Source organism: Lactuca virosa, chromosome 6, assembly GCF_052849685.1.
Source record: "Lactuca virosa cultivar CGN04683 chromosome 6, Lactuca_virosa_CGN04683_v6, whole genome shotgun sequence".
Classification (NCBI taxonomy): domain Eukaryota; kingdom Viridiplantae; phylum Streptophyta; class Magnoliopsida; order Asterales; family Asteraceae; genus Lactuca; species Lactuca virosa.
In genome coordinates this window covers 235,968,968-236,041,056 of record NC_136431.1, presented here as the reverse complement: position 1 = coordinate 236,041,056, position 72,089 = coordinate 235,968,968, and the positions used below count along the sequence as shown (strand labels likewise).

Genomic DNA, 72,089 nt, shown 5'->3' with positions numbered 1-72,089 from the left:
TACTCCCATGGAAGTCCCTTTGCGTACTTGTCAATTTTTTCCAGATCATCTGGGACAATACGCAAAGCAAACTCCATTTTGTCTGTGAAGCTATTTGTGTATTCATCAACGGTCATACTCCTCTTATTTAACGTTAGAAATTGGTTTTCTAACTCAAGCACATTTTGGGCTGAGCAATACTTACGCTTGAAGTGCACCAAGAACTCTGCCCGAGTCAGTTGCAGTGGCTCATTAGGGCTTAGGGTTTTCCCCAGAGTGTTCCACCAACGACCAGCACTACCCCTGAACCGACACACTACAAATGTGGTTTGTAACTTGCCTTGGCAACCACAAGTCATGAAAGCCAATTCCATTTCCGAGATCCAATCCATTACTCCGACGGGATCTTCTTTTCCAGTGAAGGTCGATGGCTTGCAAGTCATAAAGTCCTTATACTTGCACCTATTTCTCTCCACTCTATCCTCGTGGTTATTTCTCCCAACCACAAGCGGTTCACTATGAACAACAGATCTACTGTTGTTTCCTTCTTCAGATCGATCGTCATTCAATTCATGTTGTTCAACAAGAACTGAAGGTTCATCCCTGTTGTTCAACAACATTTGCCTCAATTCGTCCCTTTGTTCAGCCATCATGGTCTGAATCATAGTTTGTACTCCAGCCATGGTGATGGGTTCTGGTGCAGCTCCTACTTTAGGCACCTATTCCACCACTTGGGGTTGAGGTTGTTGGTTTCTGTTTGCATTTTCCGCTCCACTTCGAGTTCTTGCCATTATAATCTATATACTGAATAAGGCGAATTTAGGTCTTTATCCTTGATAGATATTTAAATTCATTTATCACTCCGAAACGTTTACATGTTAGTTCTAATCTCGTAATCATACGCTTAGAATCCTACACACATAAGGTTTCCAGATCCGGTCGGCAACAGACCATAGATCCGAACAAATAATGGCATATATGGCAAACATATAGCACTTAGCACATAAAAGCATTTTAGGCATCTTTCCTAAAATAAACTAGTGCTTGTGTCTAAAATATGGTAGACACTCATCTCACAATCATCACTTAGCATTCGAAGTTTAAGTCTAGAAATCCTACAATTTCTTAGTTCGCTTAAACTAATGCACTGATACCAACTGTGACATCCCCTAATTTCTCGGCCAGAAAAGACCGATTTAATTTATGCTTTTAAAATAAAGTCAGAGAAATCCTTTTAAAAGATGTTGCGGAATTGGTCCCCAAAACAAAACATGATAAAAGTTTATCAAAACCTTTCTTTAAGAAATATATAATTTCCTTTTATATCAAAACCTCGGGATGTCATGTTCCGATACAGATCAAAAGCATAAACAAGACATTATAAGCCTTACAACAGTTATTTACAACTACTGGCCTATAATCTAAAAATCTCTCATCATCCTCCGACTATGCTCGGGGTCCACTACCTGTAATAATAAAAAGTTGAGTGGGTCAGGCTTGGGAGCCTGGTGAGCATATAGGGTTTTCAACCCACAATAATAATAAACTTATTAAGTTCACCAATCAACAATAGCCCTGATTACCTATTCCCGTTATCCTCACTTGACGTCCCTAAACACATAACACAAGGGACCTAGCCTAAGGAATATCATCGGGATGGACACTACTGCTAAGGGGACTCCTCAGCCATACATTTCCTAAAGGCAACCATGAGGGGGATGGAGTACGCCAATGAACATTTAGTTCACCAACACCTACAAGTTGCGAACCTGCTAGTGTTCCACTGGACTGTCTAGAAAGTTCCGTGGTCGTCATCTATACTCCGCTAGACGACAACAACAACAACAACAACAACAACAACAACAACAACAACATCGAGGCCTCTCATCATTTTAACACCCATCGACTATTTCGTCTACCCATGTTTTACCCAACATATTTGTAGATAAAATACATATACAGTTTAAAACTTGTATAAAACATCTATTCAACAGTCACTTCAAATAAACAATTAATATATTTACACATAGCACGTATTTTAAGGTAATTACTTCATATCTATGTGTAAGGTGAAAGTAACTACACACTCACTTGATTTACTGATAATCGGGCAGTACTTCGTTTCCTAAAACGATCGTTTCTAATAAAACCGGGAGTTTTATTAAGAAACCGGGCTCTGCGAGGGTTGGGCTTCAAAACCGAAAAGATAAATTTCTCGGGCTTCTCGGGCACTTCGGGGCGTATTTCGGGTGTTTGGTATAATACCGGGGCTTTGGGGGAAGTTGGAATGAAAGAAATATGGGTTTAGGGGTGTAAAATGACAAGTTTTCAAAGTATCACCGGGAGGTCTCGCACCCTCCTATTTATAGGGGTGAGGCTCCTGATCCAACGGTTGAGAGCCTTCCAGGTGGCAACAGATCCGAAGACCAAGCACATGGCTCGCACGTGCGAGGGTCCTGCTGGAGGCTTCTGATTGGACCGATGTCTAGGTCCGAGGAAGGGGGTTCGTGGCACACCTGCGAGGCTAGGACACGTCAGAAGGAGGCACGCGTCGGACTCCCATTGGACCGAACTTCGGATGCGAGGGCAGGCGACACGCCTCGCCAGCTGGCTTCGGTGACTCAGCAAATTTCGGACACGTGGCGCGCATGCAGCGAAGGTGACGTGGCCGAAGTCCACCTATGCGAAATTTCTCGGATTTGGCATTTTTTCTCGATTTTTGTGCAAAAACTTCTAAAATCCATAACTTTCGCATACGGGCTCCCTTTTTGACGTTCTTTATATACATGCGTATGTAAAATTACGCTCTACAACTTTCGTTTAGACTTCGTCGGCTAATTTTGAGTTTAATTTTTATATTATTATTTTCAGACCGGGACAGGAAATCCGTTAAAAATTCATAACTTCTTCATCCGACGTCCGTTTTCGTCTGTCTTTTTACCGTTGTACTACTATTGACGAGACCTTCGATTCTCGTTTAGGTTGTGTCGGTTAAAAATCACTCGATCTAAAATTCGAGTTTTTAGCTGTCTACAGCTAAGCTGAAACTTAGAAAAATCATAACTTCCTCATACGAAGTCAGATTTGGACGTTCTTTTTATACATACTCTCGGTTTAACGAACACTACGACTTTCGTTTAGATCACTAAGGCTGAAAAGTAGTTTATCAAAAACTCACTTTTTATGTCATTCGGCACCGTGCCGGTTTTGTCGCGAAACTTCGACAGGTCATAACTTCTTCGTTATAACTTGGATTTCGGTATTCTTTATATATCCGTAATCCTTGTCACGACCACTAAAACTTTCTAAATAGATATCGGCTTTATCTAATATTTATTTTTTACGCTCATTTTTTATTCTTAATTAATTAAATCTTAATAATTAAGCATAAAACACATAATTCACATAATATTCACATAATTCCTTTTCATTTCTTCAAAATGAATTACAAAGGTTAACCTAGACTATCACATCAATATTAATGCCTAGCCTAGAAACACGGGCATTACAAAGGTCAACGATCAAAGTCAACAGTCCATGTTGACCCAACTCGTCTAGTGCAGCTAACAACTCGTCGAGTTTCCTTAAGAACCCAGAAAGTCATAAAACCCTAACTGACTCGCCGAGTTTCCAACCAACTCGTCGATCCATGTGTGTCCAGATGTCGGGGAAAACCCTAACTGACTCGTCGAGTCCTCTTACTGACACGCCGAGTTCATGCAGAACCCAACCATGATAAATCTTCATCGGACTGGCCGAGTCGTCTATGCGACTCGTCGAGTTCATGCAGTCCATTTTTTATACATATGTTTTTAAGCCACCCCAAAGCTCCATATTGCAGATCCAACCTCCTAGGGCATGTTTTCCACGTAAAGTTGCAAACTTTACGTGCATGCGTGGCCCTAAATGCCAAAACTAGACTAAGGGAAAGGTTAACTCAAAGGGAAGGACCCAAGCTTGCCAAATCTCATAACTTTATGGCTAAAGGGACCAAGGGGAGTCTAGATCTAAAGTTGCAACTTCAGATCTTGCGCCAATACCTGAAATGACTCCCAAATGTGCTAAAGATGGCCCTAAACCCAAACATGAAGAGATCTAGCTAAGGATAAGTGTGACAACTCGAAATTTCTATCTTGTACAACCATTCACTTCAATCTAAGTCAGACTTATTTCTGGTAACATTTAGAACTGTTTAGAGTCTGTTTGAGTGTTCTAAAGCCTAGTACCTTCAAGAGGTAATTATAGGAAGTATACTCTAGAGTTAATTGTGCAACATTTAAGTCTCAAAACTCCAAGAGTTTGGAGTTTACGGCCATAAAATGGAGTTTACGGCCGTAAACTCTAAGGTATAAATATGACACTTAGCCATTTTAGTCATTTTTACCATTTTCAAGCCTAGAAGTCATTCTCTCTCAAGTATCATCCGATTTTTCACTAAGATCTTCAACTTTGTAAGTGATTCTTTCCTTGATTAGTTGATATACTGCAATATCTAGTGATAGTACATGATTTCATCCATGAAATCTCTTCATTTTGATAGATCTTCAAGTGTTCTTCTTTTCACCAAGAACACCAAGAACACACACTAGTGTTCTTGGACCTTAAGCACTCATACAAGCTTCTATATTGTAAGTACACTTGCCTTAGCTTGTTATATGCTTGAATCAGTTAGTTTACACCTAGAAAACATCAAGAAAACAATATCAAAAGGTGTTTACGGCCAAGGCAATCACCTTGGGCCGTAAACCCTAATTAAGGGGGCAAATGAGCCCTAATCTCTTCCAAAGCCTTGGAACCAAGTCTAGAATACTTACAAGAAGAGTATAGGACCTTAAACATCAAAAGAACCAAGAGCAAATGGTGTTTACGGCCAAGGCAACCACCTTGGGCTGTAAACACTAGTTAGTGGTGCATATGTGCCACCACTCCTTCCTAAGGCTTAAAACTTGGTCTAGAACCCTTCCAACTTGAACTAAGGACCTTAAACATCAAAATGGTAGAAGTCACCATGGGTTTACGGCCGTAAACCCATTAGGGCCGCAAACCCTAGGCCGTAAACTCGTGGAGAGTTTACTCTTGGACCGTAAACTCCGAAGCAAAGCCTTACAACCCTTAGATGCAACCTTATGGTCTTCTAACACTTGAACCAAAGTGTTTTCCATGTTTTAGGGTGTCTCTACTTGCTTAATTAGTGCTATAATCACTAATTAGATACATATATGTGTCTTTATATGTTAAATAGGATCAGTGTGTGTGTTCAAGTCTTCACTTGACAACTAGCACCTTATCCAGCACTTTCATCCAAACCACTCACTACAGGTGAGTTCATACCCCTTAATCAACCTTTTAAATGAATTTAAATGCTTTTATGGGGGGGGGGGGGAATACAAGTTGAAACATTATAGTTATTATATCAATCACATGTGATTAATAACTATCAAACATATGGATTTTCTTACTTTTCAAACTGTGTTATCAAACAAACTACTTCAAGTCATTTTACAAACTCTTTTACATGCTAAATACTTTTATTAAACTCTTTTAAACTTATATTTTGTCTAATGTGTATCTATATAGATATAGTTATATAAGTAGGATTGAAAGGACTTAGGACTGATAGCTCACCTTACTTCATGTTCCTCGTTTGGTTGTGGACTTAGGGTATCGGTTGTTTGTCCGAAGGTCGTTTGAATCTTAGTTATATATCATGTATATGTATATAGATATAAAAGTTACTTCATTCAGTTCAATGCCTTTGGGTAGCAAGGGTATACAATCATGTTTATTTATACAAACAACATTACTAGTAAAACTATAATAGGTATAGTTTAGGAAGATACTAATACTATTACAAGAACAATGAAACATACAAAGAGTCAGTTCATACATGAGTCAATACATACTATTATGAGAAACTAAGAGAACATACATACATACTAGAAAGAGAGAACATACAATACAGCTAGTACATACTATACATTATACAAGAGAACATACTATTATGAGAAACTAAGAGAACATACATACATACTAGACAGAGAGAACATACAATACAGCTAGTACATACATTACATATACAAGTATACAATAACATAAATGTGAACCATCATTCGGGGCATGGCATCACCTGTCATGGCTTTATTTGTAGCGAGAATCTCCTAGAGGGAGAGCGTGAATTTGCGTATAGATCTATACTGGATTGACTATCCTACACCTTGCTGTTAGCTACAGTGGGACTTGCAAGTCTACGGGTGCCAAATGTCATTTCTTCCGACGTCTTTCATCGTCGTGTTATTAGTCGATAGTATGGTACAACCAGGTCACATCATACCTTAAATATCAATTGGTTTAAGGTAGAAAGTACAGCAGTAGTTACTATAATACAACACTACAGTACTTTATTATTTCCCTATTGCATTCACATTGTGATCTTTTCACATAAAAGGTAATGTAAAACTATATTTTTGGTTAATGATAGTCACACTTGGGAAAATATACACTCTTACAAGAAACAAACATACATTTCATTTGATGCCTTGGTAGAAGGCTACGAATAGTAGAAAATATAGGATTTTCTAGGAGATTCAAACATTTACAAACATTTACAAACATTTACAAACTTATACATCAAGTACTTACTAACATTTTCATACAAACAATGACACTAAAATGCTTATGAACTCACCAGCTTTAAAGCTGATAAACTCTTTCAAAATAAGTTGTATTCTCAGGACATCAGTAGACAGGTACCGATGCCAGGTTTTGAGAAGATGGAACTCGTTCAAGACTCATCTCTTATTTTTGATTTACATTTTTGGTGTCTTATAAACTTCACAGAACACACTTGTATGAAATTATATTATTAATGCAATGGATGATGTTGTTGCTTGTTTACTAATATGCTTTGTTGTGATACTGTACATGACGTCCTCCACCCCTGAACGTTTCCGCCGTTCCGGTTTGGGGTGTGACAGATTGGTATCAAAGCATTGTTTATAGTGAATCGAGTATATCAACCCATAAAAGATATACAAACTATAAACACAACGGGATTAAAATACTCTGACCAAGAGTTTATACTTTTAAATAATAAAATATTTAACCAAGTATACATACCTGCATTCATACTAAAATCAGTGTCACTAGGACAGAACAAAAGTATTACGATTGTTGGGCAACACAATTAGACTTAGAGACATATAGTCAACCCTGGGAATGATATAGCCTGATCAACTATATTTTCCGAGGAGTGACTAGCATGTGCCTAAGAGTGGTTGTGAGGTTGCAACAAGTCTAAAAACTTACCAACACTACTACAATGAAAACATTAGAACATAACATAAACTTAAAATACTATAAGAGTATTTTGTGTTACAATAATTCTTATCTGAGAACTAAAAAGGTCTTTATTAGTAGGTCAATAGTTTCTAAGTGGATACGCTAAGGTTATATGTAACTAGGATGTCATAGACTTAGAATCTGTAATCTTTGCTTTACTCCCTGTTCCTTGTTTGGTTGTGGGTTTCGAGTTAGGGTCACTTATTCGAAGGTCTATCCTGTTTTGATTACATATAACTGGTATGCACTAACCAAGTATTGAAGTAACTGATAAATATCATCTTATAATTAGCTAATTAGTACGTCTATTTAGTTATTTTCTTATACCCCTTTTCTTGCATAGATATCATGGTTGGATTCCATCTTCCCGGAGATCCATACTTCCCAAACGAAGGCTACGCAAGATGGATTGAAGAAGATCCAGAAGATGATTATCCAATCCCTTTGGGTGATCACCTCGCTGAAGGCTTTTCTGATGGTTCTAACTCCGAAACAGAAGTCAACAACCTACCCCCAGTAGCTCCGAACCCGAACCCTCGTCCAACATTTCAAGGACTCACACCTTTGTGGGCAACAAACTTGAATTGATGGAGTCAGGAACAGGGTCAACCCATACCCTACAATGGGGACCGAAGCTTCTACAATCTAATCAAGGGAGGTTCAGCTGACCGAGTCCTACCCATCATGGTCCGAAGGATTGCTCGGAACACCGAGCAAGGTCGAGCAGCCAGCGACCGAGTAGTGGAAATTGACGCCAACTCTGGCGTTAACACAGTCCGCATACGTCAGCTGGAGTCTGCTCATGAAAGAACTCAGAACCAGAATGCAGCCCTGCAGAGAGAACTTACTGAAACCCAAGCTGAAGTCAGGGAACTTCGAGCTCATCAGGCAATGTCTGAAAGGTGCATGAGAGACATGGAGCGCCGTCTGTCAGAATCAAGGACTCATTCTAGTGGCTCTCGTCGTAGATAGAGCCTACTCAACTTTCTCTTTTGGATATAACTTAGTTTATGTAAAAACTCTAGTTTAATTTCCTATCTTTGTGAAGACCATAGATCTGTTAAGTCATGATTTGGTCTTAGTTCTGTCAAAATTTTCCCATCTTGGTTTGATGTAAGACCTACTTCTAGGTCGTTTTACCGAACTTGTTACATCTCTAATACCAGTATAATTGACAGATATCTAATCTCATGGAATTTAATATCCAAATGCTATCATCTGTTAGTACTAGATCTACATTCAATCATACTATTCAATTGTGTTGTTGGGCTACGGAGAGTTAGTCCATGAGTCACTCTCATCAATTTCTCTATTCTTACCAATATCGTCATCTTTGTAAACTTTTAGTTAAAAAAAAGATGCCTCCGCGCCGATCAACGAGACGTAATCCTCCGGTAACTTCAACACCACCACATACTCCTCAAATCGATACGGCAGCTCTAAATGCTGCAGTAGCTGCGGCTGTGGCAACAGCCATGGCTCAATATCATTCTACAAGTGCCACCGGAGGTGGAACACCTATTCATTCTACTCACGGTGAAGCCCACGTGCGCTCGAGAGAGTGCTCCTACAAGGACTTCACCAACTGCAAGCCAAAGTCCTTTAAAGGGACTGGCGGAGTCATTGCCCTCTCGCAATGGTTCGAGAAGACCGAATCGGTCTTCAAAATCTGCTCCTGTTCAGAAGGGAGCAAGGTCAAGTTCGCTGCTTGCACCTTCGAGGAAAAAGCCCTGACATGGTGGAATAGCCATGTCAAGTCACTATCTCTAGTAGTGGCAAATTCTATAGGATGGGAAGCTCTCCGAGAGCTAATGATTGAAGAATACTGCCCGAGGGGCGAAATCCAGAAATTGGAACAGGAACTATGGAGCCTAACCATGAAGGGCTCCGACATAGTTTCCTATACCGCCAGGTTCAGCGAGCTGGTGGCCCTGTGTCCCAACATGGTTCACACAGAGGGAAAGAAAATAGAGAGGTACATCTGGGGGCTGGTGCCTCCATTTCAAGGGAATGTTTTAGCCTCCAACCCCACTACATTCGATAGTGCCAAGAGGTTGGCACAGAGACTCATTGACCATGGGGTCCGTACCCCATCAGCAACAACAACCCTAGCCATCTCAGAACCCTCCAAAGCCGCTGACAACAAGCGGAAGTTCTGGGAGGACAAGAAGAAGAAGAAGGCTGCCAAAAAGCAGCAGGTCGTGGCAGTTCATGCTGCAATAGCACCTGCCGCTGCTGCTCCGGTAAAGCAGTACGCTGGAAGTTTGCCCAAGTGCAACAAATACAACTTCCACCACACAGGAGCCTGCCGGGAAATGCAGTGCTCTAAATGCAGCAGGAAGGGGCACACTGCCCGTTTCTGCAAGGCCCCGGCAAATCCAATCACCCAGGTCCCCGGAGTTGGCGTGGGCCAAGCTTGCTACGGTTGTGGCGAGGTGGGCCATTACAATAGGAACTGCCCAAAGGCAGGGAACGCCGGCGGAATGGGAAGAGTTATGGCTATAGGCCACGAGGAAGCGGTTGCCGACCCCACAGTGGTCACTGGTACGTTTCTCCTTGATAACTCTTATGCATGCATTCTATTTGATAGTGGAGCGGAGAGGAGTTTCGTGAACCAGAAATTTGCTCATTTACTTAAGCAACAATCACGAGCACTTAAAGAACCGTTCAAAGTAGAAATGGCTAACGGAAAGACAGAGAGTACTAACTGTATATACATAGGTTGTACTCTAACTCTAGATAGCCATTCATTTTCAATCGACCTCATGCCGGTCTCAATTAAAAGTTTCGACGTCATTATCGGCATGAATTGGTTGAGTCTTCATCGTGCCGACATCATGTGTTATGAAAAGGCGGTTCGCCTTAATCTTCCGTCTAGCGAAACTCTAGTAATCTACGGCGACAAACCTGGCACTAACCTTTGCCTCATCTCGAGCATCCAAGCCCAGAAATTCTTGCGAAAAGAATGTCGCGCATTGCTTGCTCATGTTGTCGATGTGAGCCAAGAAACGAAATACATTCAGAACATTCCAGTAGTACGCGATTTTCCCGACATCTTTCCAGAAGAACTCCCAGAATTACCCCCACAACGTCAAGTCGAGTTCAGAATCGACTTAGTTCCAGGGGCTACCCCAGTAGCCAAATCGCCCTATCGTCTAACACCTGCAGAGATGCAAGAACTGTCCGATCAACTTAACAAACTGCTCATCAAGGACTTTATAAGACCAAGCTTCTCACCCTGGGGAGCTCCGGTCTTGTTAATCAAGAAGAAAGACGGATCGTTTCGAATGTGCATCGACTACAGGGAACTCAACAAGCTTACCGTCAAGAATCGTTACCCTTTGCCTCGTATAGACGATTTGTTTGACCAACTTTAAGGGGCGAACTTCTTTTCAAAAATCGACCTAAGATCCGGGTATCACCAGTTACGGGTGTTAGGGGAGGATGTTCCGAAGACAGCCTTCCGAACTCGTTATAGACACTACGAATTCGTAGTGATGCCGTTCGGATTAACCAACACGCCCGCGGTATTCATGGATTTAATGAATAGGGTGTGTCGTCCCTACTTGGATCAGTTCGTCATCGTCTTCATCGATGACATACTTATCTACTCTCGTAGTAAGGAGGAGCATAGTCAACATCTTCAACAGGTCTTGGAAACATTACGATCGGAGAAGCTCTATGCGAAGTTCTCGAAATGCGAATTTTGGATCCGAAAAGTCGAATTCTTAGGACACGTGATTAGCGAAGAAGGAATGCATGTGGACCCTTCCAAAATCAAAGCCATTGAGAGCTGGTCAGCAACGAAGACGCCTACAGAAATTTGTCAATTTCTAGCCCTCGCTGGCTACTATCGCAGGTTCATTCTGAACTTCTCACGGATTGCGAAACCTCTTACGACTTTGACCCAGAAGGGCGTGGATTTTGATTGGGAAGAGAAGCAGGAGAAAGCGTTCCAAACGCTAAAGCGAGCCTTATGCACCGCACCGATACTATCCCTCCCTGAAGGGATAGAAGACTTCGTGGTCTATTGCGATGCTTCAAATCAAGGGCTCGGCTGTGTGTTGATGCAGCGAGGAAAGGTCATCGCCTATGCCTCGAGACAGCTGAAGACACACGAGGTCAACTACACCACTCACGATTTGGAGTTGGGAGCAGTAGTGTTTGCTCTGAAGATCTGGAGACACTACCTGTATGGTACAAAAAGCACAATCTTTACAGACCATAAAAGCCTACAACATATATTCGACCAGAAGGAGCTCAACATGAGACAATGACGGTGGGTCGAGCTACTCAGTGATTACGAATGCGAAATTCGTTATCATCCCGGCAAGGCCAACGTAGTTGCTGACGCCCTAAGTCGGAAAGAATACTCTGGTAATAGAGTCAAATCGTTGACTATGACTATCCATTCACACTTGTCCACACAAATTAAGGAGGCTCGGCTCGACGCTTTGAAACCTGAAAATGTGGCGAGTGAATCCCTAAGAGGGATGGATAAGAATTTGGAAGTCAAGGGTGGCGGAGCCTTATATCTCATGGATCGGATCTGGACACCGAAACACGGTGGCTTCAGTGAGTTGGTCATAACCGAGGCGCACAACACTCGATATTCCGTCCACCCAGGTTCAGATAAGATGTATCTGGATCTTAAAAAGCTATACTGGCGGCCTAACATGAAAGCAGAGATTGCTACCTTCGTAAGCAAATGCCTTACTTGCGCCAAGGTTAAGGTCGAATACCAGAAACCCTCAGGTTTACTACAACAGCCGGAGATACCGGAATGGAAGTGGGAGCAGATCACGATGGACTTCATAACCAAGCTGCCCAAGACAACGGGTGGTCTCGATACCATTTGGGTGATCGTAGACAGGCTAACAAAGTCCGCACACTTCCTGCCTATCAAAGAGACGGACAAGATGGAGAAACTAACAAAAACCTACATACGGGAGATCGTACGACTGCATGGTGTTCCCATATCCATTATCTCTGATAGAGATAGTAGATTCACTTCGAGGTTCTGGCAGTCGCTACAAAGTTCCCTAGGAACTAGGCTAGACATGAGTACAGCCTACCATCCACAGACCGACGGACAAAGTGAGAGGACTATAAAAACCTTGGAAGATTTGTTGTGAGCCTGTGTGATCGACTTTGGGAAGGCATGGGATACTCATTTACCCCTTGTCGAGTTTTCCTACAACAATAGTTATCACACGAGCATAAAGGCTGCTCCATTTGAAGCCCTCTATGGCCGAAAGTGCAGATCCCCACTGTGCTGGGCTGAGGTGGGTGACACCCAGTTAGCTAAAGGACGAGTTCCTGACAGCACTCTCACCGGTTCGGAGATCATTCGGGAAACGACAGAGAAGATCGTTCAGATTCGTGAACGATTGAAAGCCTCTAGAGACCGACAGAAAAGCTACGCAGATAAACGAAGGAAACCGTTGGAATTCCAGGTGGGCGACCGTGTTCTATTGAAGGTCTCACCCTAGAAAGGCTTGATACGCTTCGGAAAGCATGGAAAGCTAAATCCAAGATACATAGGGCCTTTCGAGATTGTCGCTAGAATCGGCCCTGTAGCTTACAAACTCAATCCACCCCGCGAGCTTAGTAACGTACATTCTACTTTCCACGTCTCGAACTTGAAAAAGTGTCTGTCCGACGAGACTCTTGTAATCCCACTCGACGAGATCGAGATCAACGAGAGCCTCAACTTCGAGGAAGAACCTGTAGAGATCATGGACCGAGAGGTCAAGCAAACGAAGCAAAGTCGTATATGTTAGGTTTTCAGCATTCTAACACTCCTATGGTGTACATGCAACCCTATAAACCTTGGATCTATGTTTTCTCTATTATACATGCAAATATTAAATATTACAAGGTTTCATCCTAACTAGCATATTATGAAGCACCTATACTACAAAGTTCTAGTTAGATGACATACCTTTTGATGTAGCTTGATGTCTTCAAGCTTTAAGAACTTAACCCCAATAGTGTGGAAGCCTCAAGTGGAATCACAAATCACTAAAACACCTTGGAAAGCCTTTAGAGAATATGGATACTTGGCTCACACTATGAAATCGGTTATTGCCCTCTTTAGTGTATCCACACTAGCCACTAGCCTAATTTCATGAACCATAAGACCCTTTATATAGTGTGGAGGATTAGGGTTAAACCCTAATACCCATGACCTTTCATTTCCTAGGATCCATGGGTTAAAGCTCCATGGACTATCCATGAAGACTTAGCCCAACCTAAATGAACTTGGCCCACTACACATATATATATCTAAGAGTCCATATTTAATTAGTTCCTTTTGATCACTTAATTAATTATAAATTAATTCTTGATCAATACTAATTAAATAATATGATTATATATTAATATATTAGAACTTATAATATATTAATATAAATCATAAATATACTATTCTCAAAAGACTATCAATATAAATTGTGTCGGTGAAGTGCAACCCAAATGGACCATGCCGGGTCGGGTCAAGTACATACCAAATATAGTTATGGACTTAGACATTAATCCAACAGTCTCCCACTTGGATAAGTCTAAAACTATTATTGAGTATGACTTCAAAAACCAACTGGCAATCGTAGCTCTTAAAGCCGCTGTCGAACTCTGATCTTGTCAATGAAATCTGACCTCTGTCAATGACTTGTCCATTAGATAAGGGATCATATATTCCTCCATTCTAGATATCATATGGACTGAGACATGGATTATAATCATTCTCTCTGTCCATTTGTTGTTTCCCGATTTTCGATTTATGATGACTCACTGATTGAACAAATCAAATCAGTCCTGGCTTGGCCAAGCACTCACATGTGTCATCGCTAAATCATCGAGGGGCCCACATATATCGCTTTTATCCCGAAGGTAAAAGGAATGGATAAACTTCGACTCATATGGCTTGTTCTACTACTTGTTGAATCATACACAAAGGCACGTTTTATAACATCGAGTTACCAATGCGTTTTCGTGTAATCAATGTATAACCAACTCATAGTAACAACTCATATCTCTAGGTTTTAAGAATATAAGATATTATCGTCTCATGATCACTCGTGATAAAATCCATGAAGTGATTCAAATGAGCGTGGGTTGAATCCAATACTCAGAACTTATGAGCACTCATGAGTGTTGTAGCACCACTTTGTCCAACATCTTAGACCTCTACAATCCAACGCATGACAGTCTTGATTCATATCTACTTCCAACATATGACCGACTGTGGATAGTTTGAATAACTTAGTCATTCAGGAAGAATGACCTAGTTTGTTCTGGAAGTCAAAACATGCAAAATGAAACACAAGAATAAATGAATCAAATATGGTATCAAACCCTATGAATATAAATAGACCACTTTTATTTATCACCATACCGATTACTCATTATTTCATTGTTTCGGTTTTATCAACTTTATACCTGAATTAAAAACACTATTTGTCCCATGCTCCAAGCATGTATACTATGTTTTTCTAAACAATAGCTTTGCCATACACCAAGTATGCACTCTATGTTTGTATATGATCCTTACTTTGTGAAATAAACCAATTGAACATAATTTCAATGATTCTAATTTCACACTCTCAAATCCTTATTGAAAAATGTGAGAATTTCAAATTCCTATCATTTATCGAAATCTGTTTAGATTTTAAACTTATATGCACTGACCCTCCTGTAATGAATATGTACAAAGTCACAAAGACTTGTCAACAGTCATTATAAGGTATTCCAATGGAGATCAACTCCATGGAAACTAAGTCTCATATTCAAAGTACATTGCTTTAGACATGCTTCTTGCATTAAGTTTTCTAATCTTACACAGATAACTTCCACCTATGGAGACAACTCCATATTCTCATTTTAACTATCACTTCTGAACAAGAGATGCCTCTTTTCAGAATATGTCAATATGGTCCTTCCAAAATTAGCACTATACTTCCAACTGTCCCTGAGCAACCAATCTTTGGTAAACCTCAGATTGTCCTCGACAATTGCTTAATCATTTTAGTCATATCCAATTCTAGACCTTTTCCCTTCTTAATGCCTCTGGGCATTTGGAAAAATTTAGAAATGACAAATATTATAGCACATGCAATCGATCCTGTACCCAAAGCAAATGGTACACGATTCATGATGTCTCACATAAAGACATGATTCTAGACTAGTCTTTTGCTACAATATTTTTATTTGCCATGTTTTCAAAATTTGACTATGAAGAGGGATGTCGTAATCATAATCGAATTTTGAGAACGCAATATATAGAATTTCCTTAAGTTGAACCAATCCAACATGAAATTCATATATATATTATTGACTAAGGATGATTAAGGTCTCAATCTAAGCCTTTAGAACTGAAATGAAGTATATCCTCTCCCTTAATTATAGCAAAACAACTTTTTCAATCCCTGCAGCCTCACGAATTGAAACTTTTGTTTTCTATAATTAACATTGCTAACTTGCAACACTAACAATAATTATCATGCTCCCACTAACATGATGATTATTAGCATAACACTTATGCTCCCACTAGCTTTGACATGTACTCAGAAATCAGCTGGACTTCTAGAAATCAATACTTTATTGACTTTCTTACCAAAGTTCAGATTTCTGATACGAGATGCTTTGATAAAACTTTATCAAAATCATATGCCTTTCCTTAGATAGCATGCATGTGTGTCTAAACAATTTCAGAACTATGAAAAGGGATGTCGTAATCATAGTCTCAATTGTTTAGACCTTTTGCCATCTGCTTCAAATCTACTTGGTGGAAGTGTTTCCTCACCATCATTTTCATGAATCGGAGAGAAACCTTATGACCCTTAGATTTTATGGTGTATGTGTTCTTATCCATGTGAATCGTCAAAACCATAGTCACAAGATAAGGATAATGACAAATCCAAACTCATATGGACTGAACTTATGCAATCTTAACTTCTTGCCACCTGGCAGTACAGAGCCTGCCATTGCTTCCAAGTTGTTATGCAACCAATTGAGAACTTTCAGAACTCCTATGCAAAGCCAACTTTAACTGGAATGGGCACAGAATATGTCAACACGATAGGTTATAAACCTCAAGTCGTGTGCTAGTGAAGAACCTCAGGTTTTATTCTTGATTAGTTCTTGAAATTCTTTTTAGGATCTTTAAGACTCCCACTATCCTCTTGACATATAAGACTATCTTGCCAAATATTCAAGAGATAGTGCGGATTCTTTATCAAGACAAACACTTCACACAATTGGCCTTAGTTGGTCTTTGTTTTATCCAAAACATCACAACTTACCAATTTCAAATGTACAAGAGTAGGACACTTTTACTCTTACATTTGACAAGTGTTTTAAACCTTTCTTTAAGATATGTCACTCAAGTTACAATCTTGGAGTATGACTCTAAGAATTGTTTTGAACGAAGTATGACTCATCTTCCTGATCTAACCATTTCAACAATTCATGACTCCTCTTCTTAGTCATAAGAATGCACTAAGATGACCTTTAGAGGACTAATTGTGATATGATTTCTAAATCATTAAGATGATCACAAACATGATACTAAAGTACTCTCCCATCTTTTCAGATTTGAGAAACTTTTATCTTTCTGCCTAATTTGATTCTTCCCATTCGTTCTACCATACATTGAGACTTTTCCAATGTTTCAGAATTATACTTAAACTTGTAAGTATAACCATATTTACTAAACTTTAGTAAATCAAATAGTCTTAACGAGCTTTGTGGTGGACATGACCAGTGCACAAGAATGTGTACTCGATCCCTTTAGTCCTTCACTTGACTCACACATCCATGTGAACAAGTAATTAGTCTTGATTTTCCAATGCTTGAAAGTTCTCATTCATCATACTATTCAACTTGCATGATTCCAAGTTTCGGTCCAATTGAAGCTTGGGCGATGAGGAACTTTCCTGATTTGGTAAATTTAGACACTACCACAAATGAAAGAATCAAATCCATTTTCCAATATTGTTGTCAGTGGAATCATATAAGCAACAATTTTCCACAAATGCCATTGTAAGGATACTTCAAATAAATAAAATTAAACAATTTTCTTTTATTTTAAAACTTTGCGGAAAAACTTATCCTTACAATCCACATGGAAAATTGTTGTTATCTATTCCTTAGCAATATATCATAACTTCTTAAGCAACTGCTCGAAATTCTGATGCGATCGAAATCCACCTTCGCGATCAGAATCAGCATATACTTCCTTTAAGATTTATCTCTATTCTTTGATTCTTAAAACATCAACATGTGACCCAGTCACATCATGTAATGAGGATCTCATAATAGAACTTAACAGAGTTAGATAATGGGCTCTACCTGATGTAGAGTCAAACTTATTGACTTTAACATCCTTAGGTAAATTTGGCAGCTTTGCAATCAACGCCCCTTCCTTTGGTAAAATAAACATATGGACCCTTTGGTAATGGGACTATCTCAGACTTAGCCTTTCTCTTTACCATTTGGTCAACCGGGTTGACTATGGCCAATCCCTTTCCATTGGAAAGAGAATGCTTTTTCTGGATTTCCAGTGTCACCATTGTCACTGTCCATAAAGTTTTTGGGAAGTTGATCTTCTAATCAAATTTGCTTTACTATCGTTCGAAATCATTGCTGATTCAGCAGCACCAAGCAAATAGATATGATCATTAAGGTTCATGTCATAGTCTGTTTCATAGTAGTCCCAAAGGAACTCACTATGTGACTTAGAAAGTGATTGAACATCCAACTTTCTCAAGACTTTGACACCCAACTCTCCCGGCTTGTCAAGATGTGACTTCATCTCTAAGATGTGATCACACATAGACCTTGCTTGCCATTAGGGCTTGAGTGACCTTGAACTTGTGGGTTAGGGAGAATAATTGGAGGAGGTGGAGGAAGAGAAGTATGACTTCCATGAGCCAAACTCGGGAAGTCATATTCATTAGGAAAGCTTGGTTTGAGAAGATCATTGTTGTCTAAACCAGACATCAACAATGGGAGAAATTCATGTAAAGTTGATTTAAGTCCTTAATATAACACCCAATATGATATATTAAGGCTAGGACCCAACAAACTATTTTATAACTTGGAAGAGGGATGCCGTAATCCAAGCTATAAAATATTTGAAGGTAGGTGAATGACGATTCACCAATTTCCACCAAGATAAATGAAATGTATTATTAGGTTTTAATTGGTTTTGAAACTCCTAGATTCTTTTGAGATTCATTGAACTTTTCAATGGCATGTTTCAATCTCGAGTGTGCCCTTCAGGTTTTGTGACTGGGATGTCGAGGATCACAAAACAAGGTGTGAAGTAACCATGCAAATATACTTGGTACCCTTAATATTTACCCCTCAATCGATGTGTCGGTTAACCACACACGCTCCAACGATACTATGATAAACATTAAGTTACCCTTTGCCTACCTTGTTAAGTCCAGGTTAGTGTGCCGGTTAACCACACACGCTCCACTAACAGCTTAAACAAAGTGCAAAGTGTAATTTCATGGATTAGCACCTTATTCACATTTTCCTAAGTAACTAAGATTGGGTATTAATAACAGTTTAGTTACTTAGTATTTATCATTAATACTTTTAATGAAGGGAGAATTATAGTCCTTGTCCTACCCGTTCGGTTAACGACCCTCCACCGGTCAAGGAAGCGGTGGGTGAGAGTGGACACCCATTAAACTGCCATTTTATAGGCAGTAACCTTATACCCCCCCTTATAGACCGGCTTCGTGAATGAGGCCTACTAATGGTAAGACGACTTTACTCTTATACATATATATAAATATTATTAACTTATAATATTATAAAGTATAAGGGTTGAATTTTAAGTTTTAAAATTCTAAGGGCTTAACTTGGAATTAAAATATTCATAAGTGAAAACTTTACAAATTCCAAAAAATTTTAGGATCTTTAAGACTCCCACTATCCTCTTGACATATAATACTATCTTGCCAAATATTCAAGAGATATTGCGGATTCTTTATCAAGACAAACACTTCACACAATTGGCCTTAGTTGGTCTTTGGTTTATCCAAAACATCACAACTTACCAATTTCAAATGTACAAGAGTAGGACACTTTTACTCTTACATTTGACAAGTGTTTTAAACCTTTCTTTAAGATATGTCACTCAAGTTACAATCTTGGAGTATGACTCTAAGAATTGTTTTGGAACGAAGTATGACTCATCTTCCTGATCTAACCATTTCAACAATTCATGACTCCTCTTCTTAGTCATAAGAATGCACTAAGATGACCTTTACAGGACTAATTGTGATATGATTTCTAAATCATTAAGATGATCACAAACATGATACTAAAGTACTCTCCCATCTTTTCAGATTTGAGAAACTTTTATCTTTCTGCCTAATTTGATTCTTCCCATTCGTTCTGCCATACATTGAGACTTTTCCAATGTTTCAGAATTATACTTAAACTTGTAAGTATAACCATATTTACTAAACTTTAGTAAATAAAATAGTCTTAACGAGCTTTGTGGTGGACATGACCAGTGCACAAGAATGTGTACTCGATCCCTTTAGTCCTTCACTTGACTCACACATCCATGTGAACAAGTAATTAGTCTTGATTTTCCAATGCTTGAAAGTTCTCATTCATCATACTATTCAACTTGCATGATTCCAAGTTTCGGTCCAATTGAAACTTGGGCGATGAGGAACTTTCCTGATTTGGTAAATTTAGACACTACCACAAATGAAAGAATCAAATCCATTTTCCAATATTGTTGTCAGTGGAATCATATAAGCAACAATTTTCCACAAATGCCATTGTAAGGATACTTCAAATAAATAAAATTAAACAATTTTCTTTTATTTTAAAACTTTGCGGAAAAACTTATCCTTACAATCCACATGGAAAATTGTTGTTATCTATTCCTTAGCAATATATCATAACTTCTTAAGCAACTGCTCGAAATTCTGATGCGATCGAAATCCACCTTCGCGATCAGAATCAGCATATACTTCCTTTAAGATTTATCTCTATTCTTTGATTCTTAAAACATCAACATGTGACCCAGTCACATCATGTAATGAGGATCTTATAATAGAACTTAACAGAGTTAGATAATGGGCTCTACCTGATGTAGAGTCAAACTTATTGACTTTAACATCCTTAGGTAAATTTGGCAGCTTAGCAATCAACGCCCCTTCCTTTGGCAAAATAAACATATGGACCCTTTGGTAATGGGACTATCTCAGACTTAGCCTTTCTCTTTACCATTTGGTCAACCGGGTTGACTATGGCCAATCCCTTTCCATTGGGAAGAGAATGCTTTTTCTGGATTTCCAGTGTCACCATTGTCACTGTCCATAAAGTTTTTGGGAAGTTGATCTTCTAATCAAATTTGCTTCACTATCGTTCCAAATCATTGCTGATTCAGCAGCACCAAGCAAATAGATATGATCATTAAGGTTCATGTCATAGTCTGTATCATAGTAGTCCCAAAGGAACTCACTATGTGACTTAGAAAGTGATTGAACATCCAACTTTCTCAAGACTTTGACACCCAACTCTCCCGGCTTGTCAATATGTGACTTCATCTCTAAGATGTGATCACACATAGACCTTGCTTGCCATTAGGGCTTGAGTGACCTTGAACTTGTGGGTTAGGGAGAATAATTGGAGGAGGTGGAGGAAGAGAAGTATGACTTCCATGAGCCAAACTCGGGAAGTCATATTCATTAGGAAAGCTTGGTTTGGGAAGATCATTGTTGTCTAAACCAGACATCAACAATGGGACAAATTCATGTAAAGTTGATTTAAGTCCTTAATATATCACCCAATATGATATATTAAGGCTAGGACCCAACAAACTATTTTATAACTTGGAAGAGGGATGCCGTAATCCAAGCTATAAAATATTTGAAGGTAGGTGAATGACGATTCACCAATTTCCACCAAGATAAACAAAATGTATTATTAGGTTTTAATTGGTTTTGAAACTCCTAGATTCTTTTGAGATTCATTGAACTTTTCAATGGCATGTTTCAATCTCGAGTGTGCCCTTCAGGTTTTGTGACTGGGATGCTGAGGATCACAAAACAAGGTGTGAAGTAACCATGAAAATATACTTGGTACCCTTAATATTTACCCCTCAATCGATGTGCCGGTTAACCACACACGCTCCAACGATACTATGATAAACATTAAGTTACCCTTTGCCTACCTTGTTAAGTCCAGGTTAGTGTGCCGGTTAACCACACACGCTCCACTAACAGCTTAAATAAAGTGCAAAGTGTAATTTCATGGATTAGCACCTTATTCACATTTTCCTAAGTAACTAAGATTGAGAATTTATAAGTGTTTAGTTACTTAGTATTTATCATTATATATAATGAAGGGAGAATTATAGTCCTTGTCCTACCTGTTCGGCTAACGACCCTCCACCGGTCAAGGAAGCGGTGAGTGAGAGTGGACACCCATTAAACTGCCATTTTATAGGCAGTAACCTTATACCCCCCTTATAGACCGGCTTCGTGAATGAGGGCTACTAATGGTAAGACGACTTGCTCTTATACATATAATATATTAAACTTTTAATATTATAATAGTATAAGGGTGTATTTTAGACATTTAAAATACTTGGTGGTTTAATCTATTAATTAAACTAGACTTTTAATTTAATTAAACTCAAACCATATATTTATGGATTAATAGTACTCTTTTAATTAAACGCTTTAATTAACTATTAATAAAGTTCATAAGAGTTAATTTGAACTATTCAACAAAACATCATAATTCCAATTCTTAAACTCAAAATTAAAATCATTTAATTAATTGTTTAAGTTATGAACCCAAGAGTTTTAGAATTCAATTCTTTTTTTCATAAAAAACTTTTCTCAAATTCCAAAACTTGAGGGCAAGTTTTGTAATTCTTGAAAACCTTTGGATTCCATAACTTATGGAATTAATGGTGTTTTATGATGAAACTTTCCATGTTCCATAACTTAAGAACAAGTTATGGAATTCTTTAAAACATTAACACCAAATTTTGTAACTCCATAAAAACTTTGAATCAAATTTTTTTTTTAAAAAAACTTTCATATCCATAACTTATGGAAGTTTCAAAAACCCTTAAGATCACAACTTTAAAAAAAACTTTTGAGCTCCAAAATTTCATGACAAAATATGTAACTCCTTAAAACATTTAGATCAAACTTTTAAAACTAATAAAATAATCATATCATTTTATCTTTTACTAAATTTGACCTAATTCAACTCATATAACAAATGATTCAAATTTTAAAAATTATTCGTTTTTCACAAAACAAGTAATTATCTTAAAATTTGACAAACGTCATGTTTTTTTTTCCTTTTTTTTCAACTTGAAAATAAAACATTTACATCAATATAACAGAAAACAACCCATGGCTCTGATACCACTGTTGGGTTTTGAGCATTCTAACACTCCTATGGTGTACATGCAACCCTATAAACCTTGGATCTATGTTTTCTCTATTATACATGCAAATATTAACTATTCCAAGGTTTCATCCTAACTAGCACATTATGAAGCACCTATACTACAAAGTTCTAGTTAGATGACATACCTTTTGATGTAGCTTGATGTCTTCAAGCTTTAAGAGCTTAGCCCCAATAGTTTGGAAGCCTCAAATGGAATCACAAATCACCAAAACACCTTGGAAGAACTTGAGAGAATATGTATGCACACCAAAATCGGCCCACTCTTATTTTCACACACTTGTGCCAATTTTGTGAGCCAAGGACCCCTTTATATATTATGGAGGATTAGGGTTACATCCATGTAAACCCTAATACCCATGACCTTTCATTTACATAGGATCCATGGGTTAAAAGCTCCATGGACCATCCATGAAAGCTTAGCCCAACCTAAATGAACTTGGCCCATTCCATATATATAAGAGTCCATATTTAATTAGTTCTTTTTGATGACTTAATTAATTCTAAATTAATTCTTGATCAATACTAATTAAATAATATGATTCCATATTAATATATTATAACTTATAATATATTAATATAAATCATAAATATACTATTCTCAAAAGACTATCCATATAAATTGTGCCCGTGAAGTGCAACCCAAATGGACCATGCCGGGTCGGGTCAAGTACATACCAAATATAGTTATGGACTTAGACATTAATCCAACAATTATAGTCCAAAAATAAATAATAATTAGTGGGGTGTTGGTTTCGGGAAGCCAAATGACAAGATTTGAATCTCCAGGGGTAAAAGTGTATTTTTGGGACATAATTTGTAAAGATTTTCATAAGTCAAGGGGTGTTTGGTATTATTTGAACTTAATATGTAAGGATTTATGGAAGCGGGGACTAAAGAGTAAGTTCTGGACCTAAGATGAGAAGATTTTGTAGAGGAAGCGCTGATTGGTAACATTTTAGACTTGGATTGTAAGGATTTTCAGAAGGAGGGGTTAAATGGTAAATTAAGGATTTATTTTGAAAGATATGGGGGAAGGAGGGACTATTTATGTTATTATGGAATTGAATTGAAACACGGGTATTTAACTGTGCTATTCCCGTCATCTTGCAACCCTAACCCTAGATCTAGTGTCAGCCGCCACCCTCTCAATCCTCCTTCTCCAGCCGCCGCCATCTGAAGCATCGTCGGACGTCAGGGTCGCCGAAAGAAACCACCAAGACCGTTGTTGTATCGGGGAGGACCGATCGAGGGTGCTAGTCGAGCCTCGTCACTGCCGCTGCCGCCATACGGCTGTTTCACCGAATCTCCGTTTCTACGATCCTTGGTCCCGCTGCCACCAGTGTGAAGGTCCCCAACTAACCACCGACGACTCCTTATGACTCCAACGACAGGTCTGATGTCCGGTACCGCTATTTCCGTGCTTTTTCCTTCCTCTGCGTCTTCTTTTTCCCTTCTCTCTTCTCCGTTCGACTGCCTCACGCCACCACAGGGGTGGCTGGGATGGGATGCTGCTTCCGTTAAGAACTCACAGTGGGATGCGGGTGTAGGTGTTCATTGTCCAGAAAAAGACCCAAGAAAACCACCATGGCTGCCGGCCATGGTGGTTGTCGCAGATGACGCTGCTGCTGTCCGCCACTCCGAGTCGCTGCCACCGTCGTACGCCACAAGGTGGGTAGCTGGGTTCCGTTTTCAAGCAGAATACATGTGGGTGTGTTCTTCTGTTAGTGTGTGTGTTCTGGTGTGTATGAGTCAGTGGAGGTATTGATTTGGCCGGAAAAGTCACCACCACCACCATGAGGTGGTGGCTGCCACTCTCTACCGCCGTCGGCCACCACAAGGTGGTTGTGTGTGTGTGTGTGTTTATTTTTAGTGTGTGTTTATTGGGATTAATGCTTTGTAAAATGTATTAGAAAGTGGAATAATGAAAAAGAAACCCTAACCACCACCGTGAGGTAGTAGCTGCCGCCACCAACCGCCGTGTTGGGTGGCGGTGTGCCTCGTTTGCATGTTGACTTGTTTGGGAATGCTTTGACAAAATGGGCCCAAAGAAATCCTAGTGGGCCCAATGAAATCCTAGTGGGCCCAATGAGACCCTAGTGGGTCCAATGAAGACCAATTGACCTAAAAGCCCAACCATTTGATTAATGGGCTAGTATTGGGTTGGAAACCCTAATTAGGGTTTGGAAAACCCTAATGCCATGAAACCCTAATTTGGGATTTATCAGGACCGCATCAAAATTAATTAATAAACTTACAATATTAAATTAATATCATTGGCAAATTAACCTAAGGCAATAATGGACTTAATGGATTAAGTCCTTAATGGATTAGGTCCTTAATGGGTTAAGTAGGAACACTTAACCCTAATTGTCATTTCATGTGAAAACCCTAATTTCACTTGGGCCTTGAGTTGGGCCTTTCTTTTGGACTTTGGTGATTGGTTTATTGATGGGCTTTCCAAGAACAAGTAAATGGACTAAAATATTTGTATGGGTTTTAGGATAAGGCCTATGTGAGATAATTGGGCTCAATTTGGAAAATCGGGCCATATGTTCGGCTTTGACCCATTACTTGACTTTTGGGCTTTTGGTGTGTGAGTTGGACCTTGGGCTTGGAACCCAATTATTAATTGGGTATTGTTTTATGTTGGTAGTTCGGGAACCTATCAACCAGCAGCTGGAGTTTCATCCGCGGGACTTCAGCAGTGCCAGGTGAGTTGTCCTCACTATATCAACAGGGTCTAAGGCACCAAGGTCGGCCCTTTATTGATTGTATCCGGTGATGGCATGATATGTTTATTGGTTTGCATCCTGGTAGTTAGGATGAGGTTATGTTTATGCTTAGTGGCCTGGTTAGGTCGGTGTCCTGGTTAGAGGATGTTGCTATGCTATATGATCTGTTAGATCGGTTTGATTGTTATATATGTATGCCAGCGTATGATAGTTATGTGTACATGTTTGTTTTGATTTGGGATGGGTTGAGACGGTCCTGCTTTGTGCTGAAGGCCAACATACCCAGGGCGGACCGGATAGACTACAAACCCAAAATGGTATGGTAGTCAGACCGAAGGCCCGACGAGCGGTTCGGATAGGCTGAAGGCCCTGAGAGGCGGTCCAGACGTGCCGAAGGCTCGGAGAGCGCTCCAGATAGACTGACGGCCTGCGAGGCGGTCCAGTCAGGCTGAAGGCTCATTATGCATGTTGTTCTGTATTTGTTATATGATATGGTTATATTTGTATGGCGTTGGTATTTTGGGGAAACTCACTAAGCTTCGGGCTTACAATTGTTTATTATGTTTCAGGTACTTCTGATGATCACGGGAAGGCGAAGGCGTGATCGTGCACCTCCTCATATTTTCATGAGTTGATTCTGGGGATACTCTGATGCTTAAACTATTTTGAAAACAAATTGTACTAACTTAGAGGTTTTAAATGTTTTAAAAAGTTTTAAACTTGCTTGAATTTTTGGGTGTTACATTGGGCTTAAGTGGTTAAGCCAATAAGCACTTATTAAGATTTTGGCAAACCACTACGTACGCCCATCGTAAATCCAGTACGCCCAACGTACTGGGTCAACCACCCCGATGGTGGTCAACATCAGAACGAGTACGCCCAACGTACCAGAGGAGTACTCCCCGCGTACGTCCTCTGTTGGGCTTTTGACATTTGGGCTTCGGGTTTTGGGCTGTTTATGAATATGATGTTTTGGGCCAAGTTTTGAAGATGGATCTTGGAATTAGGCCCTATTAGGGAGTTGGACCCAATTTGGTAAATTGGGCCAATAATGGGCTTTGCATAAGGACTTTCAAGGCTATGGACTTGGCATTGGGCCTTGGCCCAATAAAGAGAATGGACATGATGGATTGTGTAGACCCTTAGTCAAGACTGTTATGGGGTGTATTGACTTAGTATTTATTATGTGATAGTTCGGGATTTCCGGTGAGACAGGGATCAGAGGTTTTCGATACTTCAGCACTACTTGCGAGGTGAGTTATCCTCACTATACTAAGGGGTCTAAGGCACCAAGGCCAGCCCATTGGATTTTATATCCTAGTAGTTGATTACATGTTGAGTATGAGGTGATTATACGTGCTAGTTTGCCATGCCAGTTAGGTAGATCTGTAGGACTACCTGTGTTATTGTTTGATTATCTGTATGTGCAAGTAACTGTGTATGTAGACATGTTGTGTGGGTAGGGTTGACGTTGCACTGTCTCGTGCAGTGACCAACAAACCCTGGAGTATGCCAGATATGAGCTGAGGGTCGGGAAGGCATACCAGACTCATACTGAGGACTCATTAGCATACCAGATACGAGCTGAGGACCAATTGGTATACCAGACTCGTGCTGAGGGCAAGGCATATATGTTTCAGTTGTAGGACTGCAGGGGGGGGGGGGGGGCAAGCCAGTCATAAGTTGTGGGCTCGAAAGCAAACCAGACTTATGATGTCGGCTCAGAGGCAAGCCAGTTGTGAGCTGTGGGCCCGGAAGGCAAGCCAGACTCACACTGTGGGCCTAGGGGGTAATCCAGTCTGCAGAGCTGTGGACCCATTACATGCTGTTATTATGTGTGTTGCTTGTTATGTTTCGGTATTTTGGGGAACTCACTAAGCTTCGGGCTTACAGTTTCAGTTTTAGTTTCAGGTACCTCAGAGGATCGCAGGAAGGCAAAGGCGTGATCATACAGCTCCTCATATTTATGTTTATGTTTCTGGGATACTCTGATATTATACATTTTGAAAACAAGTTTTGTAATGATTAATGGTTTTGAAATATTTTTAAAAGTTTAAATTTGGCACGATTTTTATGGATGTTACAAGTTGGTATCAGAGCCTTGGTTTGAGTGAATTGGAGGAACACTTGTCTGAATCCAGTCTCAAACCAAGGAAAAGATTTTCAAAATGATTTTTCAAAAAGGTTTTCAAAATATCAAAAGAGGATGCAGGGTGTACGATCAGTCGGAGCCAGTTAGTAGACCCCAAAATACCAAACGGTTATTTGATATTATGATATGTTAGAACAGCATGTTAGTAATAGGCTAGGGATCTTCAGTAATTGCATGATAGAATTGTCTGATTACATGATGTCTGCTAGCCTAGGGTTCTCTTTATATGAGATTGACATCATTACTGTAGTTGCTTAGTGTATGCATCACGGTTATACATAATTAAGATCTTATAACCTGAGAATGTTTGGTTTGGCCTTATGTTCTGTTCTTGTCTGATTGGGGGCTTAGGTTAGGATCAGATATTCAAAACTCTATAGGGTCCAGCGTTATGTATGACTAGCATACACTAATGCGGCAGGATTGGTGGAAGTTTCATGGACGATTGAGTTGTGCGAGGTCAGTAGACCAGTCATGAGATAGTTAGTTTTCCTTTAGCAGTGAGGATTGAGCGATCACCATGCATATGTGTGTTGTTAGGGCGTTGTGATGATACTTGAGACAAATATGGGTTGGTGTGGAAGGTAGTATGAGCCCGTACTACTGAAAGCGCAGGACCTATATGCGTAGCAAGGAAGTCACAATCCCTAGGGTTTAGTTGGGAGTTGGTTCCCTGTTGTTTATGCGGATTATCTGATATCTTCCTGGTGTATTTTCAGTATGGTGGTTACGAGGCGTTTTGTAACCGGATCTGAATCCAGATCGGGATCAGGGCAGGGTGATCAGGGTGCTCCGACAAAGCCCTAGGTTATCAGCCAGGGTGGGCCAGCAGTGACAGAGGATCGTGTCAGGGAGATCATCCGCGAGGAGGTGGTCGGGATTGTCCGGGGTCAGATTCCGAAGATGTTTGGGTCTATTAAGACCGCCATGCTGGAGAATTTTGACGACATATATGCAGCCCTAGCTGAGACGTCTGCCGCAGCAGCTACAACAGCTGTAACAGCGGTAGGAGGAGGATCTGGCAGAGCTTTTCAGTATCGGGACTTCGATAACACGAAGCCCCCGACATTTGATGGTACTCAGGATCCGATCAGAGCCATGAGGTGGTTGTCTGACGTGGAGGGCTGTTTCTTCACGTGCTCGTGTCCTACTGACTAGAAGGTCAGATGTGCCCTGAACTTGCTGAGGTCCGGGGCAAAGGACTGGTGGAGATTGATGATTGGGTCTTATTCGGATGATTAGAGAGCTGCTGTTACTTGGGAGCAGTTCAGGGATATGTTATGCGCTCGCTATATTCCACGGGTCGAGCGGGAGCGTCTAGCTCAGGAGTTCTTGGAGTTGAGGCAGGAGGGTGAGACTGTGACTGAGATCACCCGTATGTTCACAGAGAGGGCGATGTTTTGCCTGGAGTTTGCTTCCGAGCAGGCTCAGATGACACGTTATCTGAGCATGCTCAAGACTGACATCCGACAGTTTGTTGCTACCCAGCGATGTGACACTTTGCTGGATTTACAGGAGGCCGCCAGACGGCATGAGTTGGAGATCGAGTTACAGTTACGGGAGCAGAGGCGGGCCCCGGCGCAGTCACAGTCTGCGCCAAAGCGGGCCAAGACCACTGATACTAGGACCGGAGGTCAGCGTGGCCGCACTTGTGGAAAGTGCGGAAAGGGCCATTCTTTTGTTTGTCAATCAGGTAGCGGGTGCCACAAGTGTGGCAAGGAGGGGAATTATGCGAAGGATTGTCACCATTCCGCCCCAGTTCTGAGTGTGAGGTTATGTTACCACTGTAAGCAGATTGGCCATATGAAGGCCAACTGCCCGTTGCTCGCCGCTAAGCCGGCCCAAGCCCCCGCACCAGCTACACTGAATATCACCAATGGGGGTCAGGGTCGAGCAGCGCCCCCGAGGGCCCAGGGACGCGCCTTCCAGCTTACAGTAGAGGAGGCCAGAGCATCACCGGATGTGGTTGCTGGTATGTTTCTATCCCTTATCTTACTGATTATACCTGTTTTATGCTTATATCTTTGTACCTGTGCTTAGGTACGTTTTTAGTGAAGTCCTTAACTGCTTTGGTATTGTTTGACTTGGGGGCTAGTCGGTCGTTTGTTTCTCAGACATTTAGTAGGGAGTTCAGTGTGCTAGTAGGCAAGCTAGAGTGTCCGTTGCGAGTCTCTATCGCCAACGAACACGGGGTTTCTGCTTCTTCGGTCTACCGAGGATGTGAGTTGGAGATCTTCGGGGTATCCTTCCCGATAAACTCGATTCTGATTCCCATGGGGGATGTATACATGATTGTGGGGATGGACTGGCTCAGTCGATTCGGTGCCATGATTAATTGTGAGGGTCAGCGGGTAGTAGTTCGAACCCCAAGTGGGGGAGAACTGATTATATATGGAGAGGGCACCAGAGTGGGATCAGGGTTTTGTTCAGCTGCCAGGGCTCGACAGTATATTCAGCACGGGTGTGCGGGTTATATAGCGTATGTGGTGGATACACGGGTCAGGGATCAGATCCCAGTTTCAGAGGTTCCAGTGGTTAGAGAGTTTGCTGATGTGTTCCCGGAGGAGTTACTAGGGATACCTCCGGAAAGGAAGGTCGAGTTCTGGATCGACCTGGTGCCGGGTGCGGCCCCTATCGCCAAGGCGTTGTACCGATTGGTGCCACCCGAGATGCAGGAGCTGTCATCACAACTGTAGGAACTGTCGGGCAAGCAGTTCATTCGACCGAGCAGTTCTCCATGGGGAGCACCGATCCTCTTCGTCAGGAAGAAAGACGGTTCGCACCGGATGTGCATTGATTATAGGGAGTTGAACAAGCTGACGGTGAAGAACCGTTATCCACTCCTGAGGATAGATGATCTCTTTGATCAGTTGCAGGGCGCATCTTGGTTTTCCAAGATAGACTTGAGGTCTGGGTATCATCAGGTCCGGGTCAGAGAGGAGGACGTGGAGAAGACCGCGTTTCGGACTCGTTATGGACATTACGAGTTCGTGGTGATGTCGTTTGGGCTCACCAACGCGCCAGCAGTATTTATGGACCTGATTAATCGAGTTTGCAGACCGATGCTTGACCGCTCGGTCATCATGTTTATAGATGATATATTGGTATATTCCAAGACCCGAGAACAACATGAGGAGCATCTGCAGGAGTTATTGGGAGTTCTGAGGCGGGAACTGCTTTATGCCAAGTTCTCGAAGTGTGATTTTTGGTTACGAGAGGTCCAGTTCCTAGGACACCTCGTTAACCAGGAGAGGATTTTGGTCTATCCGGCCAAAATTGAGGTAGTTATGCAGTGGGAGGTTCCGAAATCTCCCTCATACATCAGGAGCTTTTTGGGATTGGCAGGGTACTACCGGAGATTCATACAGGATTTCTCCAAGATTGCAGTACCCCTCACTCGTCTGACAAGGAAGGGGGTGGATTTCCGGTGGGGCCCCAAGCAGCAGAGGGCATTTGAGACCCTCCGACAACGATTATGCGATGCTCCAGTTTTGACTCTCCCGGAGGGAGTTGAGGATTTTGTGGTGTTCTGTGATGCATCCATCACAGGTTTGGGGGCGGTCCTCATGCAGAGAGGACGGGTGATAGCCTACGCATCGCGGCAGCTGAAGCCGCATGAGACGAGATACCCTACTCATTATCTGGAGTTGGGAGCGGTGGTATTCGCTCTCAAGATTTGGAGACATTACCTTTATGGGGTCCGTCGTACCATATACACGGATCACAAGAGCCTGAGACACATCATGGATCAGCCAAACCTGAACATGAGACAGCGCAGGTGGCTAGATGTAGTCAAGGACTACAACTGCGAGATCCTTTACCACCCCGGTAAAGCGAATGTGGTGGAAGATGCTCTGAGTCGCAAGTCAGTTGGGTCTTCCACCCCAACGATATGTATGAGGATAGCGGCGGATTCTCCACTCGTGAGTTTGATTAGAGATGCCCAGGTTGAGGGCATGCGACCAGAGAACTGGAAACTGGAGAGGATCAGGGGCGAGAACGCCCGGTTTTTTTGCAGGATAACCGGGGATTATTGACCCGATGCGGTCGGGTATGGGTTCCGATGTCTGGTGGGGTCAGGCATACGGTTATGGAGGAGGCTCACAAGTCTCACTTCTCTATTCACCCAGGGGCCACCAAGATGTACCGGGGCTTGAGTTTGAGTTACTGGTGGCCGTGCATGAAGCGAGAAATCACTTGGTACGTCGAGAGGTGCTTGACCTGTAGGATGGTCAAGACCGACCATCAGAGGTCGCATGGCAAGCTGTAGCCCCTAGAGATTCCCATGTGAAAATGGGAACAGATCACGATGGACTTCATTACCAAGCTGCCGAGGACGGCAAAGGGGTTTGATGCTATATGGGTCATCGTGGATCGATTGACCAAGAGTGCCCATATCTTGGCCATACGGGAGAGTTCATCGGCCGAGAAGTTGGCCGACGAGTACGTCTGCGGGATCGTTGCGCGCCATGGAGTTCCGGTCTCCATTGTTTCCGATCGAGATGTTAGATTTACCTCCCGTTTCTGGCAGAAGTTCCACGAGGAACTGGGCACGCGGTTGCATTTTAGCACAACATATCATCCGCAGACCGACGGTCAGAGCGAGCGGACCATACAGACCCTCGAGGACATGTTGAGGGCTTGTGTCATTGATTTTGGTGGGAGCTGGGATTCCCACCTACCCCTTGCGGAGTTCTCCTACAACAACAACTACCATTCCAGCATTGGCGCCCCGCTTTTTGAGCTGCTGTACGGGCGGAGATGTCGCACCCCGGTCTGTTGGGGTGAGGTTGGTCACAGAGTGATGGGATGGACAGAGGTAGTCTTGCAAACTACCGAGAAGATTCAGCAGATTAGAAAGCAACTACAGACCGCTCAGAGTCGGCAGAAGAGTTACGCTGACAGACGTCGATTTGAGTTGGAGTTCCAGGTAGGTGACATGGTGTTACTGAAGGTTTCACCCTGGAAGGGTGTGATTCGCTTCAGGAAGAGGGGAAAGTTGGGTCCCCGATACATTGGACCCTTTCGGGTTATCGCCAGGGTTGGAAAGCTTGCATACAGACTGCATCTTCCGGAGGAGCTCCGTCAGATACACAACACTTTTCACGTTTCGCAATTGCGAAAATACATTATGGATCAGGAGCCAGTAGTGTCGTTGGATGATATTCAGGTCGATGAGCGCCTGAATTATGTGGAGAGGCCCGTGGCCATTCTGGAGAGGAAGATGAAGGTTCTACAGAACAAGGAGATACCTTTGGTAAATGTACAGTAGGAGCATCGGAGAGTATCCGAGTGGATTTGGGAGCCCGAGTCCGAGATATGGGAGCATTACCCGGATCTATTTACCGCAGCAGACTTCGAGGACGAAGTCTAGGTCAAGTGGGGGAGAATTGTAACATCCCTAGATTTTGCAGGTATTTCCAAACCCTCTTCTATCATTACTTTGTCATTTTTAGTCCTTGGGGTTAGAAGTGTAGGGCCAAGATAAGTATAAGGGCCAAGGTTTCAACCTTGGGTCAAGGAGGAGTACGCTGAGCGTACATAAGAGTACGCTAAGTGTACTAAGGTCCGCCTTAGTACGCTGGGCGTACACTTGTGTACGCTGGGCGTACTTATGTCAAGATGAAACCCTAATATTTAGGGTTTGGGGGCTATATAAGTAACATTATGAGCACATAACCCTCCCTTACCTCAGCCTCTACTGCTTAGAGTCGTTTTCCCCAAACCCTAGCCATTTCCTTGAGTGTGTGAGCTTATTGAGTGTTTCTTGAGTGTTTTAAGAAGAAGGTGTTGCATCAAGGAGTTGGAGAAGAAGATCAAGCTTGTAGATCTGAAGTTGTTTTGTGCCTTAGAAGCTCCAGAAGGTAAAAAGCTTCAAACTTTATGCATATATGTATAGATGTTTCCATTTTTCTTTAAAGAACCATTTCTTGTCCCAAAAAGTCCCAAGATGGTGCATGATGTGATTTGGACGAAATGAACTGTCCTTCTAGACTCTTGAAGGGGTTTTGAGTGATAAAAATGAGGTCTCAATGGCTAAAGATGTCCCATGCATGGAGTAGGAAGATCTTAATGGATTAATACCAAGTATTAAGAACTTTATGGACGTCCAAAGTGATAAAGTTCGTAACTTTATGGGTCCTAGGCACATTTGGTCACTGGATCTGAAGTTTGGGCTTAAGTGCTTAATCCATTAAGCACTTATTAAGATTTTGGCAAACCACTACGTACCCCCAGCGTAAATCCAGTACGCCCAGTGTAAATCCAGTACGCCCAGCGAACTGGGTCAACCACCCCGATGGTGGTCAACATCAGAACGAGTACGCCCAGCATACCAGAGGAGTACGCCCCGCGTACGTCCTCTGTTGGGCTTTTGACATTTGGGCTTCGGGTTTTGGGTTGTTTATGGAGTAGTTGGATTTGGGCCTTTGCTAGACTTTATGAATATGATGTTTTGGGCCAAGTTTTGATGATGGATCTTGGAATTAGGCCCAATTAGGGAGTTGGACCCAATTTGGTAAATTGGGCCAATAATGGGCTTTGCATAAGGACTTTCAAGGTTATAGACTTGGCATTGGGCCTTGGCCCAATAAAGAGAATGGACATGATGGATTGTGTAGACCCTTAGTCAAGACTGTTATGGGGTGTATTGACTTAGTATTTATTATGTGATAGTTCGGGATTTCCGGTGAGACAGCGATCAGAGGTTTTCGATACTTCAGCACTACTTGCGAGGTGAGTTATCCTCACTATACTAAGGGGTCTAAGGCACCAAGGCCAGCCCATTGGATTTTATATCCTAGTAGTTGATTACATGTTGAGTATGAGGTGATTATACGTGCTAGTTTGCCATGCCAGTTAGGTAGATCTGTAGGACTACCTGTGTTATTGTTTGATTATCTGTATGTGCAAGTAACTGTGTATGTAGACATGTTGTGTGGGTAGGGTTGACGTTGCACTGTCTCGTGCAGTGACCAACAAACCCTGGAGTATGCCAGATATGAGCTGAGGGTCGGGAAGGCATACCAGACTCATACTGAGGACTCATTAGCATACCAGATACGAGCTGAGGACCAATTGGTATACCAGACTCGTGCTGAGGGCAAGGCATATATGTTTCAGTTGTAGGACTGCAGGGGGGGGGGCAAGCCAGTCATAAGTTGTGGGCTCGAAAGCAAACCAGACTTATGATGTCGGCTCAGAGGCAAGCCAGTTGTGAGCTGTGGGCCCGGAAGGCAAGCCAGACTCACACTGTGGGCCCAGGGGTAATCCAGTCTGCAGAGCTATGGACCCATTACATGCTGTTATTATGTGTGTTGTTTGTTATGTTTCGGTATTTTGGGGGAACTCACTAAGCTTCGGGCTTACCGTTTCAGTTTTGGTTTCAGGTACCTCAAAGGATCGCGGGAAGGCAAAGGCGTGATCGTACAACTCCTCATATTTATGTTTATGTTTCTGGGATACTCTGATATTATACATTTTGAAAACAAGTTTTGTAATGATTAATGGTTTTGAAATGTTTTTAAAAGTTTAAATTTGGCACGATTTTTATGGATGTTACAGTCGTCTTGGCCATATAAACAAGAAGAGAATCGCCAAGCTTCAATTAAATAGAATGTTGGAACCATTTAACTTAGAGTTTAATGGAGACTGTGAATCTTGTTTACTTAGGAAGATGACTAAGTCTCCTTTCACAGGCAACTTTGAGAGAGGGACAAATTTGTTAGACATCATCCATTCGGATGTATGTGGTCCGTTCAGACACATCACTAGACATGGTGAAAGATACTTTGTCACATATAATGATCATTTCAGTAGATATGGATATGTTTATCTGATTAAACATAAGTCTGAGACATTTGATGCATTCAAGAAATTCCGGAGAGAAGTAGAGAACCAGCTGGGAAATAAAATCAAGATACTTCATTCTGATAAGGGTGGAGAGTATCTTAACAGTGAATTCTACGATCATCTTAGAAATTATGGATAGTCTCACAATTAACTTCACCAAGAACACTGATGCGTTATATTATACCTACTAGTTTTACAAATTATTTAACTAACTATTATGACTAAGGCAGTGGACCTACTCGCAAATAATATAGCACAAACAGTCGGGTATCGAACTCAGGGAACAGATTAGTCTACTAACATAACTACTAAAAGATTAATCTAAAAGAAAGCAATACTTAAAAAGGGTTTTTATCTGAGTTTGCAAGTTCAGATTAAATTAAAACAAACTCTTAACTAAAAACGGTTTTAATCAATATTTTAAAAACACTTTCATTTAGTTTCGAATTCACCTTTTTCCTATGTTTAGTTACTATTTATGGATTAATAAAGTTGGTTATCATTTGTTATGTAATTAGCTATTTTGGTCCAATAAACTAATATTTTCACCAATTCATGTACAACTGTGTATGGTCATACACAAGCAAACACAGAACTAGTTATTAATTGTAATTGAGCTATGTAAGATTTATCTAGAGCAATTAGCAAACACAATTATGGTCACAATTATGTTCTCCAGCACAGCTAAGTTTGTTACTTTATTTACTTGATCTAGATGTGGCCACTCCTAGCTCTAGCAATTTAATAGTCACTAAATCACTAGATGAACAAGTTAATGTAATTTAATGGTCATTAAGCTACACTTAACTTCAATTTAAACAACAAAGTCACAAACTTTAACATGCTAGGTAATGATAATCAAAACCAACTTATAAATTCCAATAACTAGTAAACTAAACCATAGATTCAAGGTTTCATCTAGCTAAACGAAAGTGAACGAGTTTAGCTACTCATAACTGAAACTAAACACACAAATTCAGTAGTAATTGGCATGATTCAAGTATGCAAACCGAATGTGATGATTGGATCTTCAAATTCTCCTTCTTCCAACGATTTCTCCTCCTAAGGTAGGTTTTTCACAGGTTTCTGCTCTCCAAATTCGTATATCTCATAATATCTCTCCTCCAAAAGCTCCTTAAATCGATAATGCAAAGGAGTATTTATAATTTTCCAAAATACGTGGCTCACGTCGTGAGATAGGAGTCTCACGTCGTGAGCTCAGTAGAAATCTGTATTGTGCAAGGATTCTGGCTTCCGCGTACTAATCTTCTAGAAACTTGATCCTCACGTCGTGATCTTGATGTGTCACGTCGTGATCTTGGTTTTTTCAGCTAAAATATTCTTCTTTTAAGCTCCAATCCTCCAAATTTCCAATGCTTATCACTTCTTGTCCTTATTCTTCAAGAGTGTCTTTATTGGCTGCAAAATGTAAATTAATTCAATAAGTATCACATATCTTTGCAATTAACCAAAATATTAGTTAAAATGTATTAAAATATTGCCTAAAAATGTGTATAAATATGGCAATATCAAACACCACAACATAATGGTGTGTCTGAGAGAAAAAATCGAACCTTGTTACACATGGTTCGTTCTATAACGACTCATACTACACTTCCAATAAGTTTATGGGGTTATGCTCTATAATCTTCCGCTTATATTATAAACCTTGTACCAACTAAGAAGGTTGAGAAAACACCATTTGAAATGTGGAAAGGGACTCGTCCCTCTCTTGCACAAATCAAGGTTTGGGGTTGTAAGGCTTTCGTTCATCGAGAAACGCTCAACAAACTTGAACCCAGATTCGAAATGTGTAACTTCATTGGTTACCCTAAAGATTCTTTTGGATACTTGTTCAACAAGCCTATTGTGAACAAGATTTTTGTTGCTTATAGGGCAGTCTTTCGTGAGAGAGAGCTAATATCTCAAGAAACTAGTGGGAGCCCAGTTGATCTTGACGAGATTCAAGAAACAACCAAGAATGCATGATAGAATTTCCTGATGTATGATGTCTGATAGCCTAGGAGGACTTCTGGTATGTTAGATGAAATTGACATCATTATTATAGTTGCTTAGCGTGTGCATCATAGTTGTACATAACTAAGATTCTATAGCCTGAGCGGTTACATGGTTGGTGGGCTTAGGCTGTCTATGGGATCCAGTGTTATATATGTTTAGCATGGACGAGCGGTTACATGGTTGGTGGAAGTTTCATGAGTGAGTATGTGAGTGTAGCAGGACAGTTAAGGAATGATTAGCCACTCTCGAGAGAGTGAGAATATGATGTATGCGTATCCTAGTTGTGGGTTTGTTTTCGGGCAGTTTGTGATGATCCATTGAGACAAATACGGGTAGGTGTGGAAGGTTGATGTGCACAAAAGTACCTATTAGTTTTAAAATTTATAACCTAACAAACTCTTACTAACTATGCACCTATAGGCAGTGTACCTAGTCAGATTATAGTATAGCTTAGGTAAGTCGGGTGTCGATCACAGGGAACGAAATTCAATTGATTAAATTAACTATTTGTAATTAAAATAAAAAACAAACTATGATTTGGGGTTTTTTACACCTAACAAGTAAGAAAGTAACGAAAACAAAGTAACTTCAAGAATTAAAACAATACTTCTGCCTAGATCCGATTTCACTTTCTCCTATAGTTGATTTGTGTTGGATAGATTATATTGATTGCCAATTTTCTAGCTATTATGATCAAATATCTAGGCCTACCAGTTTATGAATGACAAAAATATGATCATGCACAATTTTCACTTTCTCCTATAGTTGATTTGTCCCGAGCAAGTCTTCGCCGCTACAAAACATATTTTAAACATAATAAGTATATTTTGTTTCATATTAAGCATAAATATAGCTAAAAGTATTAGAAATATGTATTAAATATGTAGTTAATTATGCACACATCAAAATACCCCACACTTGGTTTTTGCTTGCCCCCAAGCAAAACTGATTTTTTAATTATCATATCAAGACTTTAGCTACCAACATTGCACAAGACAATCCATTTTGAGCATCTCCATTCCTCCCAGACAGCAATACATGTATTTGTATCTATATTTTCCTAAGAACTTCTCCAATCCTAAATACTCACAATCTTCATAAAAACTTTCCCACTTCTTTTGAACTATGCTCATTTTCTGCATCCCTCTGAATCCATCCCCATAAAACTTTCTTAACCTCAAGGTATTTTTGGTTAAACCCTCAAGCATACATATGGAAAAATAATCTAGAATATAAAAAATTCAATAAATAACTTGGCAAATTTCGCCTTATTCTTGAGTCTTCGATAATTTGGAGTTTTTCTTCATGATATTTCTTGATCTTCATAGCTTTGTTGACTCTTATTCTTTCAAATTTTTCAAATTTTTTTTCTTTTCATATATATATATATATATATATATATATATATATATATATATATATATATATATATATATATTCTTTTCTCACTTTTTTCACTCAAAACTTAAAAAATCCTAAAAAAAACATATGCTTAAGCAATGGAACTTAACTTCAACCCTTATTGGTTAGAGACATTAGTCTAAGGTGCAATGACTATATAAGCTCTCCTGGATACATTTCTGGTACACGATGCTAAACATATTGCGACCCTCAAACTAATCAAGGTCGTGTTTTTGTTCCATGATTTCACAAGGATAGGGAAGCCACAAATACACAATAACATCTATTGGCTCAAATTAACATTGAAACTCGCATTGGATCGTCCCACACAACGTTAGCAACCTAGATCTCAATATAACAAATTTTTAACTAGATTCAATTTTAGATTATTATTTCAAATCTTTTCTAATAATTTTTTAAAATCCTAGTCATTTTCAATTTTTTTTAATCGGAATGCTTGTTTTCCTAGATTCAATCCCCTACCCCACACTTAAATGATGCAATGTCCACATTCCATACTAAAACAATAAAAGAACATAAATTAAAAATGAAGAATCTGAAGAATTGGAGAGCAGATTCATGTCGGTAATCATGTGGTTCGTTGTTCTGACTAAGATTAACATTCAAACATGATTCTATATGAAATTAATTTTTTGATTTGGGTGTTAAAACATTTTGCTTTGTGTTTATGATTAGATGAACCCTTGATTTTGTGGATTAATTGCTATTTGGATTGTTTTATTCGTGTTTAATTAATCTTGTTAAGCTTGTTAAAATATCATTATGTGTTAATGACAATTATTTTCTGTTAATTACTAAGTATATTGAGTTATGAACATCTGCTTGATTGCTTGCCTCTTATGATTTTGATGACCATCAAGATTGTAAGCCTAGTGTTGTGAACATAACCTAGGGTTAATTAGAAAATAAGTAAATTAACATGTGAGCATGTGTGATGACCAACCACATATAGGTTAATTAGAAGGTTTTTGTTGTTATGTGCAGGAATTTGTGATCATACGCATTGCTTGGTTTTACGTTTTGCATGAGTTTCGGGATTGCAGGCGATTAGGGAATTCTTGACTTGTTTAGTCTACTACTTTGGTGATTTATCCAACTCAATCCACGAGGCGTAGTATAGCAAGGCGTATCGTGGTGGTTAAGTGGAAGACCGAACTTTTTTCTACTCTTGACTAGTTGGGTCAACTCTTGTTCTACTTTTTAGTTAATGGTGCAAAGAAAACATAGGAAATACTCTAATAGGTCCCGAAAGTTTTTGTTTTCACAAACCACCTCTTGCATGCAAGGGATTTAATCAACAATTGTAGCTTGATTTCGACGAAGACGGGTGATCGTGATATCCTTTTTAGTTATTTTGGTTTGCTATTTTTTTTAGTTATTTTAGTGAGTTTTTATTTTATTTTTACTTTGTTTAAATTATGTTTTCCATGTTGATGCTCTTGATGTTTCAGATCTTTGTAGAATTTTTGCGCTTCGGATGCTTTCAGAAATTTCAACAATTGGGGTCTAATGTTGATTTGTTAAGGGAAAAAAAGTAGTGAGAGAGTTTGAAGTTGACAATCGAGAATCACGAATTTCAATACGTGTGGGGTGCGCATCGATTTCGTGAGAGATTATTATTTTCAAAGAGTGGCGTTTCTAACTATACATTGATTCCTATGACATGGATGAGTTGTTCCCATGCCATGAAGTTTTATTTTGACGCGAAGCAGAATTATTGTCCCGGCTGCCACGACATGGTTGACAATTTCCTATGTCATGGGGGAGTTTTTCATCGCAAGAAGGAAGCTGTCATTCTAGATACCACGACGTGGTCGACACTTACCACATAGTGGCCACGCTGTTATTTGCGATACAGATTTTTCCTCACTCGACGACACGACGTGGTCGACACTTCCCACGTCGTGGTCACTATACATTGCATAAGTTTGCAATCTTTTGCACCACATTTTAGAAGTCGATGTTCTTGATTTTATTTTCTGACACATTCAGAAGCAGCAGTTCCAGTTTCCAGTCTTCCAGCAATTTATGGTGCAACTTTTAGCAACCCCATTCGATCTCGCCACTACTACCCCAGGGGAGTCTGTTCCAATTCTCTCTCTTTAATTTATGTTCTTTAATTGTTTTAGCATGTAATGAGGACATTGCATCAAATAAGTGTGAGGTAGGGGGTCGAATATAGGAATACAAGCTTACTGATAAATTAAAATTTTGAAAAATTACTATGATTTAAAAATTATTCAAAATATTTTAAACAATAATCTAAAATTAAATCTAGTGAAAAAATTGTTGTGTTGAGATCTAGGTTGCTAGCGTTGTGTGGGACGATCCGATGCGAGTTTCAATGTTTATTTGAGCCAATATATGTTATAGTGTATTTGTGGTTCCCCTATCCTAGTAAAATCATGGAACAAAAACATGACCTTGCTTAGTTTGAGGGCCGCAATGTGTTTAGCATCGTGTACCAGAAATATATCCAAGAGAGCTTATGTAGTCATTGCACATTAGACTAATATCTCTAACCAATAAGGTTAAAGATTAAGTTCCCTTGGTTAAGCATATATTTTTCATAGGTTTTTAGTTTTGAGTGAAAAAAGTGAGTTATGAAAAAAAAGTTGTTGTTGAGTGAATAAGATCTATTAAAGGATGAAGATCTTGAAGAAAGTGAAGAAATACGACAATTTTCCAAGTAATTATTTATTGTAATTTTTTTCTAGGTTATTTTTCTATATGTATGCTTGGGAGCTTAATCAAAAATTACCTTGAGGTTAAGAATGATTCCTGGGGATGGATTCGGAGGGATGCATAAAATGAGCATTGTTCAAAAGAAGTGGGCAAGTGTTTATGAAGATTGTGAGTATTTAGGATTGTGAGGTCCTTAGGAAAAATTTAGACACAAATACATTCATTGCGGTCTTGGAGTAATGGAGAGGCGCAAAATGGATTTTCTTGTGCGATGTTGGTAGCTAAAGTCTTGATATGGTAATAATAAAATCAGTTTTGCTTGAGGGCAAGCAAAAAGCTAGTGTGGGGTAGTTTGATAATGTCTATTTTTTGCATATATTTATGACGTTTTCTTATTATTTTATATTATGTTTTTATGTTATTTAGAACTAAAAGATACTTAATACGCTTTGAAATGTTAAATTACAGTTAAAATGGGAGCTGGAATGCAAAAGGAGGAGAAAGGAGCTAAAAAGACGCAAAAATGATGTTGATGGACAGTTTGACCCCTCGTCAGTGTTTTGGGCATATCTCATGACTCGTAACTCCGATTGACGAGATTCAAATTGTTCTGAAAACTAGACACAATTTCGGACGAATTTCATGTTTTGAGAAAAAGGTGATTCCCAACGAACTCGTAGAGTTTAATGGAATCTTCGCGCTTCTTGACGCTGACTTGGGGAATACGATATTTTAATGAAGAACTCGCCGAGTTGGTGTCCAAACATGCCGATTTGACGCTGATAACTATAAATAGAGTCGAAAATTAGCCCTAAATAGATATCTTACACCCTAGATTTATTCCTGCGATTATAAACCCTCAAAAAAGCCGTTTTGAGGGTCTAGGAGGCGGCCGGAAGGCCGTTAAGCTGACAAGAGCGAATATCTGAAGGATTGGAGAGAAGATTCATGCAGGTAATCATGTGTTTCATCGTTCTGACTAAGAATATGGTTCAAACATGATTCTATATGAAATTACTTTCTGATTTGGGTGTTAAAACCCTTTGCTTTGTGTTTATGATTAGATGAACCCTTGATTTTGTGGATTAATTGCTATTTGGATTGTTTTATTCGTGTTTAATTAATCTTGTTAAGCTTGTTAAAAGATCCTTATGTGTTAATGACAATTATTTTCTGTTAATTATTAAGTAGATTGATTTGTATGAACATCTGCTTGATTGCTTGCCTCTTATGATTTTGATGACCATCAAGATTGTAAGCCTAGTGTTGTGAACATAACCTAGGGTTAATTAGAAAATAAGTAAATTAACGTGTGAGCATGTGTGATGACCAACCACATATGAGTTAATTGAACCAACCAAATTGATTAACTATTATTACAAGTCTTGCTTGATTCAAACTGAACACTAGGAAACCTGTTAGTTTAATCAACTGATCACTGCTTGAATTGACTTGTTTGCTAAAGGATTAGTAATAGTAAACATGAACCTAATCATTTTAAAAATCGGTGAACATGAATAAATAAAATGTTTGTGCAATTATCTATGATTTTAAGATGTAATTTGTCTAAACCAAAGCACCTAAAGAGATTTGTCTTCGGTCAGTTTATCGAGATTTATTGTTTAATCAATTGTTTGAGATGTAATTCCATAAAACCTTTCTTTATTGCTTTCGTGTGTTTTTTGTAACCTATAATCAAACATTCTAAATTAATTCACTACCATTCCCCTTGTATTCGACACCCTTGTTTATTAAAACTATACTATACTCGATCGGGTTCACTGCTTGTAAGGTGTGCTTTAGATGCGATAAACTAGGAATTGCAAATAAAAAACTAGTGCATTGAATATACACATCATACACCTTCTTCGAATTCTCCTTCTTCTTCTTGTTGGCATTGTCTTCATATTTGCGTTTTACCCCTTTTTCTTGCTTCTTTGCCTTGTTCACCTTATTCTCATCTTCCTTAAGATCTTCCTTGTCTACTTCGATATTTACCAAAGTTGGCTTCTCTAATTCCCCAACCATGTCTTCATCGATTATATCCACTTCATCATATAAATCTTCTTCCACTTCATCAGCTTTGCTCTTCATGCTCTTGCGGTACTAAAAAACGGTCTTCCTAAAATAATTGGAAGTTCTTCATCCTCCTTCATGTCAAGAACCGCAAAGTCAACCGAAAAAAAACCCACTTTCACTAGTAAGACTTCAATTATTCCTCGTGGGTATTTGGTCGAGTGATCCACCATTTGAATGGTCATCCTCGTGTATTGGAGCTTAGGTAATCCGAGCTTTTGGTAGAAAGAGTATGTCATGAGATTAATGCTTTCCCCCAAATCGGCTAAAGCATTAACATAAGTTGAATTGCCAAATTCACAAGGAAATGTGAGTTGACCTGGATCTCCCATCTTGATTGGTAATCCCTTGATAATCTCGGCTGAACACAACTCATTAAGAACTATTGTCGAGGCCTTTTCCAACTCCGTTCTATTGGTCATAACATCATTTGCATACTTGGGAAGTTTCGCCATTAATTTGAGGAATGGGGCGTTAATCGAAAGTGAGAGCATTTGTTCCATAAATTTCCTTTGTTTAGGCTCCAGAGAATGTTTGATTGCTCGAGATGGGAATGGAAAAGGTGGCTGATATGATTTAAGAAGGAAAAAAATGTCTTCACCTCGAGACCACGACTTGGTGAATCCACAGAAAACGCTTCACTGTTTTCTCTTTTTGCCTTAGGCTTCTCTATTGGATTAATGTCTAAGTCCATAACTATATTTGGTATGTACTTGACCCGACCCGACATGGTCCATTTGGGTTGCACTTCACCGGCACAATTTATATGGATAGTCTTTTGAGAATAGTATATTTATGATTTATATTAATATATTATAAGTTCTAATATATTAATATGGAATCATATTATTTAATTAGTATTGATCAAGAATTAATTTAGAATTAATTGAGTGATCAAAAAGAACTAATTAAATATGGACTCTTATATATATGGAATGGGCCAAGTTCATTTAGGTTAGGCTAAGCTTTCATGGATGGTCCATGGAGCTTTTAACCCATGGATCCTATGTAAATGAAAGGTCATGGGTATTAGGGTTTACATGGATGTAACCCTAATCCTCCATAATATATATAAAGGGGTCCTTGGCTCACAAAATTGGCACAAGTGTGTGAAAATAAGAGTGGACCGATTTTAGTGTGCATACATATTCTCTCAAGTTCTTCCAAGGTGTTTTGGTGATTTGTGATTCCATTTGAGGCTTCCACACTATTGGGGCTAAGCTCTTAAAGCTTGAAGACATCAAGCTACATCAAAAGGTATGTCATCTAACTAGAACTTTGTAGTATAGGTGCTTCATAATATGCTAGTTAGGATGAAACCTTGGAATAGTTAATATTTGCATGTATAATAGAGAAAACATAGATCCAAGGTTTATAGGGTTGCATGTACACCATAGGAGTGTAGTATACTAAAACCCAACAGTGGTATCAAAGCCATGGGTTGTTTTCTGTTATATTGATGCAAATGTTTTATTTTCAAGTTGAAAAAAAAGGAAAAAAAACATGACGTTTGTCAAATTTTAAGATAATTACTTGTTTTGTGAAAAACGAATTATTTGTAAAATTTGAATCATTTGTTATATGAGTTGAATTAGGTCAAATTTAGTAAAAGATAAAATGATATGATTATTTTATTAGTTTTAAAAGTTTGATCTAAATGTTTTAAGGAGTTACATATTTTGTCATAAAATTTTGGAGCTCAAAAGTTTTTTTTAAAGTTGTGATCTTAAGGGTTTTTGAAACTTCCATAAGTTATGGATATGAAAGTTTTTTTAAAAAAAAAAAATTTGATTCAAAGTTTTTATGGAGTTACAAAAATTTGGTGTTAATGTTTTAAAGAATTCCATAACTTGTTCTTAAGTTATGAAACATGGAAAGTTTCATCATAAAACACCATTAATTCCATAAGTTATGGAATCCAAAGGTTTTCAAGAATTACAAAACTTGCCCTCAAGTTTTGGAATTTGAGAAACGTTTTTTATAAAAAAAAAAGAATTGAATTCTAAAACTCTTGGGTTCATAACTTAAACAATTAATTAAATGGTTTTAATTTTGAGTTTAATAATTGGAATTATGATGTTTTGGTGAATAGTTCAAATTAACTCTTATGGACTTTATTAATAGTTAATTAAAGCGTTTAATTAAAAGAGTATTACTAATCCATAAATATATGGTTTGAGTTTAATTAAATTAAAAGTCTAGTTTAATTAATAGATTAAACCACCAAGTATTTTAAATGTCTAAAATACACCCTTATACTATTATAATATTAAAAGTTTAATATATTATATGTATAAGAGCAAGTCGTCTTACCATTAGTAGGACAAGGACTATAATTCTCCCTTCATTATAAGTATAATGATAAATACTAAGTAACTAAACACTTATAAATTCTCAATCTTAGTTACTTAGGAAAATGTGAATAAGGTGCTAATCCATGAAATTACACTTTGCACTTTGTTTAAGCTGTTAGTGGAGCTTGTGTGGTTAACCGGCACACTAACCTGGACTTAACAAGGTAGGCAAAGGGTAACTTAATGTTTATCATAGTATCGTCGGAGCGTGTGTGGTTAACCGGCACATCGATTGAGGGGTAAACATTAAGGGTACCAAGTATATTTGCATGGTTACTTCACACCTTGTTTTGTGATCCTCGGCATCCCAGTCACAAAACCTGAAGGGCACACTCGAGATTGAAACATGCCATTGAAAAGTTCAATGAATCTCAAAAGAATCTAGGAGTTTCAAAACCAATTAAAACCTAATAATACATTTCGTTTATCTTGGTGGAAATTGGTGAATCGTCATTCACCTACCTTCAAATATTGTATAGCTTGGATTACGGCATCCCTCTTCCAAGTTATAAAATAGTTTCTTGGGTCCTAGCCTTAATATATCATATTGGGTGTTATATTAAGGACTTAAATCAACTTTACGTGAATTTCTCCCATTGTTGATGTCTGGTTTAGACAATAATGATCTTCCCAAACCAAGCTTTCCTAATGAATATGACTTTCCGAGTTTGGCTCATGGAAGTCATACTTCTCTTCCTCCACCTCCTCCAATTATTCTCCCTAACCCACAAGTTCAAGGTCACTCAAGCCCTAATGGCAAGCAAGGTCTATGTGTGATCACATCTTAGAGATGAAGTCACATATTGACAAGCCGGGAGAGTTGGGTGTCAAAGTCTTGAGAAAGTTGGATGTTCAATCACTTTCTTAGTCACATAGTGAGTTCCTTTGGGACTACTATGAAACAGACTATGACATGAACCTTAATGATCATATCTATTTGCTTGGTGCTGCTGAATCAGCAATGATTTGGAACGATAGTAAAGCAAATTTGATTAGAAGATCAACTTCCCAAAAACTTTATGGACAGTGACAATGGTGACACTGGAAATCCAGAAAAAGCATTCTCTTCCCAATGGAAAGGGATTGGCCATAGTCAACCCGGTTGATCAAATGGTAAAGAGAAAGGCTAAGTCTGAGATAGTCCCATTACCAAAGGGTCCATATGTTTATTTTGCCAAAGGAAGGGGCGTTGATTGCAAAGCTGCCAAATTTACCTAAGGATGTTAAAGTCAATAAGTTTGACTCTACATCAGGTAGAGCCCATTATCTAACTCTGTTAAGTTCTATTCTGAGATCCTCATTACATGATGTGACTGGGTCACATGTTGATGTTTTAAGAATCAAAGAATAGAGAGAAATCTTAAAGGAAGTATATGTTGATTCTGATCGCGAAGGTGGATTTCGATCGCATCAGAATTTCGAGCAGTTGCTTAAGAAGTTATGATATATTGCTAAGGAATAGATAACAACAATTTTCCATGTGTATTGTAAGGATAAGTTTTTCCGCAAAGTTTTAAAATAAAAGAAAATTGTTTAATTTTATTTATTTGAAGTATCCTTACAATGGCATTTGTGGAAAATTGTTGCTTATATGATTCCACTGACAGCAATATTCGAAAATGGATTTGATTCTTTCATTTGTGGTAGTGTCTAAATTTACCAAATCAGGAAAGTTCCTCATCACCCAAGTTTCAATTGGACCGAAACTTGGAATCATACAAGTTGAATAGTATGATGAATGAGAACTTTCAAGCATTGGAAAATCAAGACTAATTACTTGTTCACATGGATGTGTGAGTCAAGTGAAGGACTAAAGGGATCGAGTACACATTCTTGTGCACTGGTCATGTCCACCACAAAGCTCGTTAAGACTATTTGATTTACTAAAGTGTAGTAAATATGGTTATACTTACAAGTTTAAGTATAATTCTGAAACATTGGAAAAGTCTCAATGTATGGCAGAACGAATGGGAAGAATCAAATTAGGCAGAAAGATAAAAGTTTCTCAAATCTGAAAAGATTGGAGAGTACTTTAGTATCATGTTTGTGATCATCTTAATGATTTAGAAATCATATCACAATTAGTCCTCTAAAGGTCATCTTAGTGCATTCTTATGACTAAGAAGAGGAGTCATGAATTGTTGAAATGGTTAGATCAGGAAGATGAGTCATACTTCGTTCCAAAACAATTCTTAGAGTCATACTCCAAGATTGTAACTTGAGTGACATATCTTAAAGAAAGGTTTAAAACACTTGTCAAATGTAAGAGTAAAAGTGTCCTACTCTTGTACATTTGAAATTGGTAAGTTGTGATGTTTTGGATAAAACAAAGACCAACTAAGGCCAATTGTGTGAAGTGTTTGTCTTGATAAAGAATCCGCACTATCTCTTGAATATTTGGCAAGATAGTCTTATATGTCAAGAGGATAGTGGGAGTCTTAAAGATCCTAAAAAGAATTTCAAGAACTAATCAAGAATAAAACATGAGGTTTTTCACTAGCACACGACTTGAGGTTTATAACCTATCGTGTTGACATATTCTATGCTCATTCCAGTTAAAGTTGGCTTTGCATAGGAGTTCTGAAAGTTCTCAATTGGTTGCATAACAACTTGGAAGCAATAGCAGACCCTGTACTGCCAGGTGGCAAGAAGTTAAGATTGCATAAGTTCAGTCCATATGAGTTTGGATTTGTCATTATCCTTGTCTTGTGACTATGGTTTTGACGATTCACATGGATAAGAACACATACACCATAAAATCTAAGGGTCATAAGGTTTCTCTCCGATTCATGAAAATGATGGTGAGGAAACACTTCCACCAAGTAGATTTGAAGCAGATGGAAAAAGGTCTAAACAATTGAGACTATGATTACGGCATCCCTTTTCATAGTTCTGAAATTGTTTAGACACACATGCATGCTATCTAAGGAAAGGTGTATGATTTTGATAAAGTTTTATCAAAGCATCTCGTATCAGAAATCTAAACTTTGGTAAGAAAGTCAATAAAGTATTGATTTCTAGAAGTCCAACTGATTTATGAGTACATGTCAAAGCTAGTGGGAGCATAAGTGTTATGCTAATAATCATCATGTTAGTGGGAGCATGATAACTATTGTTAGTGTTGCAAGTTAGCAATGTTAATTATAGAAAACAAAAGTTTCAATTCGTGAGGCTGCAGGGATTGAAAAAGTTGTTTTGCTATAATTAAGGGAGAGGATATACTTCATTTCAGTTCTAAAGGCTTAGATTGAGACCTTAATCATCTTCAGTCAAGAATATATATATGAATTTCATGTTGGATTGGTTCAACTTAAGGAAATTCTATATATTGCGTTCTCAAAATTCGATTATGATTACGGCATCCCTCTTCATAGTCAAATTTTGAAAACATGGCAAATAAAAATATTGTAGCAAAAGACTGGTCTAGAATCATGTCTTTATGTGAGACATCATGAATCGTGTACCATTTGCTTTAGGTACAGGATCGATTGCATGTGCTATAATATTTGTCATTTCTAAATTTTTCCAAATGCCCAGAGGCATTAAGAGGGGAAAAGATCTAGAATTGGATATGACTAAAATGATTAAGCAATTGTCGAGGACAATCTGAGGTTTACCAAAGATTGGTTGCTCAGGGACAGTTGGAAGTATAGTGCTAATTTTGGAAGTACCATATTGACATATTCTGAAAAGAGGCATCTCTTATTCAGAAGTGATAGTCAAAATGAGAATATGGAGTTATCTCCATAGGTGGAAGTTATCTGTGTAAGATTAGAAAACTTAATGCAAGAAGCATGTCCAAAGAAATGTACTTTGAATATGAGACTTAGTTTCCATGGAGTTGATCTCCATTGGAATACCTTATAATGACTGTTGACAAGTCTTTGTGACTTAGTACATATTCATTACAGGAGGGTCAGTGCATATAAGTTTAAAATCTAAACAGATTTCGATAAATGATAGGAATTTGAAATTCTCACATTTTTCGATAAGGATTTGGGAGTGTGAAATTAGAATCATTGAAATTATGTTCAATTGGTTTATTTCACAAAGTAAGGATCATAGACAAACATAGAGTGCATAATTGGTGTATGGCAAAGCTATTGTTTAGAAAAACATAGTGTACATGCTTGGAGCATGGGACAACTAGTGTTTTTAATTCAGGTATAAAGTTGATAAAACCGAAACAATGAAATAATGAGTAATCAGTATGTTGATAAATAAAAGTGGTCTATTTATATTCATAGGGTTTGATACCATATTTGATTCATTTATTCTTGTGTTTCATTTTGCATGTTTTGACTTCCAGAATAAACTAGGTCATTCTTCCTGAATGACTAAGTTATTCAAACTATCCACAGTCGGTCATATGTTGGAAGTAGATATGAATCAAGACTGTCATGGGTTGGCTTGTAGAGGTCTAAGATGTTGGACAAAGCGGTGCTACAACACTCATGAGTGCTCATAAGTTCTGAGTATTGGATTCAACCCACGCTCATTTGAATCACTTCATGGATTTTATCACGAGTGATCATGAGACGATAATATCTTATATTCTTAAAACCTAGAGATATGAGTTGTTACTATGAGTTGGTTATACATTGATTGCACGAAAACGCATTTGGTAACTCGATGTTATAAAACGTGCCTTTGTGTATGATTCAACAAGTAGTAGAACAAGCCATATGAGTCGAAGTTTATCCATTCCTTTTACCTTCGGGATAAAAGCGATATATGTGGGCCCCTCGATGATTTAGCGATGACACATGTGAGTGCTTGGCCAAGCCAGGACTGATTTGATTTGTTCAATCAGTCAGTCATCATAAATCGAAAATCGGGAAACAACAAATGGACAGAGAGAATGATTATAATCCATGTCTCAGTCCATATGATATCTAGAATGGAGGAATATATGATCCCTTATCTAATGGACAAGTCATTGACAAGGTCAGAGTTCGACAGCGGCTTTAAGAGCTACGATTGCCAGTTAGGTTTTGAAGTCATAATCAATAATAGTTTTAGACTTATCCAAGTGGGAGACTGTTGGATTAATGTCTAAGTCCATAACTATATTTGGTATGTACTTGACCCGACCCGGCATGGTCCATTTGGGTTGCACTTCACCGGCACAATTTATATGGATAGTCTTTTGAGAATAGTATATTTATGATTTATATTAATATATTATAAGTTCTAATATATTAATATGGAATCATATTATTTAATTAGTATTGATCAAGAATTAATTTAGAATTAATTGAGTGATCAAAAAGAACTAATTAAATATGGACTCTTATATATATGGAATGGGCCAAGTTCATTTAGGTTGGGCTAAGCTTTCATGGATGGTCCATGGAGCTTTTAACCCATGGATCCTATGTAAATGAAAGGTCATGGGTATTAGGGTTTACATGGATGTAACCCTAATCCTCCATAATATATAAAGGGGTCCTTGGCTCACAAAATTGGCACAAGTGTGTGAAAATAAGAGTGGGCCGATTTTAGTGTGCATACATATTCTCTCAAGTTCTTCCAAGGTGTTTTGGTGATTTGTGATTCCATTTGAGGCTTCCACACTATTGGGGCTAAGCTCTTAAAGCTTGAAGACATCAAGCTACATCAAAAGGTATGTCATCTAACTAGAACTTTGTAGTATAGGTGCTTCATAATATGCTAGTTAGGATGAAACCTTGGAATAGTTAATATTTGCATGTATAATAGAGAAAACATAGATCCAAGGTTTATAAGGTTGCATGTACACCATAGGAGTGTAGTATACTAAAACCCAACATTCTCTTCTTCCAAACATGACTTGGGTTGTATTGTAGCTACTTCATGGATCATTATTGGCTCAAAATGAAACACTTCTTCGGTGTGTATCGCCATGACATGAGGTTGTGACTTTGGGTCTTGATTTTTAGGTGGTAATCTTTTATTGACAAGTGTGGTCAATTTCCCAAGTTGAGTCTCAATGTTTTTGATGGAAGCTTGGTGATTTCTCACATTGGCATAAGTAGTATCATGTCACTTTTCAAATTCTTCCATAAATCTATGAAGTACCGACTCAAAATCCATCTTTTTTTCGGGTGGTGGTTGCTCTTTTTGATTGAAACCTCTACCGGTTTGTCTATACTTCTCATATTTTTGTTTCTTGTACTCTTCATATGGCAACTACTCCTTCTTGGGCTTCCTCTAATCTTCATCATACTTGTCATCACTTGAGTAGAATAGTTGTGCTTTCGTTCCCATTTTCATCCAAATCACACTCCTTTGTCAAATGTGGACCACTACAATTATCACACCCAACTCTAATGGCATGAATAGATTGATCTAATTTTGTCATTCGCCTATCCATAGAATCTAGTTTAGCTATGATTGCAGCCAAGTTCCCATTCCCTTCATCTCCTTTTCCTCTACTAACATCGTCTCGTGGATTGTGGTACTCTCGTGAGTGCTTAGCAAACTCTTCAATTAATTCTTTTATAGTTGTCAGATCCTTCTTCGTCATTGGCCCTTGTGAGTCAAGAAGTTGTCTAGTAGTTACATTCACTCCATCATAGATGATGGAAATTTCTTGTTGAACATTAAGATCATGTTGAGAGCAACTTCTAAGCAAGACCTTGTATCTCTCCCATGCTTCATACAATGACTCCCCAACCTCTTGTTGAAAGTTGGCTATCTTCTTCTTAAGCTTTGAAATCTTCGAAGGTGGACTAAATTTCTCACTAAAAGCATCACGAAGATTTGCCCATGTGGTAATGGATCTGGGTGCAAGAGACTTCAACCAAATCTTGGCTTCACCGGTAAAAGTCACCGGAAGCATCCTTAGTCACACAGATTCTCTTGGCACATTTGGAACGTGAAAGTAGTTTGCATTGTCTTTGACCTCATCAATGTGCTTGAAAGTGTCTTCATACTCTTTCCCAGCGAAAGGTATGTCATTTATCATGGATAAAATGTGCCCTTTGAGCTTGAAACTTCTCTTGGCTGGTATCTCGGGTGGAACTAGACCTGGTCCATGTTCTTCACGTATCCTCTTTTTGTAGTCGCCCATTGTCATTCTCGTAATATCTGACATCTCTTCTTCTTCAATTTTCAACTCTGAATCATCTGAACTTCCTTCAGTAGAGGATTCTGGCTCGTATCCTACTTCCTTCTTACTTGGAATCTTCTCAAAAAGTTCAAATTTGTCAGATTTAAAAGTATTGCTCGATTCGCCCTTCTTGTCCTTCCTCTTATGGAAAGCGGATTTTTGATCTTCTAGTGGAGGAACAATTGGAGTTTTAGATCATCGGGTCATAAATCTATGAAACAAAGAAAAAACAAAACAAAAACGCGTAAAAGGAATAAAAATCAATAAACTAATAAATTCGCTGAAGCGGGACCACGACGTGGTGGATATAACCGCGACGTGGTTTCGTCTCAGAAAGAAAAACGAAATAAACAAAAGCAACCAAAGTAACTTTTTGTGGTTATTACCCCAAAAAAAGGATCGAATAACTAAAAGCAATTAACTAATAACCAAATAAGTCGTTCCCCGGCAACGGCGCCAAAACACTTTGATATGCATGAAAGTACCTATTAGTTTTAAATTTATAACTTAACAAACTCTTACTAACTATGCACCTATATGAAGTGTACCTTGTCAGATTATATTATAGCTTAGGTAAGTCGAGTGTCGATCATAGGAAACGGAATTCAATTAATCAAATTAACTACTTCTAATTAAACTAAAAAAAACAAATCATGATTTGGGGGTTTTTACACCTAACAAGTAAGCAAGCAATGAAAACAAAGTAACTTCAAGAATTAAAAGAATACTTCTGCCTAGATCCGATTTCACTTTCTCCTATGGTTTATTTCTATTGGATAGACTATATTAATTACCAATTTTCTAGCTATTATGATCAAATATCTAGGCCTACCAGTTTATGAATGACAAAGCAATGATCATGCACAAGTTAAACACCAAGTTGATAGTAGCATAATTGGACTATGAATGATATTAATTACTCTCTTATGATCAATTCAAGCAACCAAGCACAAATTAATACTAATTATGCTCTCTAACACAGTTAAAGTTACTAGCTTTAATTACTTAAACTAAGATGTGATTAATCCTAGCTCTAATTATCTAATGATAATAAGCAATTAGGAGAAAGATTCATGTAATTAATGTGATCAATTAACACACAATATCTGATTTATAAGCAATATAAACTAGAACTAAAACATGTTGGGGTTTATATATATCAAACACAAGTAAATTCAAATATAATCATCTAGTGATTGAAATCAACTCATATGGATCAAGTTCATCTTCACCAAACAGAAGTAAAAGGCGTTTAGCCTCTCATTGCACCAGGAAAAACACATAGATCTAAGTAAAATAAGCTAGACATAAGTTTAATAAGCAAACCAACTAGATCAATGTTGAATATCTTCTAAATCTTCTTCAATCCTTGAGCTCCAGTTGAATTTCAACTTTCTTCTAGGTTTCTAAAGGTTATTTATCGCAACTAACCTCTGAAAACCGAATGCATGCTTCTGATTTCGACCTAATGTCCGGGATTTTATAATTGTGGAAATCTGACCACCACGTCGTGGTTGACCGCCACCACGACATGGTCTTCGTATTTATCCTGTGTCTGCCAAGTTAGCATGACTATCATGAATATTCCAATCACCACGTCACGGTTATATCACCATGACGTGGTCTTCAGTCATCTTCTTTTCTTCTTTTGTTTTAGCTCCCGTTTCCTGCTTCCAACTCCTCATATGCTCCCTTTTTGTCCCGAGCAAGTCTTTGCCGCTACAAAACATATTTTAAACATAATAAGTATCTTTTGTTACATATTAAGCATATTTGAAGCTAAAAGTATTAGAAATATGCATTAAATATGTAGTTAATTATGGACACATCAAAGGTAGTATGGGTCCGTACTACTAGAAGCACAGGACCTGTACGCGTAGCAAGGAAGTCACAAACTCCGAGGGTTTAGTCTATACATGATGGTATGAATTGTGGTAATTTTTATATATTTTGGTTCACTTGCAGTATGGTGTTCACGAGAGGATCTGGTTCTGGATCTGGAGCAGGTGGCCAGGATAGGTTGGGGTTGTTTGATCACCATATTCGAAAGATGATTACCGCTGAGGTGGCTACTGCTGTCCGGGGTTCTATTTCGGAGCTGTTTGGGTCTATCAAGATTGCTATTATTGAGCTATTTGATGATTTCTATGCTGCTCTCACTAAGGTTGCTACTATTGCATGTACCGCGGTTGTTGCTACTGCGAGTATTCGGGGGGGGAGAGATCATTCCAATATCGGGACTTCGACAACGCGAAGCACCGGAGTTTGATAGGATCAAGGAACCGATTATGGCGATGAGGTGGTTGTCTGATGTGGAGGGTTTCTTCTTCACATGTTCGTGCCCGGATGAACAGAAGGTCAGGTGTGCCTTGAACCTCCTCCGACAAGGGGCGAAGGATTGGTGGAGATTGGTGACCGGTTCTTATACTCATGAGCAGAGGGTTTATGTTACTTGGGAGCGGTTCTCGGAGATGTTTCGCATGAGATATGTTCCCCTGGTGGATAGGGAGAGATTGGCCCAGGAGTACCTGGATTTGAGACAGACAAGTGAGACGGTGACGGAAATCACCAAGATGTTCAGTGAGAGGGCCTTATTATGTCCTGAGTTTGTTGTTTCGTAGCAGACTCAGATGACGTGATACTTGAGCATGCTCAAGACTGACATTAGACAGTTTGTATCTACCCAGCATTACGGTACCTTCGCCGAGCTTTAGGATGTCACGAGGAGGCGAGAGATTGAGATGGAGATCTAGAAGAGGGAGAAGGGACAGGCTCCCAGTCAGTAGCAGCCTGCAGCGAAGCGGTTCAAGCTCGCTGATTCACGATCTGGGGGACAAAGGAGTCGCACTCGTGAGGGTGCTTGTTGATCTTCTTCTGGGTGACACAAATATGGCAAGGAGGGGCATTATGCGAAGGATTGTCATCAGCAAGCCCTAGTACCGAGCACCATGATTTGTTATCATTGTGATCAGGTTGGCCATGTGAAGGCCAACTGTCCTTGCTCGCTACAAGGTCGGCGGTCTCTAGCACCGGCTACTTTGAGGATCACAGATGGACGTTAGGGTAGGGCGGAGCCCCCGAAGGCTCGATGTCGTGCTTTCCAGCTCACGGGAGAGGAGGCCAGGGCAGTGTCTGATGTCGTTACTGGTATATTTTCATTTATTATTCTGTCAATTATTTTATGGTATGCTTATATTTATGATTCTGTTAGGTACCTTCTTAATGAATTCCCTGCCTGATCTTGTGTTGTTTGACTCGGGTGTGAGTTGATCTTTTGTGTCTCAGTCCTTCAGTAGAATTTTTGATATTACTCTTGAAGAGTTGGGGTGCCTGTTACGAGTGTTCATCACCAACGAGCATGGGGTTTCCACATCGAGCGTTTATCGTGGTTGTGTTTTGGATAGTTTCGGGGTGTCTTACCCGATTGAACTGATCCCCATCCGCATGAGGGATGTGTGCATGATAGTAGGTATGGACTGGATGAGCAGGTTTGGCACGATGATTGACAGTGAGGGCCAGCGAGTGATAGTTTGAACCCCCAAGTAGGCAAGAACTGGTTATTTATGGGGAGGGTACCAGGGTTGGATCAGCCTTTTGTTCTGCAGCCAGGGTCAGAAATATCTTCATCTTGGGTTATCTAGCGTATGTGGTCGATACTCGAGTCGAGAAGGAGGTTTCAGTATCAGATGTTCCTATAGTTAGGGAGTTCCCTGATGTATTTCCCGAGGAATTACCTGGTGTGCATCCTGAGAGGCAGGTTGAGTTAAGGATTGATTTGGTTCTCGGTGCGGCTCCGATTGCTAAGGTATCGTACAGATTAGCACAACCAAAGATGCAGGAGTTGTCCTCTCAGCTTCAGAAGCTGTTGGGCAAGCAGTTTATCAGACCTAGCAGTTCTCCTTGGGGAGCAACGATTTTGTTTGTGAAGAAGAATGATGGTTTGCACCGCATGTGTATTGATTATCGGGAGTTGAACAAGTTGACAGTGAAGAAGCATTACCCACTTCAGTGGATTGATGATCTCTTCGATCAACTGCAGAGTGCATCTTGGTTCTCCAAGATAGATTTGAGGTCAGGGTATCACCAGATGAGGGCCAGAGAGGAAGACGGGGAGAATACATCGTTTCGGACTCGTTATGGTCATTACGAGTTCGTGGTGATGTCGCTGGGGCTAACCAATACGCCTGCGGCACTTATGGACTTGATGAATCGAGTGTGCAGGCTGATGCTCGATCGATCAATTATTGTTTTCATCGATTATATCTTGATTTATTCCAAGACCACAGAGCAGTATGAGGAGCACCTTCGAGAGTTGTTGGGAGTTTTGAGGCGGGAATAGTTGTATGTCAAGTTCTCGAAGTGTGAGTTTTGGTTATAGGAGGTCCGGTTCTTAGGACACTTCGTTAACCAGAATGAGATTTTGGTCGACCCGACCAAGATTGAGGATGTTATTGAGTGGGAGGTTCCGAAGTCTCCTTCGGATGTCAGGAGTTTTCTGGGATTAGTAGGGTATTATTGGAGATTCATTCAGGATTTCTCCAATATTGTAGTACCCCTCAGACGTCTGATGAGGAAGGGCGTGGATTTCCGCTAGGGGCCTGAGCAGTAGGCTGCATTCGAGACTCTGAGGCCGAAGTTATGTGAGGCCCCAATGTTGACCCTCCCCGAGGGTGTTGAGGATTTTGTTGTATATTGTGATGCATCCATCACCGGTCTGGGGGCAGTTCTTATGCAGCGAGGGAGGGTTATTACTTATGTTTCTCGGCAGCTGACGCCGCAAGAGGTGTGATATCCTACACATGATATGGAGTTGGAGGCGGTGGTGTTTGCCTTCAAGATTTGGCGACATTATCTGTATGGGGTTCGGTGTACCATCTACATGGATCACAAGAGTTTGAAATATCTCATGGATCATCCGAATTTAAACATGAGACAACATAGGTGGCTTGAAGTGGTCAAGGACTATGACTGCGAGATTCTGTACCACCCAAGGAAAGCGAATGTGGTCGATGATACCTTGAGTCATAACTCGGCCGGTTCTTCTGTTGGGAGCTTATGCATGAGGATTTTGATTGACTCGCCACTACTGTATTTGATTAGGGAGGCTCAGGCCGAGGGATTCAAGAAGGAGAATTGAAAACAGGAGCGAATCATGGGTGAGATCGGCAGGTTTTCCATCGATGGTCGTGGATTGTTGACCCAGTGCGGTCAGGTTTGGGTACCAAATTTTGATGGGGTCAGGCGCAGTACGTCGGGCGTACCGAATGGTATGTTGCGCGTACTGGGCTGAAGCCCTGATGGCCACCTGATCTTCGACTACACCCGATGTAAGAGCTGAGTACGTGGGGCGTACTCATCCAGCTTGACTTTCCTTTGATTTTGACTTGTTAACTTTGACCATTGACCAGGATTCTGACCAAGGTTGACCTAGAGGCATTGTGGGTATTTTGAACAATAGTTTGAGACAAGGTCACTGTTTGTTGTACATGTGACCTGTAGAGTTGGTATACATAGCTGTGTTGTGTCCAACTATATTTTCAGACTGAGAGGTGAGTTTTCCTCACTGTACTTGTGGGTCGAAGGAAGCAATGTTGTCCTACTGGGTTATGTATCCTAGTATAAAGGATGTTGCTATATTGTATTGATTCGTTAGAACTGAGTCCTGGTATATAGGATGTTGTTATGCGATAGTGATCTATAGATCTACATGTTAGTCTGTTGATTGGTTATATGATAATACGTTTGCTGGATATATGTTATTTGTTATGTATATGTCGAGATAGTATGGTTGGATTGAGGCAATGTGGCCTTGTGCGGAAGCCAACAAACTTGGGAGCAAGTCATACATAAGATGTGGGCCCGAAAGACAAGCCAGACTTATGATGTGGGCTCGGGAGTAAGCCAGACATGAGCTGTGGGTCACAAAGCAAGCCAGACTCATGTTGTGGACTCAAGGGTAATCCAGTATGTTAGTTATGGACCCAGTATGCATGATGTTACATGTTTGTTTGGTGGTACTTTGGGGGAACTCACTAAGCTTTGGATTACAGTTTCAGTTTATTGTTTCAGGTACTTCAGATGATCGTGGCAAGGCGAAGGCGTGATCATACACATCCTTCGATGACATATTTTTGGAAATTTATGATACATTGATCTTGGGATATTTGTATTTAATACTTGGTCTTGATATGGGTTTTGTTTGAAAACAATGATTTCTCTTGACTTAAAAATGAAAAAATTTGTCATGATTTTCGAATGTTACAACCAGAGTTCTATGGATTCCATATTACTCAAGAGGATGACAAACTGTTAGGAAATGATGATCCGCACAACTATCAGGAAGCCATAGAGAGCCCAAAGGATACAAAATGGAAAAAGGTTATGGGAAACGAAATTCAGTCTATGTACAATAACCAAGTATGGAACCTGGTTGTTCCTACACCTGGTCTTAAAACCATTAGGTGTAGATGGGTCTTCAAGAAGAAGACTGACATGGATGGGAACGTATAGACATATAATGCCCATCTGGCCGCGAAAGGTTATACTTGGAATCAAGGAGTTGATTATGAGGAAAATTTCTCACCAGTAGCTATGATTAAGTCTATTAGGATACTACTTGCCATACCTACATTTCATGACTATGAAATATGGAAAATGGATGTAAAAATTGCCTTCTTTAATGGGAAACTAACCGAGGATGTTTACATAGTTCAACCAGAAGATTTTGTATAGTCCATGTCTCCTAATATGGTATGCAAGCTTGAAAAGTCTATCTATGGACTCAAAGATGCACCTCGTAGGTGGAACATCTGTTTCGATGAAAAGATCAAGGATTTTGGTTTCTTAAGAAATGAAGATGAACAATGTGTGTATGTTAGATCTAGTGGGAGGGTAGTTGTCTTCCTTGTCTTATATTTCAATGACATTCTTCTAATAGGAAACGATATCCCAACACTGAATAGTGTTAAAACATGGCTTGGGAAAAGTTTAGATATGAAGGACTTGGGAGAAGTTGCTTACATACTTAGTATTAAGATCTATAGGGATAGATCTAGGCGACTAAAGGACTTTGCCAAAATACATACTTGAATAAAATCTTGAAGAAATTCAAGATGGAAGAATATAAGAAGGGATTTGTACCTATGCAACGTGGCACGATTTTTAGTAAAACCCAATGTCCCATATCTTTGAAGAATGGACATAATGTGTCCAATCTTATCTGCATCTATTATAGTATCGATCATGTATGTCATGATATGTATAAGGCTATACATCTCATATGCCATTAGTATGACGAGTCGTTATCAAGCCAATCCAGGTGAAAGTCATTAAACCGCAGTCAAGAACATTCTGAAGTATCTTAGGAGGACTAAAGATATGTTCTTGGTTTATAGTTGTAAGGAAGAGCTAAGCGTCAAAGGATATGTGGATGCAAGTTTCCAAAGTGACAGAGATAATTTCATATCACAATCTGGTTTTGTGTTCATGTTGAATGGAGGAGCGATGACTTAGAGAAGTTCCAAACAAGAGACTATAGCTGACTTAACTACAGATTCAGAGTATATTGCAACCAATGAATCAGCCAAAGAAGCAGTCTTGCTTAAGAAGTTCATTAATGATTTGGGTGTTATTTCTATCATAGTCAAACCAGTTAAGATCTTCTATGATAATGAGGGAGAAGTTGCTTTAACTAAAGAACCTCGAGATCACAAGTTTACAAGGCATATTCAAAGAAAGTTTCACTACATCAGGAAACTAGTTGAAGATGGAGACATCATTATGAGCAGAGTACCATCAAAAGATAATCCAGCTGATCCGCTCACTAAACCATTGTCACAGATTAAGCATGATGCTCATACTAGGGTTATTGGCATTAGATTTTCTAGTGAATTGGTTTGATTTCACAATTTGTAGTTTGATCATTTATAACATATTAGATATTTTGATTTGGTGATTGTTGATAATAAATTGCTATGTTTGTTCATATTATCTGTGTTCCTACTTTTGCATGTTTAGAACCACTTCCAAAACTTTTAATTCAAACTTCCACAATCAGTTATACTATTAGGAGATAGTATTGAATTAAGATGGTCATGGTATTGGTAGACTGTTCATAGGGATAAACATTAGAAAGCCCTGCAACCAAAACTAATGAGTACTTGAAAATGGAGATTTTAAGTATTGGAGTAACCACACTTAAAGATTAATTCATCATGTCATAAGTAAATTAAGATAGTTGTATTTCTTATTCTTCAAATGGGGACACATGAGGTCTTGTTCTACAATTTGTTGTGTCTTGGTTTTTCCCCAACGTTGTCCATAATTGGCAGCTATACATGGTTTGACTAGATATTGCACGAGGAATAACAATAGCCTATGTAGCCAAAGTTTGTTTGATCCTTCTGTCAGAAATGGAGAAGTAGATATATCTAGACCACTCGTTGATTTGGTGTTGATAACAAATGTTGGGTCAAGCTGGGACTGAGTTGATTAGATTTGATAGTCAGTTTGAATGTCACCACAAGTCGGTATCGGGAAACATAATTGTGAACCATGAGATTGACCCTAGATCCATGTCTCTAGTTCATAATAAGATATCATGAAGATCAAAGGAATTTGAAGTTATCAGTCTTAGGGTTGTTTATAGCAAAGTCGCTATAAGTACAGTAATTGCATCGGATTGTTACTCACTGTTGTCTCTAGTAAGTATTTGATTGGTCAATTATTGATGCCTAAGTGCAAGTAGGAGCTAATGAAGATTAGTGTCCATAGTCATAACAAGCCTGATAATATTACTATAAAATAATAATGTCCTTTTGGGTTGCACGCAAGAACAAAATAAAGTAGATTTGAAAATATATTTATTTGAGGGACTTATTTTGTTAATTAATTAATAGTAAATAAAGGAATATGGAATATTCCATAATGATTTGAATTCCATAGATAATTATAATTAAGTTTGGTAATTATCTATGGGGTTTAAAATCACATCCCTATAAATAGAGGGCTCCAAATCCGTTTTTTGGTACGTGAGAAAAATACCTATTAGCCTCAAAAGTTCGGAATCCTCAAAACCCTAAGAAATCCTGAAGTGCAGTTTTCATGTCGTGGCAGGTCGTTCTCCACGTCGTGGTCGACCACAGCATCGAGATTTCGGTTTTGTTTGAAGCTCATAGTTCGATGGATGCTTATATATTCTTGTATCTTGTGTCTTGGGTGCGATTTCAGAAGAGTAACTCTAGGTTGGGTTCTTTATTAGTCCATTCAATTGGCTCGTCAAAAGAAGAAACCTACAAAGAAAGCAAAGACATGATTATATTCTATTGTGTTCTATAAGTTGCATGGATAGTTGAGTTAGATCTTGTGTTTTGAATCTTAGATCAGAATTGATTGTTGTTTTCGCTGCCCAATGGTTGATCTATGATAGGCTCGAAACCCATCAACCTGCAGCTGCAAGATAGTCTTTAACTTGAGCAGTCTGGCTGAAGACTGGAACCTGGTCTGAAACTCCCACTACGAAGTCTCCACTGTCTCCCACTTGGAATATACAAATCATATGAACGCAGCCGACACATAACTAAAGCTCCAAATCAAGCATTTTAGACTCACAGACACACAGTCACGGGCATAGATTTCGGAAAATCGTTACGGACACCCCGTTCCGAAGACAAATTTTGGAGAAACCATTTCGGATGCCCCTTTCTGGACACACTATATTTTCTTACAACCTCACACTATTAATATGGAGGTACCACACATCGTAAACATAGTACATTACCATTGTAAAAACTTGAGAATGAGTTCATCTGATTTTGTTGTTTGGCATTGTGAATAATAAGATTGTTATGTTTGTTCGGATATTAACCCGTTTTCGGAAGGTCTAGATTTCCCACTCCCGGATAAAATGTTTGATGACATTTTCGAAGCTATGACGGTCGCCGAAGAAGCCAGCAAAAGGGACTCTGAAATAAGTTGGATACTCAATCAACGTGCAGACGATCTAGCGGAACAAGAAAAAAAATGGGCTGCTGAAACTATGAAAAAAGTCAAAGAAGCTGAGAAGTGGATTCGAGATGCAAATGTGGAGATTGATAAGCTTCGGGAAGATCGGGACCGTCTAACAGATGTTTTTAGAATTAGAGAAGATTTTATCGACCGTGAACAAAATACATATCCCTTACAATTTTCTAATTTATGGAATTGGATTCGAGATGCAAATGTGGAGATTGATAAGCTTCGGGAAGATCGGGACCGTCTAACTATGTAATAGCTTTTGTAATGATCGTTTAACTAATGTTAATGAAAAGCATTGCCACTTTAGATAACACTACCATTTCTTTTAAGTAATTAAGTTTGAAATAGCATTACAATATTTAAAATTATAGTATATTTTCAGGATAATCAGGAAGTTGCATTCGGTGCAAACTAGCACTGTCTACATGATTTTCAAACAATTCCATGTATGTCTCAATTAGGCTGAATCATTATCAGTTATTTACACTCGTTCTTCTATTGTTGCACTTGTCCTATATGCTTCTTCGATGATGTCCATTGTGTTCACAAACTGTCGTATATCTTCAGACAACGTAATGATGAGCATTTGCATATTATACATTGCTAGTTTTCTCTGTTCCTCGACCGTAGAAGGCGATAATGGGATTTCCAGTATTATCAATTGTTATTTCACGCGTTGCTAAGCATGAATCATTTCTAACGCGGTCGTATCAACAAGACATCGTTGCTTGTCTTCAAGACATAGTATTTCATATTCTATTGGCAAAGCATCATCATTAATCGAGTTATTGAATGTTAGAGACTGAAATTAAAAAATATTAAAATACATATTAAAAACCAACTTGCATAAACGTATCCAAAATTAAAACCAACTTGTAGAAACGTATCCTTAACAAAAATTATTAATTTCTAACCAGTCTATAATAACAGGTTTGTCTAAACTTGCTTCGGTCTCATCTTTCAGAGTTTTATCTGCTTTCAATTTAAGCTTTAACACCATTCCTGATTTCTTTCTTAATTTTTAGGTGCATTTGATGTTTTTTTACTAACTCAACATCTTGGTTTTTTATCCGCAAAACACAATTCCAACAGTATTTTAATACATTACCATAAAAATAAAATAAAATAATTATTACAAATTTTTTTAATTTGGTTTTACCTTTATCAGACGCAATTCTGAAAGTTCTTATAAATGGAATACAATTTCTTCGTCCGTAAAACCCCGTTTTTTTAATAACATCCACACAAATTCGTCTTCGGACTAATACAATGTATTTAACAATATCATAAAAAATAAATAAATAAATAAATAAATGACCAAATTGAACTTTTATTCCAGACAATCATTCTGAAATTGATCTTCATATTTCGGAGTACGTTCTTTATATTCCGGAGTGATACTAACGTTCCGGAATCCCTTGTAACGTCTAATTAGACTTATTTTCTGACTAAAAAACTGTGTTTTACACATTCTAAGATACTTATATGGATCTTATATGTCTAAAACAAAATAATAATAATAATAATAATAATAATAATAATAATAGATATTTCAGACTTGTTCTTAGTATTCCGGGCATTATCTACGATATACAAATAATTGTTTGTAAACTCTAAATGCGAGCAACTTAAAGAGTAAAACCGACCCGGTTTGATGAATCAATGGTAAAACTCTGTCTGGCGGTGAACACGACCTTTGGATTTTCAAAATTCAGAATGCTTATTCCAGATTTTGGGGTATGGGGACCATATATAGCATTGAGCTACAGTAGTGGACTTGACTCGTTTTGGTCCGGTCCGGAATGACCATTCCTGACACAATAATTACTTTTCAAAAAAAATGTTAACTATAAACTAAAATTGATTAGATTACTCAATTTCCCTGCAAATTATATTATATTTAGACTGTATAATAGCTGTTATTTCCCTGCAAATTATATTATATAATAATTGTTGTTGATAATTAATTGTTTAGTCCAGAAAGAGAAATTTTGCTATTTTGGGATAAGAGAAAAGTGGAAGAAACACAATCAACGCATCACCTGGGGACCGACCCTATGCAATCAATTACATTTTTGTTTGCATACATCTCATTATTCTTCAATAATACAGCATAGCATTTGTTTCTTTTCAATTATTATAGTATAACATTTGATCTAAATGTATGTATTTGTATTATTTAAACGTATTACAAATATATTATTAATGTATTTGTATTATTTAAACGTATTACAAATATATTATTATAAGGGTTTTTGATATGAAATATTGAAAGTCTTTAAGTTTATAAAAAAAATAATGATTTTTTGTTTGTTAATGTCAGTTTTTTTTCATTTTTGTTATGTTATTTGTAATAACATTTTCCAGAGAAAAACCGATCAAATTTGACAAACTTAATGAATCTGGAAAAACCGATCAAATTTGACAAACTTAATGACTTTCATGTCAAATTGAAAAAACATACTTAGGGTAATTAAATACATAAAAGATTTGTAAACTTAAATTTTTTTTTTTTTTTTTGCAAATTTGATTTCATAATTAAGGTTTATCTTTTGCAAATTTGTAAACTAAAGAGAAAAAAAATGGAACTTTAACAAAGTTCAGCCATTAACACACCTAATATTGTCATAGGGACAATATCGTTATATTTTTACAAATTTAAAGACTTTTATGTCAAAAGCCTTGTTATAACAATATATTCAAATCAATTTTTCTTGTGATAAAAACCAAAAAATGACAAGATCCACTTGTAAGTACTTTTATGTCAAAAACCTTTATTATAACCATTTAAATCGAATTTTCTTGTGATAAAAGCCAAAAAATGACAAGATCTACTTGTAAGAATCTAACTATAATATAACCCTTTTAGGGAACCAAACCCACTATGATACACTAAAAAATAAATCAGTGACATCGTAGGGACGAGCAGACCCCTCTACATGAGCCACGTCCATCTTTCCGAAGCAATACAATATGTTTGATTATTAAAAAAAACGTTAAATATGAAAGTTTGGGGGTATTTGATACGTTCTTTTACTAGTATGGTAAAAAGTTGAATATAATTTAGATAGATTGTTTGTTTGATAACGTAATTGAAAGCTTATGATTCGATCATATAGCTTCTAATATTTTTAAAGTCTAATAAAAAATAATCTGACTCGGTCACTCTAAACGCCCACTGCTAAATTATTGTATCCAAAATTATAGAAAAGAAATGATATTTATATTATTGAGCTTGACTCTTAGATTTAGAGAATGGGTGGTCACTGGTGAAGTGGTGGAGTGTAGTTGCAATGATACAAAGAATCTAAAACTAAAAACAACGGTCCAGATTCTCTCTCTTTCCTTGTTATCTTCTCAACTCCCCCGATCTCACTTTTCTCTCTCTCTCTCTCTCTTTTAGTAGCCTCGAGAAACTAGAAACACAGAGAGGAGTGTGGAGATGATATTGGGTAAGAGACACCGACCTCCGATCAAGAGAACCACCAGCATGACAGAATTCACCTTGGATCTCAACGGCCCCGCCGCCGTTGGAGGTGGCCATGACAACCCTCAACCACCGCATGATCCTAACAACCCCTTCAACACGAACACACCAAGTGGTAGTCTTGATCATCGGTTCTTGACTGCCTCCAATATTTCTCCGAGGAACCACCGCCGGAATTCACTTGACCATATGGAAACGGCTCATTTCTTGACAGTTTGTCACCTCTGTAACCGCCGGTTGATCCCCGGCCGTGATATCTTCATGTACAGGTATATTAATGATTTAATTCTCAGTTCATAACCTTACTTCTCTTAATATTATTATTAGTAAATAATTTAAAAGCTACAAATCATAGTCATCTACGCATTTGAAGCCTTGCTTTTGTTTTTCTTTTCTCAAATACAATTTTAATGATATTACAAGTTTTGAATTGTGAAATTTTGCAGAGGCGACAGTGCATTTTGTAGTTTGGAGTGCAGACAGCAACAAATGATTCAAGATGCAAAGAAACCAGTTGCTCTCAGTTCTGAATAATAATATTCATCAAATGATTCGAATATACGAAGCATTAATTATTCTATTTTAATATTTTATGGGGTTTGGAAATTCAACCAATGTCCATATGATTGAGTATGATGCAGATATGTACATACATATCTATGTATATTTAATTATTTATGTATGTACGTACGTATGTAGAGGTATGTATTTTCAACATCTGTCATTTTAATGAATCATATTTTTGTGGATAAGGTCGACGCTCGCAAATTTATTGATAAGCAAAATACGATACAAACAAAAGAGAGAACCCCTTGGGAATTTTTTTTTAAATGTTTAAAAAGAAATCCATTAATCTTCCATTTAAGTCCTTATTTTTTTTCCATAGGACGGTCCTTTTGTAGTCTACAACCGGTTAAATGTTATTTTTTAAAAGAACAAGTCAAAGAAATGGTTCATGTGGTTATCTAAAATTAAATCACTATAAAAAAAATTGGGAAAATAGAACAATATATGTCAACGTTAAAGACTCTAAATGGCGTCGATATTGTCTTTTGTGACTACATGTCGCCGCTAAGCTAAAAGATCATCACTTTGCAACCTTGCTATCCGCCACTGATAGTGTCGCCATTAAAGATGGTTGACGGTGTCAATGACGGTTTTACTATGATGTTTGTAGTGGCACCGACGACGTCTGGTTTTTCTGGACGCAGTGCAAAATATTTTGAATTTCTTTTTTTTATTGTGATACTACTAAAATTTTCCGTAACACACCTACTATGAAATTATGCCTTCGCCCATGGATGGTGTCGCCACTATTTCACTTCATCACCATCACCAACGGTTCTACTAGTGTTCGGTATTTGATGTTTCAAAAATGGAAGAATTGGGACCAACAATTTTGCCTGTGTTCATTGTTTGTTCTTTTCGAAATGGAAAATCATAACCCGTAGTTCTACGGCTAAGGTTTCCGAAATCGAAATCACAATCAAAGGGAGGGGGTTGGTAATAGACCTATTGATTCTTTTTGTTGCTCCATTGATATCTTGTTTTGTGGCTACGACTCACACAAGAGAAGAATAATCTGCTTTGACTTTGACTATATAAAGTGGAGTACCTACATTTGAGTTTTCAAAAATAGTACCTGTCCAACCCATCTTATAAAAGTCACATCAAGAAGTGGTAGCTGGCTGAGAAGGTTGTTACATGTTATATGGTTAAGTTTACGGCAACCAAAAAGTGATGTTTAATATGATAAAATTGTTTTTTATTTGAAAAACTTAAGGGGGTTAGACTATCTGGTATGCGGGTAAAAGATGTGTGAGCTCCTATGTGGCTAACCAACCCACGCGTGAACACCGCCCGTGACTTCGGTGGGTTGGTTGTAACGTGGTACCGGAGACTATCAAAGACGATTCATTTGATTGGTGGATGGTTTTTTACCGTTTTTTCAAACTTTAGAATAAAAAAAATTCTTTAACATTAAAAAAAAACAATTCTTTAACATTAAAAAAAAACAATTCTTTAACGTTTAAACTTACCTTGTATATATACATACACTTATACATATTTTTACATCCTTCAAACACACTCTTTCAACTATATGAATAATTTTTTAGGTTCAATTTCTTCTTCCTCATCTAATGATGATGATTCTGATTCTATGTTTTTTTTATGTTTTTTAGTAATTTAGGTTTTAAATTTCTATGTTTTTCAAGTACTGTTGTAAATCCATAAAATTCATGAAAAATTTAAACTTTTAAAACCAACCCACAAATCATCATTGTTTACAATTAGTTTTCAAAACATGTTTAATATCAGAGTTTTCCCAAAAATCATAAATCAAAACACGAGTAGGTGCACGATCATGCATTCGTCTTACCGCAATCATCTGAGGTACTTGAAACATAACCCAAAACTGTAAGTCAACGCTTAGTGAGCTTTCCCCCAAAGTACAAACACACAAAACACATAACAATAACAAACAGCATACATACAGAGCCTTCAGCATGACTGGACCGCCTTACAGGCCATCAACCTACTTGGACCGCTCTCTGGGCCTTCGGCCTGACTGGACCGCCTCGCAGGCCTAGAGTCTATCCGGTCCGCCTCGGGTGTCTTGGCCTTCAGCACAAAGCAGAACCGCCTCCACCCAACCAACCATGACATGTCGACATACACATAACTAATAAACATTTAACCAGACATCAAACAAACAGGCAGATTCACAGATCACAACCGCATGCTAACATCCTATTTACCAGGATACAGATCTAACAGATCACTACTATACACAATCATACAATAAACCAGGATAACAATCTAAAGGGTCGGCCTTGGTGTCTTCGACCCGAAAGTACAGTGCGGAAAACTCACCTCGCAAGCTGAACAGAACTGATAAGGTCCGACCCCGAACCTCAGCTCTTTAACTGATACCTAATTTTAGAGCTGGCAATGGGTCGACCTGGGTTGGGTTCGGGTTCAACCCATTTATTAATTGGGTTGAAAATATCAACCCAACCCAACCTGTTTATTTAAATGGGTTGATATTTCCAACCCAACTCAACCTTATAGATAAATGGGTTGCCACCGGGTTGACCCATTTATGTAGTTGTCGATCCAACCTATTAAATAAATGAGTTAAAGTTAGGTTTATTTATTTAAAATCAAAAAATTAAATACATTAACTAAAGCTTATACTATATAAATCAATTTCAAACATAAATAAAATTTCAAAGTATAACAAAAACACAATCACAATTTACAAATTTGAATAAATTGATCAAATAACATAAAAAAATATTTAATTTCAAAGGGATTTTGGAGAGTGGCTAGTATTTTTGGGATAAGAAAAAAGATGGGAATTAAGATTTATATTTTTTTTAAAACACAAATAATAATACAATATTTTAATTTATAAATTAATACTTCGATTAATATATGATAATATTAAAATAAATATTGAATTAAGCATATATTAAAGTTAAATGGGTTGGTGGGTTGAAAATGGGTTGACATCTTTTACCCAACCCAACCTATTTAATTAAATGGGTTAGACGGGTTGACCCACTTAACTTAAATGGGTTGAAAATCTCAACCGAACCCACTAATTTTGGGTTGGGTTCGGGTCGGGTCGATTTTTGCCAGCTCTACCTAATTTCATCAAATGACCAATTTCCATCAAAATTCCAAAATACCCTCAAGGTCAAACTTGGTCAAAGTCAAAGTCAACTGGTCAAACCCACTAACTCAACCGAGTCAACCCAGACGAGTCAACTCGACAAGGCTGACCCATACGAGTACGTGGGGCGTACTCTGGAGGTACGCTTAGCGTATGCAAAGTATCGCATTGACCACCATCGGGGTGGTTGACCGAGTACGCGGGGCGTACTTCCACTTACGCGGGGTGTAACCTCGCAACCCCAAAACTTCATTAAGTGCTTAATGGCTTAAGCACTCAAGCCCATATTTCAGATCTATGACTAAAACACACCCTAGAGTGATAAAGTTTCCAACTTTATGACTTTACACGCCTAATAAGAGCTTAACACAAGGTCTTAATCCATTAAGAACTTCTACAAGATGCATGGAGCAAAACTAACCAAATGGACTTCATTTATATGGCTAAGGACCCTTCTTAGGGTCTGAAAGGACAACTCAAAACGTACAGAACATGCCATGCTCAAGATGAGACTTTTGGGACCAAAAAGATGACATAAAACCCCCATAACTATATCTACAAGATTAAGAGACAAATGTGCAAGCTTTATACCTTGAAAGGCTTGCAAATGAAAGATAAATCCCAGATCTAAGGTGCTTCTTTCTCCAAGTTGAGCTTGTTCTTCTTCCTTCCTCTTCAAATCACACAAACACACTCTTTAATGCTTGAAATTTCCTCACAATGTGCTTCTAGGGTTTCAAATCACGAAGAGAGGGTATAGATGGTTATGTGGAGAGAAATGAAGCCATAAAGATCCTTAAATACCACCCAAACCCTAAAAATTAGGGTTTCCAACTTTATTTAGTACGCCATGCGTACATGTAACACCTAGAATCTAGATGTTTAATAATGGAAATAAATTCCCTTTCCTAGGGACCAACACGGCGAGTTGATGGTGAGAAACTCAACGTGTTGGAGGCTTTTGGGACTCGCGTTTTTATGAACTAACTCGGCGAGCTGGTGAAGGGAAATCGGAAAGTTGGACGCTGATTGAGAAACCCTAATTTCTAGGGTGTTGCACCCTATTTAAAGGCCTTAAGTTCTTTGGTTGGCTTCCTTACCAGCCTCCTCTGTCCAGAAACCCTAAAATCGAGCCGTACCTTCCATTGTTGAGTGTGGGAGCTTGGGGAGGGCCTTGAGGGTTCATTTTTGGTGCTTGTTGAAGGATCGAATGAATTAGGAGTTGCTTGGCTTGAAGAAGTCGTGGATCCAGAATCTCTGTCTCATTTGCCAAGTTTTTGAGGTATCAAGTTCTTACCATGCTTATTAGTTGCTTAGATCTCTTCTTGGGTTAGAGTTTATGTTTTTAGACATTTTTGGGTGGATGTTGGGGATTAGGATTCCCCAGATGATTATTCTTTTAGATCTAGGGTTTACATTAGCTCTTTTGGCATAAAGGTGCCAACTTTATGGATTTAAGGGTTTCATGCATTCATTAAGTCTTTCATTTAGTCCTTTTAAAGATTTTGAGCTCCTCCTAATCATGCTTAAGCGTAAAGTTGGAAACTTCACGTGGCCATCTAGCCTTATGGGGTCAAATATGCATTTTGGGGTTTTGTCTTTGATGATTAAGTGCTTAATGATTAAGCCCTCACTCTTTTAAGTCTAGGGTTTTGGTTAGGACCCATTTGGGTGGTTCCTAGGGGTAAAGTTGGAAACTTTACCCTTCTTGATCTCATTTTGGTCGAGATCTGAGCT

The 72,089-nt window shown here is 38.7% G+C and overlaps 2 protein-coding genes and 1 non-coding gene across 3 annotated transcripts; 2 read left to right on the top strand and 1 right to left on the bottom strand.

The window, feature by feature from the left end:
• Positions 1-43,739: 43,739 nt before the first annotated feature.
• On the bottom strand, positions 43,740-44,180 carry LOC145122388 (uncharacterized). The gene has a single exon (XM_079057992.1). The coding sequence runs from the start codon at positions 44,178-44,180 to the stop codon at positions 43,740-43,742; it is 441 nt and encodes a 146-aa protein (XP_078914118.1).
• An 8,486-nt stretch (positions 44,181-52,666) lies between these two features.
• Positions 52,667-52,773, top strand: LOC145123044 (small nucleolar RNA R71). Its single transcript, XR_013714924.1, has one exon. It is a non-coding gene; the product is annotated as a small nucleolar RNA R71 (small nucleolar RNA).
• A 13,686-nt stretch (positions 52,774-66,459) lies between these two features.
• Positions 66,460-67,425, top strand: LOC145118836 (senescence-associated family protein, putative (DUF581)). Its single transcript, XM_079054497.1, has 2 exons — positions 66,460-66,942; positions 67,120-67,425. The coding sequence occupies exons 1-2, from the start codon at positions 66,629-66,631 to the stop codon at positions 67,205-67,207; spliced, it is 402 nt and encodes a 133-aa protein (XP_078910623.1). The 5' UTR covers positions 66,460-66,628; the 3' UTR covers positions 67,208-67,425.
• The last annotated feature ends 4,664 nt before the right edge of the window (positions 67,426-72,089 follow it).

Excerpts from the sequence above, each read along its gene's own strand:
- LOC145122388 (XM_079057992.1), bottom strand. The coding sequence starts at position 44,180 with ATGGCGAAACTTCCCAAGTATGCAAATGATGTTATGACCAATAGAACG.
- LOC145118836 (XM_079054497.1), top strand. The coding sequence starts at position 66,629 with ATGATATTGGGTAAGAGACACCGACCTCCGATCAAGAGAACCACCAGC. Across the intron at positions 66,943-67,119 it reads CGTGATATCTTCATGTACAG|AGGCGACAGTGCATTTTGTA; the intron begins GTATATTAATGA and ends GAAATTTTGCAG.